Source organism: Artibeus jamaicensis, unplaced genomic scaffold (genome assembly GCF_021234435.1).
Source record: "Artibeus jamaicensis isolate MK-2021 breed Jamaican fruit bat unplaced genomic scaffold, CSHL_Jam_final contig_908, whole genome shotgun sequence".
Classification (NCBI taxonomy): domain Eukaryota; kingdom Metazoa; phylum Chordata; class Mammalia; order Chiroptera; family Phyllostomidae; genus Artibeus; species Artibeus jamaicensis.
Genome location: NW_026522009.1, coordinates 6,199,331 through 6,271,419, shown reverse-complemented (window position 1 = coordinate 6,271,419; position 72,089 = coordinate 6,199,331).

Genomic DNA, 72,089 nt, shown 5'->3' with positions numbered 1-72,089 from the left:
TTGAAATATCTCCAATAAGCTTTCAGTGAAGAAATCATATCATATAAATCCAATCTATTTCCACATATATTTATTGAGAACTTAATACATGCCAGGCATTCTTCTACATGATTAGGATATATCAGTGAACAAAACATAACTCTGAGTTATTGAGTTATATTCTGGCAAAGACAGACAGAGAATGCATAACAACCAAAATAAAATAACTAATAGTATATGTAGAACTTCACGTGCTACAAAAAATAGTGGTGGAGAAGGGAATGACATTATAGAGGGTGTGGTGTGGTTTAGTATAAACAATAAATCTCAATATTGTTCACAGTATCTAGTTTAGCGTTTTTCATATAAGTCTTGTAGAATACATGAATGCAGAATCAATATAACTTTCTTGTATGAAAACTTTCTTTGTGATGACAGTTCCCTCTCGTTATCTAGTTTTCATTCAACCCATATCACATAAATAACATGGATGTATTACAGTAGTTAGTTAATTATTAATAAGAAAGTGAATAAAGGAAATCGAACATCAAGTTTAATAAACTAGGGAGCATAAGCCTGTTTGCTTAGCCAGGAGTTTACAGTTTTACACGCTTCATGGAATTACAACATTTTTCCACCAGGTAGATTAACACTCCTCTCTTCTAGTATAAGATTATTGAGGGGTAAAGGGTGAGATGCTGGACCACAGAAACCTGTTTACCTGTGGTTTGGACCTTTCAGAAGTCTGTAAAAGCTTAGGAAGTGTATTAGTTATTTCAAAAATCACTGGGTCCTTCCCAAACCCAAGATGACATAATCCAAGCTTGACAAAGAAGCTCTCTCACCGGTGACCCTCACCAGCCATTCATTTATGTGTTCTCTCTTTCACCCGGGAACACACGCAACCATGCGGATCCGGCAGCCATGTAGACCCACAGCAGACCATGAGGCTGCAAAGGGCTAAGCTTTAATGTGAAAAAAATAATTCTGGACACTGAATTTGTTTTGGTTTGCTGAAGAAAAGGTTAGACTTTTTCCATGCTGGGATGGACAGAGGTGGGACATTGGAAACTGAAGACGGAAGCTTCTATTTCCATCTGAATAAACCTTGCCAACCACAATCTCCCATATGTGGGTCTGTGGAATCTTTTCTCATGATCCCATGGAAAAACATGATTTCCACCAGCAATAGATATAAATGTAGATGTACACATAGATGTAAGTATATAGCTGCAGACATATGTATAGATACAGATGTTGGAGATTCTTAACACATTATCATTTGTTATTTCACACATAGTGATGTATAATTCTATAGACTCCATCCCTTTTGGGAGATGAGGCATCTTTTTCATCCTCTTGAGTGATTGAAAGAATGATTGGACTAAATAAAGTAACAAGGGAAATAATAGAGTACAAATTCATATGGCGGTAAAGGTCTTAAGCAATGAAGTACATTTGTAAGCCACATGAATGGAAAAGGAGAAGGAGGAGACCAACAGTTAAGCTTCCCAGGCGATTCTTTAGTTATTCCAGGTTCATATGGCTACTCGCCAGTTCGCATACAAGTCACCATAGATGGAAATCCATTTACATTTTTGGTATCACTCAGTATCCACAAAGTAGTAGACAATAAATAGTGATTTATAAAGCTCTACCATCAATTAAGGAAAGTTATTATATGGAGCTATGTGAACCGTCTGACTTTTTTAGAAACTGCCAACAAAGAACCTCACAGTGAAAAGGGGGGATGATATGTTTAAATGTGAAGATACTTGCCCACTAATTCAAGTGTTAATTTTTAGCTTTTGTAGATTAAATTTTTATATTAATCTCTGCTCATGGAGATGGCCAGTTTGTAGGGGCTTAAGGGCCTGAATTATATTCCTAATTGAATTAGTGGTTGTTATGCTATCTTCTACTTTTCTCAGATGTTGACTTTAAAAATCCAGGGTTAATACCTATGTCACAGATTTAGCCAGGAGGGAATTTTCCTGTGGATTCCTGTGGGATGTGGTAAATGCAAATAATATTTTAAACTGTTCTATAGTAACCGATGGCTCAGCTGAGGATTTTACTTCAGAGTCCTGCTTGATTCTAGGGTGGGCTGAGATAATAACCATGGAAACTGAAAATCTCTCTATTCACATGGGATAGGTGAGGAGTATACAGCCTCACAATGTTTGAAGACTTTGGAAGACAGCAGTTACATCTGACACCTTTCAAAAAGCTTTTGGGAAGATCAAAATTATATGCTATAAAGAAAATAATAGTTCATTACTGAGGGCCACAAGGGTAGTCAAGAATATTATCACAAAGAGTCACCACAATAGATTAGGTCAAAGAACAAACTCTAGAGAATCATATAGGGCATTTTTTTTTAAGAAATTGGTTGCATGATGAAAGTTGATGTTTGGAAATTATTTTATTGAGTTCATAGTTTAACTTAAAACATTTGTAAAGGGAATCTCAAGCAAGTGCTTCCTGAATTTCACGTCACTCCAAGACTCTGTTTAAACTCTATAGTTGGCCATCTTCTTCATTCAACTGTTCACAAAAATTACACAGCTAGAGATATGGCAAAGATTCACTGTGTATTGCCAAGCTAAACTAGAGTATCATCCAAAAAGTCTGTCTTAAGTCACCAGAAGCCAAAAGTGCTTCTTCATTTTTGTTATTATGTTTTTGCTGCTAGTATGATCTAAAATCTATAATATTAGATGTTAATTTGAAGAATATTGATGATTTTCCAGTATTTTTTGGTCTGGTAGAGATTCTAATCATTTCTATTCACAGAAAAGAGAATCTCAAAAATGATTTTATAATTGATTTTGCAACTACATTTTACAATTTTGCTAAGTAACATTAATATTCTTTACTGACTGTCCATTTTAGTCACTCAAATCTTCTTTTTCTTTTTCTTTAAATATTTATTTGTAGTCAGAAAAGTCAGGTAAAACTTCCCTAAGGAAGCAATATTGTTTTAAACCCTCACTGAAGGATATGTTTTAGAGAGAAGGGAAAGGAAGGAGAGAGAGAGAGAAACATTGATGTGAGAGAAGCATTGGTTGGTTGCCTTCCGCGTGAACCCCAACCAGGAATCCCACACATGACCTTTTGGTGTATGGAATGGCACTCCAAGCAACTGAGCTACTGGGCCAGGATGCTCAAATTCTCTTTGTAAACTGGCTTTGCCATTTTGCTTACAGACTTACATTTTTGGCATATGCCCATAATATTTTTTGTATGTAATTTACACTTGTATTTTTTGAAATCTCTACCCTGACCTCCTTGCTTATGAATTTGGAAGCAAGAATCAGTTTAGCTCTATATCACTGGCAACTATATTGAGCCATGCTGACATTTGCTAAGCTCCCCAAAATACTTACGTAAACAATGTATCAATAATGGTAATTATGTACACAAGCAATATGGTAATAAGTATATATCTGTATATCTATATCTACATATACATGCATGTGTATACGTGTAATGTAACTTTGAAGTATTTTATATAGATTTCACAAGGGATGAGAGAATAAAGCCAAAGCCATTGTATTTGGTCACCTCAGGAAAAGGCTTATTGTACTGGTTGTTGTTGTTTTGTTTTGTTTTCTGAAAAAGATTTAATATCAAGGGGAAAAGTTCTCCTAGTCACCAAATGTAAGGTCTCTTTTTTCGACCTTATATGACAAAACTGAAAAGCCTCTACACTGTGTCTTTTAGAATTTTAACACAAAGCTATTGAAAGTTCCCAAATACAGCTTGTGACCTTCTAAGATTAGTGATTGCCATAATCTTACACTCTCTGTTGGTTCAATTGGATGCTTTTGAACAGTGCATTGTGGGTATAATGTGGTTTAATCCTGACTGATGTTGTCCTCGGAGTCCTTAGGGAAGGAGGGGGGTGGGGCATGGAAAGAAGTCTCTTCAGTGTGGGACACTGAGAGGGACTCACTGTAGGCTGACTGAAGGTCAATGAAAAGGATACAGTAATTCAGACAGAAAAATAACCTATCTCTTAAAAAGTAAACTAAGGATCATGTGTTTCTAATAAATCTGTAAAATCCCCAGAACTGCTACTCCAAACAAATAATACTTCTTTACTCCTGTCAGCCATTCACATATCTACAGTTTCAGCTCTTTTCTTTTAACTTTACTTTTGGCAATACAATGAAAGTATCAAAATAGTCATAATTAACAATGAGAAGATACCCAAAATGTGCCATGTACTATGCTAATGCACTTTTTAAGAAAAATAAATTAATATTCAGACTTCCGCCAAGATGGAGGCGTAGGTGGAAGCACTGTGCCTCCTCCCACAACCAAGTTTAAAATCAACCAAGTTTTAGCTACAAAAACGCAGCCAAAACCACAGAAAATTGAACTTCACAGAAGTCTGACAACAAGGAACCCTTCAGCCAAACTGGTAAGAGGGGCAGAGCCAGCAGCAGAGTGGGGTCGGGCAGGAAAGATCCACCAACTGACACGGGTATGCGACCCAGGCGCCCCAGCAGCCGTGGGTGGATCCCAGGTGTGGAGAAGCGGGTGGACCCACTGAGGGCTGACTACGGTCACACATTTGCGTGCAGATAAACTGGTGAAGGAGCAAGCGGTGAGACAGACCTTGCAGGCCCCAGTGGCAGGAAGCGGCAGAGGGGACCGCCATTGTTCCTCTCTGACTCCGCCCCCACCTACAGTGTCACAAAACAGCGACCTGGGTGGCCCTGCCCTGGTGAACAACTAAGGCTCCGCTCCTCATATGTAACAAGCACAAATAGATCAAAACATGGCTCAAGAAGAACTTAGAGCCCCAGAGCCAATAAATCTAAGCAATGAAGAAATAGCAAAACTTTGAGATGCACAGTTCAAAACACTGGTGATCAGGATGCCCACAGAACTGGTTGATTTTAGTCACAAATTAGAGGAATGTATGAATCTTAAACTAATTGAAATGAATGGAAATGCACAAGAAACCAATAGTAATGGAAAGGAAACTGGGACTCAAATGAAAGGAGTGGACCAGAAAGAGGAAAAAAATGGCCAAACAGAAAAGAATGTAGAAACAAGAATTCAAAAAAAATGAGGAGAGGCTTAGGAACCTCCAGGACATCTTTAAACATTCCAACATCCAAATTATAGGGGTACCAGAAGGGGAAGAGGAATGGCCATGAGTGGAAAACTTATTTGAACAAATAATAAAGGAGAATTTCCCCAATCTGGCAAAGAAAATAGACTTCCAGGAAATCCAGGAAGCTCAGAGAGTCCCAAAGAATTTGGACCCAAGAAGGAACACACCAAGGCACATCATAATTACATTAACCAAGATTAAAATGAAGCAGAGAATCCTAGAAGCAGCAAGAAATAAGGGGACAGTCACCTACAAAGGAGTTCCCATCAGACTGTCAGCAGATTTCTCAAAAGAGACCTTACAGGCAAGAAGGGGCTGGAAAGAAGTATTCCAAGTCATGAAATCCAAAGACTTACATCCATGATTGCTCTACCCAGCAAAGCTTTCATTTAGAATGGAAGGGCAGATAAAGTGCTTCTCAGATAAGATCAAATTCAAGGAGTTCATCATCACCAAGCCCTTATTATATGAAATGTTAAAGGGACTTACCTAAGAAAAAGAAGATAAAAAATATGAACAGTGAAAGGACAGCAAACTCACAGTTATTAACAACCGCACTTAAAACAAAAGCAAACTAAGAGGACAGCTAGATCAGGAGTGGAAACATAGAAATGAAGATCACATGGAGGGTTAGCAACAGGGGAGTGGGAAGAGGAGAAGGAGGGAGAAGGTACAGAAAATAAGTAGCATAGACGGTAGGTAGAAAATAGATAGGGGGGAGGGCAAGAATAGTATGGGAAATGTAGAATCTAAAAAACTTGAGACACATGGTCATGAACTAAAGGGGGGGGGGAATGGTGGGGGTGGGGGTGGGGTGGAGGGGAATGAAGGAGAGAATAGAACAACTGTAATGGCATAATCAATAAAATATATTAAAAATAAAATAAACTAATATTCAAAGCAACTTAGGGGAATTAAAGAAATTCAGGCACACATATTGAACAATTTGCCCAATATCACACAACTAAAATGGCTCTTATCCTGATACCTTTATTTCAAACATAGCACAAAAAGGGTTTGTTTGTTTGTTTGTTTGTTTGTTTGTTTGAGTTGTTTTGTTTTAATCTAATGTCTCCTAGCTTGGGCTATAACTTTAAAATTGTCCAATCTCTTTAAAATTTATTGTAAACCCCAACTCAATCTTACTATTGTGCATTAATAGGCTACTGTTTTCTCTGATAAGGATGTTTTGATTTTGAGCACATATTCAGATTCTTATAATTTCTTAAAAATAATTTAGTACAAGAAAATTTACTGAGTTGAAATAAAAATGGTCCTAGCTCTGTTTTAAAAGGGAAGTTAGCCAAGAATAGAAAATGTTTCCATTATCAGGGAACAAGGGATAAATAATTAAGCTCTGTATATTTAAAATATATTTTGATAACCACATCAAAATGAATATTTAAATAATTTTTGAGAATACAGAAAAGATAGAAGCTGTATCAAGCAACATGTTCATTTCTTCTTATCCGTATTTTATGATTAGGTTTATAAAGATGGAGGTATGTGAGCCAAAGTGAATATTTTATTTCTAATATGAAAATTCCCCAATGAAAAAATTTTCTAATTAGAATTATGAAAAAAATCCAGGCTTAAAGTTATGTACAGTTTAGGTAATATGTTAACCTATTTCTTAAGGATTTCTTTCCTACCAGATATTTTCCATTCATTTTCCTAAACTTAGGTATTCCAATATAGTTCTTTATTGGTGAATTGTACCAAACATTTTTTTTTAAAGAATTAATACAAACACTCAAACTTTTTCAAAAATATTGAATAGAAGGGCACATTTCCAATTCATTTTATGAGACCAGGGCTATCCTGACACCAAAGCCAGAAAGAAAAGAAAACTGTAGGCAATTATTCCTGATAGGTACAGATAAAAATATCTTTTTTAAAAATATCTTGATAAAACATTAACAAACAAATTCAACAATATATTAAAGAAATAATAAACCACAACCAAGTAGGATCATCCCTGCAATGCAAAAGTGATTCTGTATATATGCATATTAATAAATGTATCACATTAACAAAATAAAGCAAATAAATCATAATTATCTTCATAGATAAAGTTTTTAACAAAACTCAATATGCTTTCATGACAAAAAATTCTCAATAATTCAGGTTTAGAAAGAATGTACCTCAACATCTTAAAGGCCATATATATCAAGCCCAGAGCTAACATCTTATTGATTAAAATCTAAAAGGTTTTTCTCTAAAGTCAAGAATAAGGCAATAGTGCCCTCTTTTATCACTGCCATTTAATGTAGAAGACATAAGCAAAGCAATTAGGCAAGAAAAAAGAAATAAAATAAATCTAAATTTTAAAGGAAGAAGCAAAAATATATGAATTTGCAAATGACATGGTCTTATAGACTGAAAACCCTAAAGACCATACAAAAAATTATTAGAATTAATAAATTGAGCAAAGTTGCAGAACAAAAAATCAACACACAAAACTCAGTAGCATTTCTGTACACTAATAATGAACTAATCAAATAAAAAATGAAGAAGAAAACTCTATTTATAACACCATCAAAAAAAAAAAATGAAACACTCAGAAATAAATTTAGCCAAGGAAGTAAAATACCTGTACAGTGTCCTGGCTGGTATGGCTCAGTGGATTGAGTGCTGGCCTGCAAACCAAAGGGTTGCCAGTTCAATTCCCAGTCAGGTCCATACCTGGGTTGCAGGCCACTTCCCCAGTAGGGGGCATGTGAGAGGAAACCACACATTGATGTTTCTCTCCCTCTCTTTCTCCCTCCCTTCCTCTAGCTCTAAAAATAAATAAATAAAATCTTTAAAAAATATATTTGTATGCTGATAACTACTAAATATTGGAGAAAGAAATTGAAGAAAACACAAATAAATGAATATATATTCTGTGCTTGTTATTAGAAGAAGTAATATCATTAATATGTCCCTGTTACCCAAAGCAATCTGCAGATTCAATACAGTCACTATCAAAAGTACAATGGCATTTTTATAGAATTAAAAATAATTGCATAGAACCATAAAAGACCTCACATAGTCAAAAAAATCTTGAGAGAAAAGAATAAAGATGGGGGCATCTTTCTGTCTCACTTCAAACTGTATTATAAAGCTATAGCAATCAAAATAATATGATATTGACATTAAAACAGATACATAGATCATATGTAGAGAGAACACAGATTAAACCCAGGCATATATGGTCAATTAATTTACAACAAAAGAGCTAATAATATACAATGGAGAAATGAATCTCTTCAGTAAATGACCTGGAAAAACTGAATATCCACACATAAAATGATGAATAGACTCACCCAAAGCATATACAAATCAACTAAAATGGACTAAGTATTTGCATATAAGACCTGAAACCATAAAAATCCTTTAAAAAATTAGAATTTTTGACATTGATTTTATCAATAATCTTTTTGGATCTGACCCAAAAAGCAAAGGCAACAAAAGCAGAAATAAATAAGCAGAGAGCTATTTTAAAGTATAAGTTACTGCACAGCAAATCATAAAAATCAAGAAAACATGGTGGAACCGAAAAACATTATGTGAAGTGAAATAAGCCAGGCAGTGAAAGACAAATGATATGATCTCACCTATAAGTGGAACCCAACGAACAAAAGAAACAAGTGAGCAAAATAGAACTAGACATGGAAATAAAGAAAATATTGACAGTAACCAGAGAGGAGGGGAAGGACATATTGGGGAAAGAATGGGAAGAACATCAAGAAACATGTATAAGAACCATGAACAAAGAGAAGAGGGGGAGGATCAAATGTGGGAGGTGCAAGTAGGTAGGGCAGGGGAGAGTAATGGAGGGGATGTGGACAACTGTAATTGAGCAATAAAAAAATCAACAAAAATGAAAGATAACCTACAGAACTTGAAAAAATTGCAAATCATACATTCGATGAGAAATTGGTAGCCCCCAAGATAGTAGTGTTGGATTTCAGTGATAATGTAAATGACTAGTATTGCTATTTACTGAGACAGAAAAAAAATACTGGCCCAATACTTGCTGTTTCAGCTTACAAGCAAAACACACATAACTCAATTAAAAATAGATAGAATACCTGAATGGTTATTTTTCTAAAGATGGTACATATACACAATGGAATTCTATGCAGCAGAGAGAAAGAAAGAGCTACTACCCTTTGCAACAACATGGATGGAACTGGAAAGCATTATGCTGAGTGAAATAGGCCAGGAGTTGAAAGACAAATACCATATGATCTCACCTTTAACAGGAAGCTAAACAACAAAACAAACAAGCAAGCAGAATAAAAACAAAGACACTGAAACAGAGAACAAGGGGACAGTGACCAGAGAGAAGCAGGAAGGGAATTTAAGGGGGAAAAAAGGGGAGGGATTTGGAGGAACAAGTATGAAAGACACAGGGATGAGGTCTGTGGGGGGGTGGGGATGGGAGGGAGGTGGGGAGACGGGGTGGAGGGGGGGTTGGGATGGAAGAAATTGACAAAAGAAAACTGTACTTGAAAAATAACTCAATAAAAAAAAGTAAAATTTTAAATAGATTTTTGATGTATTCGTACATCCTAAAAATAAAATAAAAATAAAACCTTTGAAAAATAATATATTTTGATAAAATCTAACAAAACATATTTAGATCTTGTATATACTAAAATTATAATTCAGTGGTGAAAGAAATTAAAGGAGACCTAAGTAAATAGAGATATATTTTATTCATGTTCTAGAAGACTGAACATAGTAATGATATCAACTCTTCATGACATTGTTATGTGATTTTATTTTTCTCAGTTCCAAAATCCAAATTTGCTTGTGTAAAAAATAAAATTACTCTAAATTTTAAATGAAAGTTAAAAGGAATGAGAATAGTTGACGTGGAAGAAATCAATTTATGTGGTTTCAAGACAACATATTACTACCTTAGGAGATATTGAAGAGGTCACATATGTCAATGGATCAAAATAGAGAATCTAGAAATAGAACCACACAAATATGTTCAAGCAATTTTTTTTATAAAAGTGCAAAAGCAATTTAATGCAGAAAGTATAGCTTATCACACATGGGGTGGGAACAACTGACTATTCAAACACAAACATGAACTTTGACCTAAACCTGTCACTTCATAAGCACACCCAATGTGGATCATCAACTTAAATTTAAATAGCAAAAGTATAAAACTTTTTTAGAAAAAAATAAGAAACAACTGATACTGTGCAAAGAGTTATTTGCCAAAAACAAGTTAAACTTCATCAAAATTAATTTGTTCTTTAAAAGGCCCTGCTAAGGCTGGTTCCCTGCAGGCCAGTTCCCAGCAGGGGATGCATGAAAGGCAACCATACATTGATGTTTCTCTCCCTCTCTCTTTCCCTTCCCCTCTAAAAGATAAATAAATAAAATCTTTAAAAAAAAGGCCCTGCTAAAAAGATGAAAAGATAAATTGAAAACTACAGCCTAGGGGAAAATATGTACCAACCACATATCTAAACAAAAAAGGCAAATATCTAAAATATATAATGAACTCTTGAAACTCAACAATGAAAAATAATCAGTTAAACATTGGACATAACACAGAAATTTCATTGAAGAAGATATACAGAAAGCAAATCAGCATATAAAAAGATGTTCAACATCATTTGTTATTGGACAAATAAAAACTAAAACCACTATGAAATACCTCTATATATCTATCAGATTTGCTAAAATAAAATATATAGTGAAAATAGTAAATACTAGTAAGAAAGCAGAGACACTAGATGACTTACACATTTCTGATCAATACATAAAATCCACTGTGGAATTAAGTTTGACAATTTCTTTTAAAAAGTAAGTAAGTGACTACTATATGAAGAAGCAATTGCTCTTTGGGCATTTTTCGTAGAGAAATAAAGATCATATGCACATAAAACTTTGTACATCCAAATCTCTGGATGACCAGAGATTTGTTTGTAATAGTCAAAAACTGGAAAAATCCAGACGTTCTCAACAAGTGAGTGAGTAAGAAAATTTGAAGCACTCATACAACAGAATACTATTCAGGCAAAAAAAGAAAATGAGCCCTGGCCGGTGTAGCTCAGTGGATTGAGTGAGGGCCTTGGAACCAAAGGATCGCGGTTTGGTTCCCAGTCAGGGCACATTGCCTGGGTTGCAGGCCAGTTCCCAGTAGTGGACCCACGAGAGGCAACCATACATTGATATTTCTCTTCTTCTTTCCTTCTTCCCTCCCACTCTAAAGATAAGTAAATAAAATCTTTTAAAAAAGAAAAGGAAATCACTTATTTATGCATGTAACAACTTGGATGAATTTCCAGAGAAGTAAGCTGAGTAGAAAAGACCAATCACATTTACAGTTTCATTTACATAACATTCTTGAAAGAATAGAATTATAGAAACAGAGAACAGATTAATGATTGTCAGGGATTAAGGATAAGAGATAGCAAAAGGGAAGTAGGTTTCCTGATGAAAAGTATCCTTGTGGTGATGGAAATGTTCTGTATCTTTGCATAAATATATCTTGTTTCTGTCTTGTGCTATAGTTCTACAAGATGCTTTCACTGGGTAAAGGGTAAATGAGATAGCTCTGTATATCTAACAACAGCATGTGAATCTTCAATTATCTAAAAATAAAATGTTTACTAAATACAAATAAAAATAAAATTGCTTTCATAATGGCTAACATATGGCTAACATATGGCTTAACATAATGGCTAACCGAGAAGTTATTGCATAATAACTTCTCTCCAGTGTATCTAATGTTTTACATTCTCCCACTTATCATGTTGTTTTCTATTTTTAATCCATATTAATATTTTGTGTTGTTCCTTTTAAAGAGTATAAGCTTCTTGACATACAAAATTCTTTACACTCCCACTTCCCACTTCTTTGTTTTTTCCCCAGTATTTATCAAAGTGAGAAGTCTCAGTCACTACCCCTGTGATCTTTGTTTTATTATTTTATTGTTGTCCAATGACAGTTGTCTGCATTTCCCTCCCATGACTCCCCCCTACCAACCTCAGTCATCCCCCACCTCCCTCCCTTGCTTCCACTCCCCTTGATTTTGTCCATGTGTCCTTTATAGAAAATCAGTTAACCAGTTTGAACCACAATTTTAGAAAATAAGGTAATAATTTTGCCTACTTAATTCAAAACATTATTAAAAATTTATGTATCAAGTTATGTAATATGGTTCCAGAGTTTTATAAATAATACGTATGCAATATGTTATACTTGTTTCTGTTATAAAATAATTATAGTGAATGCTTAATCAACAAATGTCAAGTAAATACATAAATTAGTAGGTAAACCAGCTTAACATACATACATTAAGGTATAAGACTAGATTTTATTTTTATTCTCAAATTGTATACTCATGATGATTGGTAAGAAAGAAGTTGTTAAACAATAGGTTATTATGGCACCATTTTAATGAACCATTTTAATATAATATAGTTCCTTAACTTATTATTATTTTTCTTTAGTCAAGTGACCATTCAGTTGACAAAAAGGGAGTCATATAATTATGCATATTTTAAAGGCTAAGAAAGTATAATCTAATTAAGTATCTGAAAGGGGAGAAAACGGGAATGTTTACTAAACACTAATGATGATCATACCTGATCAAATGTAGCCCTGATTAAATTCACGTAGCTACCTTTCTCTTATCTTCATCACAACAGCTGAAAATTTTCAAGACAACAGAAAATAGAAAAGTCCAAGGATTAGTTTTTCTCACTTGACATTTATGCCAACAAATGGGCACTAAACATTGCCTGGTAATCCTGCTACGCTTTCCTAAAATGTATAATTCCCCATTCCACAAAGTAAATATTTCACACTCTCTTAACACTCTTTAAAAACAAACCTCTCTTACCTAAGTCTGATACTGAATTGGAATTGAGAAATTACAAACAATCATTCAGGAATTATTTAATATTCTTACATTTATTTAATATTCAAATGCTTTTTTCTGCATTTATTGAAAAGATCATATAATTTCTATCTTTCATTTTGTTTACCCAGTGTATCATGTTTATTGATATGCAAGTATTTTACCAACCTCGAATCCCAGGATAAATCCCACTTGGTCATGGTGGGTCATCTTGCTAATTTATTGTGGGATCCAGTGTGCTAATATTCTGTTGAGGATGCTAGTATCTGTGTTCATTAGGGATGTTGGCCTATAATTTTCTTTCTTTGTGTTTTTATCTGGGTTTGAAATTAGGATAATTCTGGCCTTATAAAAACAGCTTGGAAGTCTTCGCTCCTGTTGAATTTTTTCGGAGTAGTTTGAGAATAATGGGTGTTAGTTCTTTGAATCATTGATAAAATTTGCCTGTGAAGCCAATTGGTTCAAGACCTTAGCTTGGGTGTTTTATTGATTACTGCTTAATTTCATTAGTCGTTATCAGTCTATTCAGGTTTTCTGATTTTTCTTGATTCAGTTTTGGAAGGTTGCATGTTTCTAGAAATGTATCCATTTCATCCAGGTTACCCAATTTCTTTGGTAAATACTAGTTGTTCCTAGTATTTTCTTATAATCCCTTGTATTTCTGTGATATCAGTTGTTATTTGATCTCTTTCATCTCTGATTTTATTCATTTGGGTCCTCTTTTTCCCTTTATGATACTGGTAGTTGTTCATCAATCTTGTTTGTTTTTTCAAAGAAACAGCTCTGGTTTCATTGATCTTTTGTATCATTTTTTGGTCCCTATGTCATTTAATTCTGCTCTGATCTTGATTATTTCCTTCTTTCTACCCACTCTGGGCCTTGTTTGTTGTTTTTCTAGTTATGTTAGGTGTATGGTTATGTTGTTTATTTGAGATTTTTCTGGCTTCTTGAGGTAGGCCTACAAGGCTATTAACTTTCCTCTCAGGACAGCTTTCTCTATGTCCCATAGATTTTGGGTTGTTTAATGTTCATTTTTATTTGTTTCTATGTAATTTTTTATCTCCTCCTTAATTTCATTTGTAACCCATATATTATTTAATAGCATACTATTTAGCCTCCATGTGATATTTGAATGCTTTTTATTATTTTTATTGAGGTTGGTTTCCAATTTCTTGCCACTGTGATCTAAGAAAATGTTTGATATAATTCAGTCTCCTCCAATTTGTTCTTATTTTGTGTCCTAACACATGGTCTATCTTTGAGAATAATCCATGTGCACTTGAGAGGAATATACATTCTGCTGCTTTGGGATGAAATGTTCTGTAAATATCAATTAAATCAATTTGATGTAGTATATCATTTAATGTCATTATTTCCTTGTTGATATTTTGTCTGTAATATCTATCCATGTAGGACAGTAGGGTGTTGAAATCCACCACTATGTCTGTATTGCTATTGATCTCTTCCTTAAAGTCCACCAAGATTTTCATAATGCATTCATTTCCATTTGTGTAGAATATTTTCTTCCAACTCTTTACTTTCAGCCTCTGTAAATCTTTTGTTCTGAGGTGAGTCTCTAGTAGACAACATATATGTGTGTGTGTGTGTGTGTGTGTGTGTGTGTGTGATGTTTCTTTTATCCATTCAACTACCCTATTGCAGGGGTGACTTTTCCCACAAGTCCCCTCCGTCCACCACGGATGAAAGTAAACACTACCAAGACATGATCTGCTTGGGGAGGAGAGGTGGCCAGTTTCTCAGAGGAAAAAGGCCTTGAGCCCCTTCTTCCAGGGGCATTTATTGGGTTGTAATACACAGGAATACAGGGTGGCAAGGATCAAACAGTAGATAACATTTCAAAGAAATCTGAGGGCTTAGTCTGAGTCAGAGTCTGTCAGGAGGAGGGTTTTGCAGAAACTTTAGGGTTTCCTGCTCGGACCCTTAACATATGAATGAAAACACTCTTAGTAGAGCAAATTTCACAGGTTTTTTAGGAATTCTTTGTGATGCCAGATTTTTCCCTGGGACCCATTCTAGCAAGGCAAGGAGCTGCATGCCTCCCCATCAGTTATTCAGGCTTAAGTGTATTAGAACCATGAAGAGCTTCTCCCAGAGGACATGGGACTTGGGCTATATCAAAGCCAGGGGGCAAGGGTCCATTGCTTGCTCTTTGTTGCAGCCCCCCGAGTCCTTCCATGATGGCTTCCCAAGTGATCAAGTCTGGCTTAGGTTGCTCCTCACAGTGAGGAGACTTACCCATCATGGACTTCCTACCATACTTTGGGGGCAGGGAGGAAACTGAGGTAGCATTCTCTACCACAGACAAGCTTTGTCTCCTGTAGCTCTCATTCCGGAGGTTGCTTGCTCATCCTTAGCCATGGTGGCGGGGGGGTAGTTACAATTCCTGAAATCAGGCAGAGCAGTCCACAACACCCTATGTCTTTTGTCTGGAGCATTTAATCCATTTATATTTCATGCAGATGAGTCACAACGCTGTGTCTGCCTAGGAATCCTTGTCTTGTGTGCTTGGCACACTCCGAATTTGTTTTTTGTATCTCCAAGTACAGCAGCACTATGACCAAGAGGATAAACACCTTACCAAAGCTATTTAGCAGTTCCACTAAACGGTTCTACCAGGCACCAATTTTTGAATGAATACAAGAAATATTCTTCTCCCACTCCAATCTTTTATTTGTCCTTATTCAAATCTGTTTCTACCACATTTCTCTCTCCCTTTTTCATTTTGTTTCTCTTTCTCTTTCTATCTCTTATCTCTTTCCCTCATTTTTAATTCTATGTTTCTCACTCCATTACTATGTTTCTCATCTAAATGAAGTTTTTACTCATACTATAGATGAGCTTTAAGATAATTTCTTAGAATTCCTGTCCTTAAAGTGAGAAATTACCTTTTGTAGCCTTACTAGCTGAGAGAGAGCAAAGACAAATATCAGACATTATTAGAAAAATATATCAATTATGATTTCAATCATTAGGAAAGACATCAATAGTCATTAGCAAATTTCAGGTCACATCACAAAAGTCCTTTCATTTTTAAAAAAGCTTATTTATTTATTTTCAGACAGAGGAGGGGGAGGGAGAAAGAGAAGGGAAAAAAACATCAGTGTGTGAGAAAAATATTGATCGATTGCCTCTTGCACACCTCCAAGCTGAGCCCTGGCTTGTAACCCTGGCACGCGCCCCAACTGGGAATCAAACAGGTGACTCTTGGTTTGTACCCAGCTCCCAGAGTCACACCAGTCAGGCCATCACAAAAGGCCTTTAAAACCATGGTTCAGAATTTAAGATTTATTCTGAATGTGAAGGAAAATATTTATAAAATTTTGATCAGGAAAGATTACTGATATGACTTATATTTTAAAATATCAAGCTTTGGCTTGAAGTGTGTGAGGAATAGTCTGTTGTGTATAGAGGGTAAGACTGGAAGCGGACAGATTAGCTAGAATGCTAATGCAGAAATCCACCAAGATTGTGGTGAGAATTAAGGCACTGCTCTTTTTGCCAATCTGTCTTGTCTTTCTTTAGTATCAAACAATTAAATGTCTTACGAATACTTTTTTTTTGTTTTTGGAGAAAAGAAGCCACCATAAGTGGGTATTAAACTCATCCGTCCCTACTTTCCCATCATTTGACTATGGATACTAGAGTCTCGTGTGGGTTTTTTTAGTGGTTTATCTAGGTTAGAGCTCAATAAAATACTTATATTGCAACAATTTTCTTAGAATCTCTTAGATTGTAAAGAGTTATAGAAACTAAAATTTTCTCTAAAGACAGGAGTGTGAGGTTTTCACACTTAAAGAAGGTTTTCAAGTTTTCTCCAAAGAGAAATCAGACATTGGAGTCATACTTCTCAGTCTAAATTTGTATCTAATCTTTATTTTACATTAGAGTTAACCACTCTGGATCCTCCTGATAGCAGTGGCCAATGGAAAATGAAGTGGGATCTCAGAGGCTCACTGATAGTGGTCATGCCCAGATGAGCTATTCAGTGGCATTCTGCCAACTTACTTTTTTCCAACTGAGAAATAAAGGTGTGATTGTATCTGTGTGTTCTCCAGCATCGTTTTTAACCCTCCTGGAAACAACAGCTATCAAAAACCTATCTGTATGAAATTATGATCCTTCTCCAAGCATTTCAGTACAAAATAGCCAAATTTACCATCTAGAGAGATTGTGATAATAAAATGTTTGAATGGTCAAGAAACATTATTTCAATAATCTGTTCTTTTGTTTATTGGAGTTTCAGAAATGTTTAACTTTTTTCGATCAAGTGTCTTTTAAATGCCAAGCCATGTACCAAAACTGATCCAGTGTCCATTTAAGACGAATAAATTAGGATTTTATATTTTTTAGATGTAAAACATGTAAAATCGCCATTTTTCTAGGTCAAAATTGTTTTGATCTTGCCAATTTCATTTGATTCTGATATATTTATATAAAAATATTATGGACTTATTTAAATACACATATAAAAACACTTCTAATAGGCTCAATTTAAGATTTTTATGCAAAGTGGTAAAATATATATAATAAAAGATACTTCAAGGTAGATATTGAATCCAATGGATGTACATAGTATCCATCATTATAAACAGATGGGTGTTTCTCATGTCTAAAAATAATATTTCCTAAACTGAATCTCTCTTAAATTCTAGAATCAGCAGGGTTCAAGCTCATTTTATTTTGTTGTGTTTTCCTCAAATAAATTCAACTACTGCTCTAATATGTATGTATCACTAGCCTTGTACATCTTCCCAAGACAAACCCTGTTTCAATTCTGTAATATATCCTTTCAGATTTTCTACAGATACTTTAAATGTAATATATGTAGAATAACCTTTTTCTCTCACACTGGACTTTCTGCCATTTCTTAAGTGTTGGATAATGACATCACCAAGAACTTAGTCTGAAGACATGAAATCTTGAAGTCAACCTTGGGTTGTCTTCTACTAGCTTTCACTTTCAGTAAATCAACAAAGTATACTGATCCTACCTCAGAATGTGTCTCAGTTACTGACTGTCTCTTTTACATCCAGTGATTTTGCCTGAGTTCAGGGCCTTATGCTTTTATAGATTGTTGCAAAGGATTCCTTATGGTTTTCCCTGAGATTAAAAGTTCCTAAAATAAATTTATTTTAGTTAAGATCTAATTTTCTTTAAACAGATTATATTGTTTGAAATGGGAAAAATGCACTCAGCAACATATTTAAAGAATGAGAGTAATTATATAATTTTGCATTCTCCCCTTTAAAAGAAAAATACTTATATCTTAAAATGTACTTGTTTAAAGGATTTTAATAACTATATTTGTCAGAGTAAAAACTATTAATTATTGTTTAGATCGATCTTCAACTGGATGATGTAAATGTAAATGAAGTGAGACTTTAGAACTTAAAGTGTTTAAGCTGATAAGCATTATCTCACCAGGCATCTAAATTCTAATATTAATCCAAATATGTTTTCTCAATTTTACTGCCAGCTCCCCTGCTACATTTGTTTAATCCAGAATGTGTATTTTAATTTTATAAAAGCCTAAATTGTTATGAATGGAATTTCACAGAAAAATAATTTAAAATGTCTAGTGCTCTTCATCACTACTCACAGTAGAAGAAATGTAAGTCAAAACAACAATGGCAAAGTCTTTCTTATTAGGGAGAATTGCAAAACTATTTTAAAGTTTGAAAATTTATACTTTTAATACTATGGAAGAGATGAGACTTTCTTGCAAATATTTAGAGGTTTAAATGGTACTACCTATCAAAATTACAAACATGCATGACTCTTGTCTAACCACTTCTGGGATGAGAGTTTGTCCATGTGTTTGTGCACAAAGCTGTGGCAGACTCTACATTTGAACATATTCATTTCAATATTACTTGAAGTTAAAGAATAATAGAGGCAATTTATATTTCCATCAGTCCAGAAATGTTTCAGTAATTGGAAACACGTGAAAAAAGTTTAAAAAATATTAAAAAGCCAAATGTTCATCAACAGAAGAACTGTTTCAATAATTATGGCTTATCCATAAAGTCAACCTATTTCTTGGAAAACAAAATCATTTTGCATATGTTTATTTGTAAAAGTTCAAAGATAAGCCATAAAATGATTAAATAAAGGTGTTGAAGTTTATGAATAGTATGGTAATAAATATATTTACACGCTGGTACATGCATACAAGTAGAAAGAAAAGACATACAAAACTGCCAATAGATATCACATAACACTATGTAGTTGGGGGAAGTTGGCGATGTCATAATGTTCACTATTTTATTATTATTAAGTATATTTTGTCTTTCACCCACAATATAAATTACATTGTTTAAAATGTTTTAAAATAAAGATGAATTAAACTGCAAGATTTAATGTGGATTTACTTTTGTGATTGCTGTGACAAAGTCAGTCTGAAATTACTATTTTATATTAATAAAATCAGTAAGTTCTTCAAGAAAAAAAATGAAAGACAGAAAAGAGTAAGGTAAGAGAGATACTAAAAGAGAAAAAGACAAGATTGGGGAAGGCAGGTAGAAGCAGGAAAAAAAGAAAACAAGAAAGAAAGAAAACAAGAAAGAAAGGAAGGAAGGAAGGAAGGAAGGAAGGAAGGAAGGAAGGAAGGAAGGAAGGAAGGAAGGAAGGAAGGAAGGAAGGGAACAGAGAGTGGTGTGAGGGAGGGTAGGGAAGACCTATATTCCTGGTTTTGATTATTAACTTTAAAAATCTTTAATGTTGACCAGGTGAAGTTGCAGTATAACCCATTTTGAATACAACTAGTCCTATTACTACTAACGATGAAAAATGTAATAACAACTCAACTGAATTTCTAAAAAGTAGGAGAGAGATTTAAGTTCAATTTTCATAACACATTGTGTTATATTTTATTTAAATCAATGCAAATTATTTTTTGGAAGATAATATAAGTTATAATATGTGTTTAATTATCATGAGTATGTATAACTCATAAGTCAATTTTAACATTTGTTTAAAAATGACATAAGAAGGAATCTATCTACAGGTTAAAAAGCAAGTTTTTCCTGCACAAGACTATATTTTTACATAAGTAATAGTATATAGATGGTGCCTTTATATTTTTCCTGTGTAAAAATTACACATTCTTTGATTTGGCTAAAATACATTGTTTTAAAGGTAATCTTTCTCTGTTAAAAATGATAAAGTGTAAACCAAATTAACAAATAAAATAGAGACAAACTAAAAGATGGACAACAGATGACAGCTAGTGGTGGGGGGAGCTTGGGGGGGAGGGATTGAGCAAAAAAGAAAAGGACTCATGGGCATTGCCAACAGTGTGGCGATTGCTGACTGGAGGGCATATAAGGAACTAAATGGTAATGGAAAAATACAATAAAGATTATATATTAAAATTTCAAATAAATAAATAAATAATCAAGAGTAAAAAGAATTAAAATTACCTTTACTTTTGGCCTAAGTGTCATTTTTGGTTTCTGAGATAGAACAACAGTGCTTTTCACAACTAATGTAAGCTCTAATTTGAATTTAGAAAATTAAACATAATATATTCTAAAATGTGAATTGTTTGCCCTGTTTTGTTTTTAATTCAAATGTTTTTAAAAAGACTGATAGAAATACTGTTTTAAAATAACTTCTACTGACAGTGTTTTTACAATTTAAATCCCAAACAAAAGCTTCTCTTTCATAAAGATTGCAAAAAATATCAATATTTATTTTTAAGAGTAACTTCCTAAGAATTCCAATACTGAGATAATGACTTATCTCACTTTCATTGAGAAAAGTCAACAAAAAAACATGTCTATATTTATAGCTTTAAAATGACATTATGTTTTATTTCTTTTAATAAAGAAAAGCAGAACATATAATCAGAAATAGATCTTTTTTTGCAAATCTATATTTATTTTCATTCTATCCATTTAGGAAATAAAATATTTTCATGTATTCAAATAATTTACTTAGTTTTGGTTTTTATCATAATATAATATTTTTTCTTTTTGTGTCTGTTCTGACATTTAATTTGATTTCAAGTCAAAAGAACAACCAGAATGCCTGTTGCATTCATGAGCATGGATAACCACTCTGAAAAAGATTTGCAATAATCATTAAGGCTGTGGGCTTGGGAAATTCTAGGAAAGAAGAAAAAGAATGAGGGTAGAAAGACACAGAGAAAAACTCTGAGCATGCATCTCTCAGCTAAAAAGTTACAATTTAACCTATTCGTGATCCAAAGCAATTAAAAATTAACCAACATGAAATGTAGAAAATCTAATCTGGAATACCATTACTACTGAAATGTTTAAGTGGATCCATGTTAGCACCAGAATATATATATATATATATATATATATATATATATATATATATATATATATACACACACAAACACACACACATATCCACAGTGGGCAAAAGGTAGGTTTGCAGGTATTTGTAAGGAGAATACAGTAAGTAATGAATAATAGCATAAGAATGAACTTTCATATGCTCACAACTGTAAACCTACATTTGCCCCACTGGTACACATTTAAAACATGACTTTAGGGGCAGAATTAGTTGGTGCTCTGAAGTGGCTCTTGAAAATGGCCATATCTAAGCTACAAAGCTATTGTTCATCAACAAAATTTTATACTCAGTCTAAGGCTCCTAATCTCTCTCTAGTATGCATTTCAGCAATCTTCAAAAATCTCTAATTCCCATAATTTACATTTTTCTGGGTAGCATCAAAAGAATTGACAATATTTACTAAAGTTTGTATATTTTTTCAAAGCAAACAAACAAACAAAAAATTCATGTATCTATGCTCTTCTAATCCTGCCTGGTCAATTTCCTACATTAACAACCTGCCTTGTTTCTATAAATTCCCTACAAAATGTTCAATGAATAACTATCTATAAATGAGAGTAATGTTGCATGCAGAAATGGATGTTTGCTATTTGCCACATGTTAGCTCTCTTCCCCTATGTATGTGCTACACTTTAAGATATCTTTCTACATTCGTGGCACATATTTGTATGATAAAGGTTTGTTCTTTCACAGCAAATGTCATTACTTGAAATTGAAAACTAATACCACCTTTCTTAGTGACTTGATCTTTTTTTCAATTTATTTAATTTATTTCTTATGACCCATTCTAATCACAGCAAAATGGAGATTGCACCTCAAATGGAGAAAGCCGTAACTGGCGATCTGGATGGCTACTCTTCATTAAAACAATGTTCAGGTATTGGATAGCAGAGCCTAAAAGAGGAAGTCACAAAAAACTTAACTGCTTTGTTTGTGAAACTGGCAATAATAGTATATACTTACTTGACTAGCTTTTGCTACACTGTAAAACTAGAGTATCATGAAAGAGTAGGCAATTATTTCTCAATTTTACATCTGGGTTAGCTTGGGTGGCTCTTCTTCAGGTTTTTGTTGAGTTCAGGTGGACTGTGCATATCTCACTGTGGGACCAGGCTAGTGGGACAGAATCCACCCGGGATTATTTTTCTCACTGTCAAGGTGAACAATCTCAAAGGGGTAAGTAAAAGCAGAAGTGACCAATAAGATTTAGACTGGGAACTGGCACCCTGTTACCTCCACCCATGGTTTTGGACAAAGCTGGCCACATCATCAAGGCCAACACTAATGTGAAATGAAGGCAGAGCTGAGGGGAAGCAAGGTACACATATGCTAAACAGTAATTTACTAAACAGGCATTGAGATAGAAACCAAAGCAAACCAAGAAGTTGCTTTACAAATTCCCTCTGCTGAAACAGAACTGATTTAATGCAATGTAAAAAGTTAAAATTTAAGAAAATGACTTTTTTCTTTTATATTTACCCCATATTGTTTTATGATAACATAATGGGGGATCCTGCTTGATCCCAAAACCATTTTTATCAGGTGAACTTAAGCCTGTAGAACTAATGTGCAGGGTAAAGGATCAAGGAGTTTATTTCCAATTGGTGTTGAAAGCAGACTAGGAAGACATTGATTCCAAATGAAATTAAATTGGCCAGAATTTAGTAGCCCCAAATAAGATTCAGATATCAGCAGGAATAAGTATTGCATGTTGCTAGAGACAGATTTATGCTTGACATATATCCCCATAGACTTATGACTGGGTTTTGGAGAAAGAAGAGGATAGTAGGTAGAAGTAGAAATTTTTCATAAAGTCCCATATGAACTTTAATATGGGATTGGGAGATAAGTTACCATTTATTTGTTATGTATAACTTTCCTTACTTTGCTTTAGAATTCTATACAGCTATGGCCCCTGAAGTTAATAACCATGACTTTGCAAAACCCTTGCTCAAATCTCTTCCAAACAACCTGATGCTAAGAAAAGAGTTCATTTATTTCCACCATTTACCATCACTTTGGATCTTCTAGAATGGCCACACTGAGGCCTCACTTTCTCTTGGGCTACTTGCAGGTAGTGACTGACTGTGGTAGGCAGAGTGGTACTAGAGCTGACTCACTCAGGCCGACTTAGGACTCTTGTAATGGGTAACATTTACTCTCCTGGACTTCACATTGGCCTGTCCAGGATTTTTCTCAGACTGTGCTGCCATCAGGTAATCTTCCTACCTAATCTTTCTTTCCCTCCCTCTTTTCACAGGAGTCAGCATGCCTTGTGCACAGAAGGCTCCCACTGATTACTCTAGCACCTTCCTATTTCATGTTTCACAGCATTCCCCTTCAATAAAACATTTGTGTATCTAATCTATATAGATATCTGATTCTAAAAGAACCCAAACTGACATAGTAATCAGAAGGTAACTAGTGTTAGTAATAAGAGATGACTGCATTTATCATAAGAAATAGAGTACTTTAGAAGACACATGGTATTGTATAGAAGGAAGAATGACCTTTGATACCCTATGGAAATAAACTTGATGTTCCACCCTGCAGGTTAGCCACATAACTTTAATTCCCTGATGGACACAACTTGGAGATCCACCTGGATCAAATGGAAACCAGTGGTGAAATTCAGTGGAGGGATCAGTCATGCTTGACATAGCCTGCACTGCTCAGTGAAGGTGGCTCTATGGAGAGAAGTGGCAGTGATGCCTGGAGGACATACTTTTGTTTAGACTAGGTGGCAGCAGACTCTAAAGAATGTCAAGTGGATGTGACTTTTCAGTGGGTACCAAAGATGTCTATCAAGGCATCTTTGTAAAGTTTAGCAGAAGATGGAAGCCTTGGATCAGTGCTAGGGGCAGAATAATTTGCATTGGGAAGAGAGAGAAAAGGAGAAAGAATTACATACTCAGGAGAAGCATAATTCATGAGTCTATAATAAGAACATTTTACTAAAAGGTTTCCTGCAAAAAACTGTGAAAACTATATATAGTGAATCAATGACCTGTAATAACATGTCACAAGAACCACTTAAATGTGTGTTTTAATGTGAGTGAGTCAATTTAGACTCTTTGACAATCTACCTTCGGAAACTCAGTTTGTATATTATTTTTCAAAATTTGGGTCCACTTCATCTGATTCCTCACACATTGAGAGAAGGAAGTGGATAGTGTATCATCAAATCCCCACAGCAAAGTGGTTTCACAGTGAAGGGCACTTGAATTGCCACCACTGACTCCACTAAGATTCCAAATCTGCCCTGCCATGCACTGTTCCAATACATTTTCTTCCACAGATAAGAAAATCTATTTTGGATTTTTGTAGTGTTGTTGTTGATGTTGATATTGTTGAGTGATTGATAGTGACATCATGAGTACTGTAATTTGGTGGGGGGGAAGCTGAGTACAGGCTAAAAAACAGAAACAGAATGCTTACAAATTCCAGAGGTGTTTGAATGGAATGATTAAAGCAAAGGCCAATCTGTTAGGAATCAGTGTGGGTTTAGTAGGTGAGAGCAGATCCAATGTCTGGGAGGAGATGAAGCCAAGTTCAAATAAAAAGAGATCTGCATATTGTAAATCAACTATTGTTGATTTGTTCTTAATTGTCATATATTCTGTGATTATTTTAAAACTAATGAATTGAATTGTTTAAAAATAATAATTGGAAACATGTCAGGGTATTTCATAATAGAAAAAGCTGGCTATTATATTAACAAAACTGAAGGAAAACGAGATATGTGGAGGGTAAAAATTGAATGTGGAGTAAATAGCTTTTAAAAGAACAGGCATTACATCCAAATGTGTCTGTGACTTGATTTACTGTTTCAGCTTCCTATTTATGTATAGTGATTCTTACCTCATAACAATGTGTACAAAGTCACTGAGTTACTTCTAACAAACTGGGGCAAGGAGAGCAGATACTAGAGTATTGCCACATTTAACTGGTGGCAGTGTCTGAGCTAAGGAAATAGTGATGAGAATTCAGGGGGAGGGAATGCTGAGAAAAGTGCTGCAGAGATAAAGTAAATCTGTTTTGAATCCTATTATCTTTTTCTTTCCAAATCAAGATAACAAAATTTCAAACAAAATATTCTGTGATATGAAATAGTTTTAATAAACGGTCTATAATGTGTAAAATCTATTTAAGTGTGGATAAATATACTTGTATTTGAAATAATACGAGGCTTGTCCATAAAGTATCTAGCCATGCACGATGAGAAATGGAGACATTTATTGAAGAACATATATACAAGAGACACTGTACGTAGGGAAACGATGTCTCAGTCCCCTTCAAAGTAGGCACCTTGGAACCTCAGTCAATTCTCTCAAACACTATCAGCTGCATTGTTGTATTTCCATGAATCTCATGGATGGTCTGAAATGCCTTCCCTTTCAAAGGTGATTTTAGTTTTGGGAAAAATCAGAATTCACTGAGCACTAAATCTGGTCTGTAGTGTAGCTGAGTCACCTGTGTGATTTGATGCTTCACCAAAATATTCTTCAAGAGACATTATGCATGTGTGGGTGCATTGTGATGAAGCTGCCAGTCACCAGTTGCCCATAGCTGTGTCCTTCTGAACCATCTGAATAGTTTTCATTGAGGAATGTTCAAGCTTAAGACAAAAGTGGATGCAGATTTGTTGCTCTACTTGCTCAGTCATTTTGAATGTGATGGCCATACACTACACATGCTCACTCAGTGGCATCTATTGCCCCCACTGATTATTAGTACAGTGGAGTCATCATTGTTCACATAGTTACATTCCAGCCCATTCTTGGCTGCTATGTGACATCAGTGTCATGCAAACCATTCTCCTTATATTAGCAATGGTTGGATTTTTTGGACAGACCTTATTGTATATATAGGCTCAAATTTGTTTAATATCTAAAATTCTAGATGCAAGAAATTTAAAGTCTATAGCTCCTAGATTATTGAAGCCTTGTACTGAAACATCCAGTACAAAATGTCAATCTTTCTTACTTGTATTTTTTACTCTTTTACTCAGACCACAAGATTTTTCTGCATGTGACAATTACTGACATTTTCACTTGACATTCTTCAAAAGTTTCAACAAGAAAGTTAATGTTTTATATATGGTATTCTGTTGGAATTTTTCTTACACCCTCTCTATGCATAAGTGGATTCTTAGTATGACAGCCAGAAATCAATCAATTGCCAAACTGAGTGCTTAAAAAAGTATACTAGAAATTTGAGTTCCTTATTGTTGTCCAAGTATTCTAGAAACTTCCATTTAAAACTTTAATTTATACACTCACATTGTATTTATCCTATTGCTTAGCAAGACTGCCTATCTGCTTGAATTCCAGGGCTCTCTATGCCAAGTTTCCACCAATGACTGAGTTCAAATATACTTTTCAAAATCTTTGCACTACTCTACACTGGAGTAACTGTCATCATCATGCCCACTTCAATCTTTCAAGTTTATATATATTTTGAAAGTAGGACCATGGCTGGTGTGGCTCAGTGGATTGAGCACTGGCCTGTGAACCAAAGGATTTCTCCTTTGATTCACAGGCAGAGCACATGCCTGGGTGGCAGGCAAGGTCCCCAGTAGCAAGTGCATGAGAGGCAACCACACATTGATGTTTCTCTTCCTCTTTATCTCTCTTACCCTCTCTCTAAATATAAATAAAGTTGAAAGAAAGAAAGAAAGAAAGAAAGAAAGAAAGAAAGAAAGAAAGAAAGAAAGAAAGAAAGGAAGGAAGGAAGAAAGAAAGAAAGAAAGAAAGAAAGAAAGAAAGAAAGAAAGAAAGAAAGAAAGAAAGAAAGAAACCAGAAATCCTAAATTGATTATGACTATTGACTTTGACTTTTCTTCTTAAAGAAGAACATTTTCACAAAAAAAATTAAAAATTATTTGTTAAAAATCAACTTGTTAATAATGTTTTTTTCACCATAACTAGGTATTATAATAATATGTAAATATGTATACAGGATGGGGCAAATGTAGTTTTACAGTTGTTTGTATGGGAAATAATACAATAAGTAATCATGATACAAAAATAAACTGTTTTGTGCACTCACAACTGTAAACCTACTTTTTGTCACATCCTTTATTTTTTTCTTTCATCCTGGAAGACAGTGCAATCCTAGAAGCTAAACTCAGTGCTGAACATCATCATTATCCTGAGAATATATTGTAGGCTTTTTCCAACATTCTTTCACTATTTCATAACAGAAACTTTGATTACCCTATGAAAAAGAAAGCCAAACATAATGTAATGGATTTTGACATAAAACTTAGCATTTAGATATATTCAAGTTTGCTTTCCAAAGCAATAAGTCACAGGAAGTTTTGCCACAATTGAATTAGTCTTCATTTTATGGTTAAGATATATGTCTCTTTCATTCAACAGTAACTTCTCTTTCTCGTGTGTTCCCTTTCCCTTTGAATAATTCTCATATTTAAAAACACACTAAAACACTCGAGACATGTCACTTAGTTCTCTACTTTAAATGTTCCATTAATCTTCAGGTGAAAGTAACTGAAGTATATAATACTTCACTCAATATAGTAGATTAACTGCTTTCTCAAACAGGTATCAGTATCAAGTTTTATTTTGTGGTTTGCTTTTATTTAATTTACAAGGTTAATATATTTTCCCTTTTTTAAATAGCAGCAACAATTCAATATTTTTGAAACAGTAAAATATATTTCCTTATTGAATTACACATTTACAGTATGTCTACTAAATGACAAGCACTGTGCTAAGCACCAAGGATGAGGAAATATGACAAGCCTCTGCCCTTCATAAAAGCTCAAGAATCTTTCTGTGAAAATCAACAACTAAAAATCAATGTAGTTTAACTTTTCTGACAAAGAAGAAGACAAGCTACAGCTAATACCAGAGAATATGAGGCACAATGAACAAGTCTGGATATTAACAAGGAGTCAATATGTTTCACTGGACGAGGTAATGATAGGATGGAAGAAAGAGAGAACATGTCAGGGATAGAAAAAAACAAATGATAACATGTCTAAGTCTTCACCTGGGTATTTCTTTCCCCACCTCCTTCTCTGTAGTATTTCCTGAATTAGTTCATATTCCCAAGGGTTTCTCCCTTCTTCCTCCCCATAACCACATAACAACTAAAAATGAGTTACTGATTGTAGTAACAAAGAAGTATATGTTGGCGCAATGAGTTTTACATTAAAATGGACTAAATGCAGTTATAACTATGAGAGGAAACCTCAAAGACAGAAGAAGAAAATAAATAAAGAAAAGTAGAACTTTCAGGGATAAGAAGGACCTATTGTTCAGAATACCTGGGGAGTAAGCGGAAGCTAACTCAGAAGCTGGCATTCATGCATTTTCTTTCTTATACATCCTTCAAACTTGTAGGATCAGCCTGGGGCTTGTTGGTCATGTGGGTTTCAGAGAGATTGCCTGTCCTTAGAGATCCTATCTGGTTTCAGACCAAGTAACACTTGCAAATTTTCTGCCTCACATTTATTCTTTGAATTTGTGACAGTCTTGGAGAATCATGTGACAGTCATGAAAAACACTTTTCTACCAAGACCTAGTACAATATAACATTCTAAGCAGAACAAAAAATGTACAAATTTAGACAGCAGAAAACATTCGATGGGATCTGTGTTACTGAAATATAACATAGGAAGTGAGCACCCTCGAGATAAAGGCTGGGGTTTTTGTGTAGCTATCCAAAGTTTTTAAACATAACCTATATTTTGGGCTCACAGTTTCAAACCTCCTAACTAAAGTACTTTTATGACAAGCTGAGAGAATATAAACACCTTGCCTCTGAGAATATTACCTAAACCTCAGAATATTTTGATGCAAAAATAATATATTTTAGATGCACATTTTTTCTAGTAATATTTGCATATTTTGGTCAATCATATATATATATATATATATACATACACACGCATATAATTTTATGTATTATATAATATATATAATGTGTTATATAATAAAATATACAATACTATATATGCTATAATATAGTATAAATACTATATTATATAATAGTGTATATTATCACATACTGTTATATGATATTTATTACATATAATAATATATAGTATAATAATATGTATAATTATAATTTTATATGTGCACATTATATATAATATGAGTGAATTGAACTTTAATATTAATTTCTTCAAAATAAGTAAAATAGATATTGGATTTTAATGTCATCTAAAACTCTGTTTCCAGTGCTTATTAAAATGTCTGTTATTTCCATTTCCTCACTGGAAAGGAATTTTCTACGGTTCATGAGGAAAGATTGAGGAATCAGTATGCATACACAGGCAAACCTTTCATTGCACTTTGCATATATTGAACCTTTTCCTCAACCAGGAAAATATTACAACTCACTGAAGGCTCAGATGATGATTGACAATTTTTGGCAACAAAGTATTTATTTTTAAAATTTATTAAATTTATTGGGACAATATTGGTTAATAGGGTCATATAGGTTTCAAGTATACATTACTATGATACGTGATTTATATATTGCATTTTGTACCCACTGCCCATAGTCAAACCATCTTTGTCCCCCTTTATCTTCTACCCTCCAACCCCCTTCTCTGTTAATCACCATACTTTTATATCCCACAGATGAGTGAAATCATATGGTTCTTAGCTTTCTCTGGATGACTTATTTCATTTAGCATAATATTCTCAAGGTCCATCCATGCTGTTGCAAATGGCAGCATTTCATCCATTGTTAAGGATGAGTAATGTTGAGTAGTATTTCATAATATGTCTATGTATGTGTGTATGTATATATGTTCACAATGTGTATATATACATATACACACATGCACACATACATAGAATGTATGTACTATGGAATATATATACTGGAATATTCATATATAATATGGAATGCATATAAATATATATGGAATATACTAGATATAGATATAGATATGTAGATACACACACTATGGGATACACGCACACACTATGGAATGCACACACACACTATATCTTCTTCATCCAGTCCCCTATAGACAGACCCCTCGGTTGTCTCCATTTCTTGGCCATTGTGAATAATGCTGCAATGAACATAGGGATACATATATCATTACAAATCAATGCTTTTGAGTTTTTCTGGTAGACAGAAGAGGGATTTCTGGGTCATATGGTAACTCTATTTTTAGTAATTTGAGGAACTGCCATACTCTTTTCTATACTGGTTGTCCAATAACCAGTCCAATATAATATAACATCCAATATAAAGTATTTTTAAATTAATGCATGTACACTGTTTTAGACATAATGTTATAGCACAATTGATAGACTACAGGATAGTGTAAAAATACTTTTATATCTCCCAGGAAACCAAAAAGAAATTGTGTGTCACTTACTTTATTCCAGTGCTGTAGAACACAACCTGAAATATGTCTGTACTTGTTCTGTGGCTACAGAGTTCTTCTTCCTGGGGCCATTCCCTCTTTTATTTAACAGTTTAAAGCCAGAAAACTGTCTCATTACCAGGAATTGGGTAAAAGTACTGGAACTTTTATTGAAATAACCACTCTTACACTCCTACTTAACCATTCCTTCCTTTTGAATATTTATTGAATGTTTGCCCATTTATTTTTGCCCTTAGGAAAGCCATATTCTAGTATGCATTTGCATGTCTGTTGAGTTCCCTTGGCTGCCCCTCTGACCTTGCTGGTATTAAGGTGACTATGACCACCTGGTGTCTGGCACTTTAGCATCATCATTTGGCCTCTTTTTCTTTGAGGTCTACTATAGCTAAACAAACTAAGGAGCCTCTCCTGCCAGCCACCCACCACTGAACTTTTTAATGAAATGAATGCCCCTTTAAGCAGCTCATTTTTGATGACCATGGCAGATGGTATGGTGGTTCTTCAGGTCTCAACAGTTTCCTGGGCCTTTTAATCCCTTCCACTGCCACCTGCCATGGAATTTCAAATATGAGTATATGTTTTCTCCAAATTTTTAGAAGTCATTCAAACAGCATGTCTTTAAAAATATTATTTTTTTTATTTTTAGAGAGAGGGGAAGGGATGGAGAGAGAAAGAAAAACAATCCACCGGTTGCTTTTCACACAGCCTGGCCCACAAGCCAGGCATTTGCCCTGATAGGGAATTGAAGCAGCTGGTCTGCAGGCTGGCACTTAATCCACTGAGCCCCTCCAGCCAGGACTCACTAACATCTTTTCCTGGTTTCTTGTTAAGGTATTATATACTGAATCTTAACAGTATCCCCAAATCAGTAAATTCTCTTTTACAGTCTTATGTTTCAGTCTCCTTAATTAATCTACTGACACTGTTTCAGTCCCCTTTTAATCTAGTAACACCAGTGTTCTTTTAGTTCCTGAGGAAGTATTCTTTAGCTCCTGTAGGACATTAGGTCTTTCCTCTTTCATCAGGGAGAGCCTGTCTAGATCATGTCACGGTCGGCAGCAGCCAAAGAGTCAAGAGATCTTAGGGAAGTCGATCCAGGTACATGTGGGAGAGAAGTCTCTTTAGTGGCCTTCTGCTGGGGGAAAGTGACAGTTCTTATTAAAGAAAGGTGGCCTACCTCTGACAGCTTAGGGTTTAAAAGGATGTGGAGTCAAAACATTGTATGTCATCCACCCAGGTGTGCCCATTCCATGTGCTAGGATGCCTGGCTTTTTGAACCAGGACCAAACTTTAGCACAGTGGAATTTCATCGGCAATACATGAGTGGGTCTTGGAAGCTCAGGGATTCTACATGTTATTAAATCCTTAGTTTAGTCTTCAAGTTTTCCTGCTGTCCCCAGAAGTTCACAAAGGTCCTGTTGTAAGCTGCGAAAGGGCCTTTGATATTCACACTTAGTTTTCATTTTTTTATGAACAGTTCTGCTTTTCATTCACTACAGGATGTCAAAGCAAGTTAATATCAACCAGCCAATTCTATTTCCCTTGTATTCAGTATGACTCCCCTTTCCTATCTTTCTCAAACTCCTCAATTATTGTACTGAGCAAGACAATTCCTTCTTCTAACACATTCTTCCAAATATTTGAAGGTTTAAAATTAATTATTTGTTAGAAAGCTGATGTCCTCATTTCAACATTGAGTTGTAAATTTTCCAGCTGTTGAAAATTTTCACTAAATTATGTATATGGAAGGATAACTACTGACCAGCTCAAATGCTACCTTTAATAATGATTATGTAAAATTAATCATTAAAAAAACTATTTTATATGAATGTAGAAGCCAAAACAATAAGCTAAACAAAACTTTTGTAATAATTCCTGTCAATTATGAGAGTTGTAAAGAATTAAAAAATTAAAACTAAAGTACCCAAAAGTAAAGCATAACCTATAAGCGACTGGAAATTCAAGTGGAAGTAGATAAATATTATGCTTCTTAATAATACAAATGCATATAATTATATATTCAAATACAGTACTACTAAAGTTATTTACCATATTATAACAAAGCAAATAACATCCTTTCCCAGTGAATTAATCTTCTCCTTATGAATGTATTCTTGAATACTTAGCATATCAATGACCAAACGTGTTTATCTAAGCAGAATGAGCATATTGAATTATATATGATAATAATTACACGTCCTTACATACATATAGTTTAATAAAATGTTTTACACTGCTACAAGAAGAAAGTATTATTTCTAAATACTTATATAAATTTTTCTGTACCCTTTTGGTAGTTGCCAAAAGAAGAAAAAAGTGGAAGGAGAAGGAAAAAAGAAGAGGAGAAAGAAAAAAAGTTAGAAATAAAGAAGGAAACAATCAGGAAAGAGTAATTTTATCTCTTATATGATCTCCTGAACAAGGGGAGTATAAAAATGACTCTTTCTTTAGTGCAAAAATGATTATTTGTACTAAGGAAAATGAAGTTGACTGGAATAAAAATGCGAATAGCAGTTTTAAGTATTTATCAAAAAATGTTTATATTTTTGCATGAGAAAGAAAAATTCTCCCTAAATCAGTCAGCAAAGTACAGGAATATTTGAAGATAAAATAATAAGTTTGAGATAAATACTTGCCATAGCCCTCCCTCAACTTTGGTGGAGTCAGAAATAATTTCCCCGACAGGTGGGAGAGAGCACGCGTGGGAATGCGTAGACCTTCTCAGAGACTGATGGCCACAGCATGGATGCTGTTTCCCAGAATCACATTTTTATCCAAAGGTAAATTGCTATGAATAATGGCGTGTTCCTATATTTATATACAATTATAAATGTTTGTCCCTGTTTATCAATTTTATGTTCATTAATTTTATGTTTTTAGTATACATATGTTATTGTATATTTTAAATCTATTAGTTTTATTGTTTTATCTTGCATTTTAAATTGTCCATACTTTGGACTCTGAACACTTCTGAACAACTGATACAGATTATGTTATATTATCTGACCCCTTATTCATTCTGAACACTTAAACTAAATGTTGAAATGTATTTTGTCCTGCTTTTCAGTCACTCCAAGGAGAGGAAAAGTGACAGTGGATGGTGCTATATACTCCATTGTTACTGCATAAGGGCATGGGGACAAAGGAAGTAGCGTAACACTGAGAAGGTAATAGAACAGATATTCACAATGATCCCCTATTTCGTTTCCCAGTGCCTGAAGTCCTCTCTGAATCATTAGGTAAGAGATATGGAGTCAGTAAGACTGCTTTTCACTATTTACTATGCCCAAAACTTCAGTACCTTAAAATTAGAAAACAAGAGAAATATGTTTTTATTAAGGGTGAGAATATCAGTTATCATTTTTCTTCATAAAATAATTGTGACTGTTACCTTTATCACATTATCATTAAGGTCCTTAAAAATTGTTTTCTTTGGAGAATGCCATTGTGACCTCCACCCAAAACTCTCCTCTCCCTATTTCCCAGTATTCTATCTCAAAGTAACTGCTAGTTTCCTATCACCACAAGTGCAGTTAGTCTGACACATTATTTACTTCAAATGGCATCTTTCTACCAATTTATGTCTTTAATAAATGGACTCCTATGCTTCCAATCATCATTGAACAAATATTTCACTGATATAATTATTTAGTAACAATGACCCATTGTTTCACATATAATATTGCTTTTCCAAATTTCTATTTCTCATGTCATCATTCCAATGCATACCCTAAACTCTTACATCACATTATTAGATAGTCTTCTGTGTAACCTTTTACACTAAAGCTGCCATTCACCCTGTAAGAAAACCCTAGGTCCTGTGGAATTGAAAATGGCTGCTGGGTCATGCTGCCCTGAATTTGTCATTGGAGTATCACTTCCTCTTAACATCTGCTGCTTAGCATTAGTATCATCAGTTATTAGAGAGGCAGCCATGCCCCTTCCAAAATAAGTATTAATGTCTTCAAAGTAGCATAGCTGAGGGCATTGTTGGTGGAAATTAGGCTCTTCCAGGTGATGACAAAGAAGAGCCTGATTCACACCCGGCAACATTTGGAGAGCCAGCTGGAGGAGAGAGAAGACATGTACGGGAATCTTGGAGAGAACTGGAATGCCGCCTCTCTGGGTGGGAGTCCTATTTTTTATTTCTCTCTCCCCTCTTATAGTCCATGTGGGCTTTTTGCCTCTTTTTCTCTTCCTTTCATTGCCTCCATTGCTGCTGCTTCAAACTCAGATTCAGGACTGACTTCCTATGAGGCCAAACAGCCTCAGCTCCAACGGCAGCTGCCACCTGCAGCCCAGTGTGCAGTGAGAGTGGGTCCTGCTTTACTTCAGCCTCTTTGGGTCCCTTTGGTGGCCACAGCCCAAGAAAAGCAAAGTGGCCACACTTTGTTCTCCGTACCCCGGTCCTAAGCCCCATCATCGTTGGCCCCTGGGTGTGGGGGAGGCTGGCTGGCTCTGGGGAACAGAATGCAGAAAGTGTGTGCAGGCCCACTGATGCTTTGGGTTGTGCTCCTAGCAGTGAAACCTGGGGCACACTCCAGGTTTTCTTCCCCATTCGGTTTCTGTGCTCCCAGCCTGGACAGCTGCAGTCCCCTCTGGCTCCCCACCTCCATCATGATTTGCTTGGGTTCTCGTGGAGTGCTGTGTCATGCTGCTACCTTGGGCGACTTTGGCTGCTCCTCCAACTGAATCTGGGACACCATAATTTGCTTCCTTCCTCTATCACCTACTTTATACCTCCCACCAGACCTTTAGTTGCTATAATTCTAATTTTTGGGGCAGTTCCTTTTAATCTTCTTGTCAAATTTGTTACCTCTAGAATACAACAAGAATGCCAACCTGTCTAGCAGGGCCATTCTCCAGACAATGTTATCTTCTAGACATCACATATACCACCTCCCAGGAACAGCCAGCTGACCAGGACTTTGTAAAATCTCTCTTCCCTGCATTAAAACCTCCCTTCCTCTTTTCTCCTTCCTACCTTTAGCAGATAGGAAGTTCTCTGAGCCTGGGGATAGGCAGAAGTATGCCCTTTTGACTGCCAGAAGTGAGTATAGAAAATGCAACCTTGATCCTTTTACTCTTGTAAGATTACAAGGCAAAAGATCTTTGGGGGGGGGCATTATCATAGGTAGTTAACTAGTTATTAATACAGTGCAAAAGGAATTAGACACTGAGCTCAGTAACTGAGGAGCATGATCCTGTTTGCTTCACCAATAAGCTACAGCTTCATACACTTCAAGAAATCATAGCATTTCTCTGCCAAGAGCATTAACACCCACCATTTCCCCCTCCAGTATTGGGTTGTTGGGGTCTAGCCTCTACCGGGGCCTGCAGCAGATAGTGTGAGCTCCAAAAAGACTAAACTTTAATGTGAAACAAAAACTCTGGACCGTGGCCTTAGTTTTCACCTTGCTGAAGAGATGGTTGGACTTCCTCCATGGAGGGATGGAGGGAGATGGGACATTGGAAATGGAGGGGGCAGGTTTTATTAACACCTGAATAAACCATGCCACAACTCAGTTTCCTGTTTGTGGATCTTTAAAATGCTTTCTTCTCAATCCTGTGAAAAAGCCTGATTTATACCAGCAACAGGAGCAGGTTCAAACATTTTAAAAAATGTGTGATGATTGTTGGCTGTAAAATGAAAAAAAAACTCAGGAGAAAAGTGAAATCATATGATTCAAATATTTATTTATTGGTTTGTTTATTATTTTTAATCCTTATCTGAGGATATTTTTATTTATTCTAGAGAGGCAGGAAAGGAAAATCAGTGCGGAGGAGGAGAGAAATATCAAGGTGAGAGAGAAATATCAGTTGGTTGCCTCCCCACATGCACACCAACCAGGCACCAAATCCGCAATCTAGGTATGTGCCTTGACCAGGAATTGTACCCAGAACATTTCAGTCCATGGGATGACGCTTCAATCAGCCAAGCCACACTGTCCAGGGCCACTCTTAAGTATTACATACTTGTGTTTAACTTGGAAAAAAAAAACTAAGGTAAATTTTTTGCCTAGGTTTCAGGCTGCCTCCACTTTTTAAAGTTCCTCTTTTATCCACACAAATTATGAGTAACTCAAGTATACTGTAACGCCTCAGAATTGAAGTTTGAAAGCTCAAGACAGAGAGAGAGTTAAGCTTGCCTCTTGCTAACAGAGATCTCAATTCCCGGAACACCTACCTGTTACTCTGACTGGTTATTTAGAATCTGAATCACTTCTGTGTTTTGGAAACCCCAGACCATGAGCTGAGCTACCTTCCCGAGTTGTCTTGCATCTATGTTAAAATGTGAGGTAGGCTTTGCCAAACTTAGGCAGCTACCTGTGCACCGAATCACAGCAGAGTGCTGTAGAGGGGACCTTGGTGGTAGTTCAAACAAAAATTGCTTTTCTAGGAGCAGCAATGATGTCAATGCCAACAGCAGTTTCTGGTATCAGGTATGGGTAAACTAAAGCTTAGACTCGCAGGGGTGTCCAACCTTTTGGTGTCTCTGGGCCACATTGGAAGAAGAGTTGTTTTGGGCCATACATTAAATACACAAACACTAATGAAAACTAATGAACAAAAAAAAGGTTTTAAGTGAATTTACGATTTTCTGCGGGCCTCATTCACATTCATACAGGGCTGTGTGAGGCCTGCAGGCTACAGGTTAGACACCCCTGGAGAGGATAGCATTGGAAGGCTGATGTGGTGCTCTGGTTTGATTTAGGGTAGTGTTTCCTGTTGTAGACAATCGGAATTCGTGTAAATTTTTGGAAAGATTTCCTGGTGACTTCCCTGAGCTACAAAATGGAAGTCGCTGGCTCGATTGGGTATTTGTATTTTCTAGCAAGCAAGCAAAGGCATAAGAAGTAGCTATTGGCTTATTTAAAAACGGCGTCTGTGGTGGTCTCTGCCGGCTTCTCGCTAGTTCTTTTGGCTAGAATTTTAAACCCAATTGTTCCCGGATGTTTGTTCATTACCCTTTAGGAACAGATTTAGGGTTGGGTAATGCCCGTCAGGTTTCCCAATGTGTTTCCTACACCAGCGGGAACAGTATCCCCTGGAACATGTTAGAGATGCAGGCTTGCAGGCACTGATGTAGGAGACCAGTCTGCTTGGTGTGGGCCCAGCCCCCAGTGGCAAGCATTTACTACAAAATAACTTCCTAAAATCCATGCTAAACCTTCCTAGGACCAGTGTAACCGGCCCAACCACTTTTCCCTCTTCATTTGCAAGTATCTCTCTTCAGTGATGTGATTAGTGGCATTGGTTTCTGCAAAAGGTAACCTCCTGAAGCGACCCGTGCATAGTAAATGAGGACCACAATGTACTGTGCCGAGAAACCCAATAAAGGCCGGTCACTGGAAGGGCCTTGGCTTTTGCTCCCCTTGAGAGAAAAGCCATGCTGTTCCTTTCCACCAAACTCGATAGTCTGTGTGAATGTCTCATTCCATCCATAATGACGTGGACACTGCGGGCCTGTGTGTGCATCACACCACCACAGGCCTATAAAACCATAAGAAACTCTGGTGTGAGACCAAGCAGTCTGTGGTTTAGTAAGCGCTTAAGATGATGCCACAATAGACACTAAAGCTTGAGGGTCATTATGTAGGAGAGTGTAGCCAGGGGGGCCCCAATAAAAGAATTGGCAATGGGGTCGAGAACTCAGGGTGTCCAGGAAATATTAAAAATATGGGATGTCCTCACCCCCACAAATCTGAGCTGGAGGGATGGGATACATGGAGCAGGGCCATTGAGCTGTTTTGCATAGGAACAGTTCCGCAGATAACCTCTAGAATGGTCACTTAACATTTCTATATCCTTTAACTGGTTTCATAGATATGTTAAATAGCTGTGGCCAGTGCTTCTAGCCAGGAAGAAGAGACTGACTTCCACTCAAGATATAACTAGGGGGCAACTCTCAGTCCCTGTTATAGCACCTGTGGGAGAGCTTGGAGATGATTGGCTCCACGCCGCAGGGCCACGCCTGCCCAGACTCACTATGGCAGCCCAGTAAAGCTGGGAGGATATGGGAGTCCTGGCAGGTGTAGCTGATTGTGGGAGGAGTCGGAAATGGGGCTGCAGAGGAAGATTGGTGCTGGGGGATTTAAATGCAGACCTGTCGGCCACTGGAAGAACCATATGTTTTTGGCTAGAATGGGGACTCTCGCAGCCATTTGAGAGAGAATCACCATGTAGCTTTAGGACAGAGAACCATGTGGCTTTGGCCAGACTTGGGGGGACCTGCCTCCCCAGCCATGAGAAGAATCATGTAGCTTTCGCAGAGAACCACCAAGAGGCTTTGGCAGAGAACCACCATGCGGCTTTCTATTTCTTTTCCTGAGATATGGTACGTTGGATTGGGAAAGGGGGGAAAGAAGGACTGTGTATGTTTGTGGGGGTTTTAAGGGACTTTGGGATTTTGATGAAGACATTAAGTCATTACTCTTAAGTCTGTATAACTTGGATAAATAATTTCTTTTCACCAATCTCTAACATGGAGAGCTATAATTCTCTGGTGAAGGGAAAGGTGAACCTAGTACAGGGGGACCCCAGGAGAAGGGGGTTCAAGTAGGTAACATTGTGGAAGCCCCTTCCCTGGTGGCCAATCTGGGAAAACCACGGGAGACCACATGTGCAGTAGCTTTACAACTACTCGTCATAGTAAAAGCCTGCCACAACTAGCCAGGAAGGGTCCGCCCTGTAAGAATAGAGTCCCTCCAGCCCATGAGGGCTGGGCTCTCAATCTCGGCTTGGAGTTGGCCTGCTCCCTGTTCTCTGCTATAAACTCTGGGTGTTCTGTTCAAATCTTTGTCCCAATCACCAAGAATCTGGTTACCTGTGCCCACCTGTGACAATTAGATTAGGACCCTTCTTCAGGCTGCACTTAACACTTAATTCAGTCCTTACATAAAGAGAGAGAGAGACATAGCAAAAGGAAGAAAGAGAAAGTTTGTTCTGATATGTCTGTATAATGTTAGCAGTTTTAACTGATATTATAGAGTTTACTAGTTGTAGAAGCATAACCAATTATAGTAACCCCTTTGCCCAGGTCATGGACAAATTCTCGTTTGTGGAAAACCTGGCCTTTTTCTAGCCTTGCCCGCTAACTGGACTGGGCTATGTGTCTTGGCTACCTTACTACCAGATATAGATGTTTTCCCCGGAGACGAGCCTGTCCCCATTCCCAGCTTAGACCATATTGTGGGGCGACAAAAAAGAGCATTAACATTCATACCCTTATTAGTTGGATTAGGCGTCTCTGGAGCAGTTGCCACAGGGACTGCAGGATTGGGAGTCGAAGTCCATTCATACACAAAGCTCTCTAAACAACTAATTGATGATGTCCAGGCTCTGTCCAGTACCATTAGTGACATCCAAGACCAAGTAGACTCCCCTAGCAGAAGTTGTCCTTCAAAACAGACGAGGTCTAGATTTACTTACTGCAGAACAGGGAGGTATCTGTTTGGCTTTACAGGAACACTGCTGCTTCTATGCCAACAAACCGGGCATCGTCCAAGACAAGATAAAACAGTTACAAGAAGACTTAGAAAAAAGAAGAAAAGAACTTTCCGAACACCCCCTTTGGGGTGGACTCAACGGAATTCTCCCCTACCTCCTTCCCCTCTTAGGACCTTTAGTTTCTATCACCCTCATCCTCTCTTTTGCCCCCTGGATTCTTAGACGTGTAACCAACTTAGCCAAAGACCAACTTAACAGTGTACTAGGAAGACCTATTCAGGTGCACTATCAACAATTAGAAATGCTGGAACATGGAGCGGACTCTGAGCCGTACAGCCGCTGGGGTGCTAGCCCACGATTCCTGCCAGGTTCCCCTCCTGCGGGAGCAGCATAACCCTCGAAGGTATGCTTCACAGCCAAGTAGCTGTGATAGACACCGCTGGGTGCAAGGCAAAGCACTGCAAGGAGAGGCCTGTACATACGGCCACTTCGAGTCTCCTGAGAGGTAAGCTGACTTGCAAAGAGGTTGGTACCCAACTCCTCTCCTCCCAAAAGGTACCCCTAAAGCTCAGAATTTGTTGGCTTTGTCACGTGATTAAACTAGCAGTCACAGACATTGCATTAAAAACCACAAAAGCACCTGAACTTCGCCTCAAAGAATGTTTTTCAATTTTCTTCCCAGCCATATGTGGCAGACCTATAAATTTCATCTTCTGGGTTCTCGCCCCATCTTTTTAAACCTCAGCTACTTATTTTTATTGAGTCCTACTCAAATTTTGTGATTTTATACTTTGTATCTTGTGTCTGAAATAACGAGAGTGCTGATGCCAGAAACCAGTCCCCTGGTCACTGTAATATTAGGAGCATGCCCTCACCATGCATCTAAGAGGGAAGTTGGAGGAATTTCTTTTATTTGTATACTGCCTTTCCTCAAGGATCCAAAAACCTGTGTAGGCAGGTCATGCTCTGTCCACCTGTACCTTACTCATTAGTCAACACAGGGAAACACAGTGAAACTGATGATATATTCACTGTGTAGGTAAACTTTGGATTTACGTTCAGTTTGATTTTTTTAATCCTCACCTGAGTATATGTTTGTATTGATTTTAGAGAGAGAAGAAGGGGAAAGAGAAAGAAACATCAGTGTGAGAACATTATTAATAATATTTTCATGAATCAATATTTTTATTATATTTAATCCAAATTTTGTAAGATATCCCATGCAATAGCTCACAGAATAAATATGGAGCTAAAAACTATCAGAGTTCAAGAATATTTTAAGAGCACAGAGGAACATTCTCTATGATTTTATATTAAATCATTTAAAATAATTTTCAAATATTGTTCATTTACATGATTCTGTTAAAATTATCCAACATAATTTTTGCATTTCTATCACATGCCAGGTAAATATTCTCAGCACTAGAGACACAGAATGTGGAAAAATGGGAAAGAAAAGACCTCTCTACTATCGGAACTTTCATTCTTGAATGGGAAAGACTGACAATAAGTAACACAAATGATTGCATCATAGGCAAAGTATTTATATAATCCTTTACAAGTTTGGTATTAAGACATGTTAGATGTTTGATAGTTATGAGTTGTGAAGAAAAGTAGAACAGGAAATCTGCACAAAGACTACAGTTAATGTGGAATAAGATGAAATAGAACCATTTTGCATAGACTTGTCACAGAAAGCCTTACTGAAAACATGGCATTTAAGCAAAACCTTAGTGGAGGCGCATAATAAATCTATTGGAGTGTTCTGAGAAGGACCCAGTTTAGAGGGAAGAGTGATCACAAAAACTTGACACAAAAGTGTGTTTAAGGAATATCTGGGAGCCAGTGCAGATGAAACATAGTAAGTGATGCCACGAGTTGTAGGTGCACTGCAGATAGGCCAGGACAGACAGAGCTTTGTAGACGGTTGACAAGCCTTGGACTTCTGTATCTTAGATTGGAATGAAAACTGATGCACAGCATTTTTTAAGCAGAGTTTTCTTTTGATTTCTATTTTTAAATGCTTACTATTACAGCTCTATAAAATAGACTAGTTAAGTTAAACGGTCTGTTGCCATGATGGAAGCTTGGATTACAGTGATAGTGTGGAAATTGGAGGTAAAGGGTAGGATTCTATGGGTAGTGTAAGAATTGAGCCACATGGACTAATGATGGAATAAATGAGAGATGCCAGAATCAGGAAATATGAGGATGACTTGAAATTTTACATTTAAAATTCCATGAATATTTTTTTCATATTTGACCATCTGTATAATCACTTGGTAAATAGTATTATGCTGAGTGGTTTTTACCATAATTATCATGATAATTCCCACATGACTTAAGATTTGTCACATTTAAATAAACATACGTTTCCTGAGCATCAGATGTGAAAAACTGGGTTAGGCTCAAAAATGAATACGGCACATTCCCTATTCTGAGTTGACTATAAATCTAGTGTGAGACACAAACAAATCTAAAAAAGTGCTTTCAATTTATTGTAGGGAGTGATAAGATACAGATATAAACATCATGATATACAAACAGAATAAATTCCACTGATCTGATCTGAACAGATGGAGGGCCTGGAGTAGATTTCAAGGTCACACAAGGATTTCTCAGATAAAGTTATATAAATTTATAGATAAAAAATAAATTAGAACTAAAGAATTAGGAAGATACATTATATAAATTGATTGGAAAAGTCAATATTGTAAAAAATTGCAAAATTTTCCAAGATTCATGATGGGTTAAATGCAACACTAGTTAAAATATCCACAGGGTTATTACCTTTCAGAATACAATTTAAAGATGATTGATTTTAAAAGAAAAATAGTAATCAAGACACTTATCATAAAAAAATCAGTAATTTACTCTGAAAATAGCTCTGAAGTATTGATAGTATTCTACTATTTTCCATATACCAAAATAAGATTAACTTTATTTTATTTACATTTGAACTATATGGTCTGTGTAGATTTTATTATATATTATTATAAAGAAAAGTAATATGAAATGCTAATATTTTAATGTGACACTTTCAAATATTTTAGGCTTATGTTGCTAAAAAAATTACCTGTATATAACTGACACATTACTGAGTATACAGAACTTGTTAAAAATCAGTCTTTGCAATAACATTTTCCATGGCTAATAATGTAAGAAAATAAAGCATATATTGACCATGAAAATAAGAACTCTACTTCGAGAAATGGCAACATGAGAGATTGAGCAAATTTACAGGAAAGAAATTATATCTGGACAAAATGATCATAATCAGCAATTTCACGACACTGAAAGTAATTGAAGGTAGACAAGAACTTGTGGTTTTCATGGTAGTTATATTCTGGGAAGTTGCCATGAGCCCTGAATTGGTAAACACTGAATCACCATCCTTAGGGGAAATACATGGTTAGATTACTGCTATGTTCTCATCACAACTTTCAGCAATTGATCCATACATAACCTTATGTGTTTCTATTTAAATATGCCTTATTTATTATATATTATTGATTCATTAACATTGAACTCACAGCCAACAGAATTATAACATGCCTGAATGAAGCTTGTCTAACTACATACATATTTTCTCAAGATATGTTACAGTTTGTTGTGCTCAGTAAAACTAGACAGCACTTCAACACTATTCTTGCAGGGGCATTTTAAGCAGTTAGATCACCAACAAAAAACACAAAAAATGTGACAAACACAGCACTGAACAGATGTTGAAGAGTATACTTGTTTGTAGTATGAAAACTAAATAAGAAGGCAAAGCCTGACTTTGTTCAAGCTAAGTTGTCTGTGTCATTAAAATTTTCCCCATTCTGTACACATCTGTGAATGAGTGCCAAAGCCCAGGAGTATTGATTTTGGGGGTTACAAATAAATTTTAGTGAATGAGCAAATTCACAAATGTGTAATCAGTGAATAAAATAATGAAGATTGACTGTACCCACTTATAAAAATCTGTTATTGTATTTTGAAAGATGTATGAGTTCGTAGCCTTCTTACCTGAGAATGGAGTATTTGCTATTCCCCTCATCAAAGATGGCAAGACCCAGAGACAGAAGTGATAAGTTTAGGGGCAGATAACAGAACATCTAGACATTGAGTGCAGAGATTTTGGAAATGAAAGAGCCATAGAAACACTGTGATATTTACATGCCACACAACCTTAGCTTACTACTAAGTTATTCACATACCCTAAGGAGTCCAGTTAAAATGTACAAAGAAAGTTCTAAATTTGCTGCCCCTTTGAATGCAATCCTCAACACAGACGTGACTTAGGCAACAGAGAGCGAATGTCTTACAGCCCTATGGTGTTTGATCATAATCTTTACCCAAATCATTGCCAAAATCTTTTTTAAAAAGTTCAACTCTAAGAAGCCACAAACACAAGTAGGATTAGTTAAAAGAAAAACACATATATCTCTATTATACCAAACTTCTGAATATTGAAATATAGAGAAAATCTTGAATTCAGAAAAAGTGACAACAGGGATGCAATGATATAATTAATAACTATCTTACTGAAAATATTGATGTTAAAAGACATAGAATGGCGTTTTGAAAGTTCTGATCATAAAAATCAGCCAACTATCCTTTTAATTAAATGCAAAATATAGGTTCATTTACATAAAAAACTGAAATAATCTATTGTTAACAGATCATGCTTTAAGAAATGCAAAAAGAAAGTCTTTAGGCTGAAGAAAAGTGACACCAGATATCAGCTCAGATCTGTAGAAAGCAATACAGAGCCATATAAATACTGAAAATGTGGATACATATAAAAGATTTAAAATATTTGTTCAATTTGACCTGTATGTTATCTACTATTTAACTTCTCTAGGAAACATATGGCTACCTAAGGAACATGTGCAACCTTGTATTGTTGAGTTTATAGCACATATACATATAATGTGCTTGACGGTAATAGTAAAAAGGAAGGGGAAATGGAAGTATACAAATGAAAAGTAAGTAAGATAAAGTCCTAATTAACTAAATAAATCATGAGCCCTGGCTGGTGTAGCTCAGTGGATTGAGCACAGGCCTGTGAAGCAAAGGGTTGCCTGTTCAATTCCCAGTCAGGGCACATGCCCTGGTTGCTGGCCAGGTCCCCACTAAGGGACACATGAGAAGCAACCGCACATTGATGTTTCTCTCTCACTCTTTATCCTTCCCTTCCCCTCTCTCTAAAAAAATAAATAAATAAAATATTTTTAAAAATCATGATAAGAAAAACGCACACTGAAATTGTTAGAGCAAGTACTAAAAACAGCACAAAATATAATTAAAATATAGAAGTATTAACATAATGTATTAAAATATACAATAAAACAGATGTCAATACAATAGAAATAAGGGAACAAAAGAAGTGAGACAAATGGAAAATAAACATTAAAACCTAAACACTAACATGCATGATTATATTAAATGTGAATAGAATGAACACTGGGATCATAAATCAGAATTAATTTGACTAAATATAAAGTCACGAGTGGTCCATAAGAAAAAAATTTTAATTAAAAATGCACATAGATTGGTAGTAAAACAAAAGGGAAAAGACAGCATGCAAAGCAGAAGCATAAGAAAACTAAACTGACTCTACTAATGTCAGACAAAAAAGACTTTAAGAAATTCTACAGACAAAGAGGGATAGTTTCATTATGATTAAAGGGTTAGGAGACCAAGAAGATATAAAAATATAAGTGTAGGGCCACTTAAACAGAGAAAGTTCCACAATATATGAAAGAAAAACAGATAAAAGGAAAAGAAACCTAGTTAGAAACTATTATAATTGGATAGTTCAATATTCTTCTCTCAACAATTGATATTGCAAGCAGATAGAAAATCAGTAAGAATATAGAAGACTTTCAAAACATTATTGAACAACTAGGATAAATCAACAACTACAGAACACTACACCCATGCTTTGATGCTTTGAGAGAGCACATCCCACATTTACCATAACAGAACATATGCTGGGTAATGAAATATTGGTTTGGCCAAAAAGTTGATTTGTTTTCATTTTTGTTTTTGCATGAGATGGCTCTAGTAGCACTTATCTGTCTTTAACTTCATTTGAAATAATTTTTTTAGATTGTATTGTGACAGCTGTCATATCAGTGTTCATTAAAAAACACCAAAATTGGTGGATTTTTATGTAGCCATTTTAATATTGAAGATGAAGGAAAATATGCATCATTTTCATCATATTATGCTTTATTATTTCAAGGAAGATGAACATGCAACTGAAATGCAAAAAATAGATTTGTGCAGTGTATGGAGAAGGTACTGTGGCTGATCAAACACGTCAAAGTGGTTTATGAAGTTTCTAATGGGGATTTCTCATTAGAACAATGCTCCACAGTCAGGTTCAAGTTGATAGCAGTCAAAGTGAGACATTAATTGAGAGCAATCAATGTTATACCATGCAGAAGATAGCCAACATACTCAAAATATCCAAATCAATAAAGTTATTGGTGAAAATGAAAAATGCGTCTTATATTTTACCAAAAAAATGAGGACTTTGTGGTCAACTCAATAATTCTCAGTAGATTAGAAAGACTGAATCATACAATACTTGTTCTCTAACCACACTACATTTAAATCAGACATAAATATTAGAAAGAAATCAAGAAAATAAGATATCAATATTTAACTATAGGCTTAAGAATTACCCATGGATTAAAAAAGAAATAACATAGAAAATTAAAAAATATATGAATAGAATAACAAAGCACTCATCAAAGTCTGTGGAAAGAAGTTAAAAGCACATTTGAAGAGAAATTGATATGCTGAATATTAATGTTAAAATAATAAACCAATTAGCCTTTAAGAAATTATAGATAAAATTAAAATAAATGTAAGTAGAAAGAAAAGAAACAAAAAATGAGTAGCAGTCCATAAAACTGAAAACAGTTAAAAATGAAGATAAATAATAAAACCAAAGTTTGAGTATTTGAAAAGACCAATAAAATAAGAAAAAAATGTTAACTCAAATAAACGGAAAAAAGGGAGAAGAAAAAATTACCATCATAAATGAGAGCAAGGAGATGACTAGAGTTAAGAATAATCACATTTTAATAATAAAGAAATATTATGAATATGATCAAAACCAGAAAATAGTAACTAAAGGGGTACTTTCTAACTCATTTTATTTATTTTTTTCTTTTTAAATTTATTTTTATTTAACTATTGTTCAAGTACAGTTTTCTGTCTTTTACTCCCATCCCAGCCCACTCCCCATGCTCCCCACCTCTCTCCCATTTCCACTCCCCCTTAGTTTTTGCCCATGTGTCCTTTATACTTGTTCCTGTAAACCCTTTTTCCCCTTTTCCCCTGAAATTCTCTCCCCTCTCCCCTCTGGTTCCTGTCAGCCTGTTCTCTATTTCAGTGTCTTTGGTTATATTTTGCTTGCTTGTTTGTTTTGTTGTTTAGGTTCCTGTTAGAGGTGAGATTATATGGTATTTGTCTTCCACTGCCTGGCTTATTTCACTCAGCATAATGCTTTCCAGTTCCATCCATGCTGTTGCAAAGGGTAGGAGCTCCTTCTTTCCTTCTGCTGCATAGAATTCTATTGTGTAAGTGTACCATAATTTTTTGATCCATTCATTTACTGAGGGGCACCTAGGTTGCTTCCAACTCTTGGCTATTGTACATTGAGCTGCTAAGAACATTGGGGTGCATAGGTTCTTTTGGATTGGTGTTCCAGGGTTCTTAGGATATACTCCTAGCAGTGGAATTGCTGGGTCAAAAGGCATATTCATTTTTAGTTTTCTTAGAAAATTTCATACTGTTTTCTATGGTGGTTGCACCAGTCTGCAATCCCACCAACAGTGAACTAGGGTCCCCTTTTCCCCACAACCTCTCCAACATTTGTTGTTTGTTGCTTTGTTTATGATAGCCATTCTGACTGGTGTGAACTGGTATCTCATTGTGGTTTTAATTTGCATCTCTCTGATAGCTAGCTATATTCACATCTTTTTATGTGTCTCTGGATCCTCAGTATGTCCTCCTTGGAAAAGTATCTGTTCAAGTCCTTTGCTCATTTATTTAATTGGGTTGCTTGTCTTCTTAGAATGGAATCATGTGAGTTCTTTGTGTATTTTGGAGATTAAACCTTTGTCTGAGGTATCATTGCTTATATACTCTTTATGAGAAGTGGACATGCTTAGGAAATTTTCTTTTGTACTGAATCTAATGTTACTCTGGATTTGTTATCTTTTATAGTTTTTCTTAAATTTTTATCAGTAGCCCTATTGAATATCTGTATGGGATACCACGCAACATTAAATCTTACTTTTTTAATTTTTAATTAATTTTATTTAGTTATTTTTCAAGTACAGTTTTTTGTCTATTTCTCCCATCCCAGCCTCCCCCGTTCCTTGCTCCCACCTCCCTCCCATTTCCACCCCCCTTAGTTCTCATCCCTGTGTCCTTCATACTTGTTCCTCCAAATTCCTCCCCCTTTTTCCCCTTAACTTCCCTTCCTTCTCCCCTCTGGTCACTGTCCCCTTGTTCTCTCTTTCAGTGTCTTTGTTTTTTTTTCTGCTTGCTTGTTTGTTTTGTTGTTTAGCTTCCTGTTAAAGGTGAGATTGTATGGTATTTGTCTTTCAACTCCTGGCCTATTTCACTCAGCATAATGCTTTCCAGTTCCATCCATGTTGTTGCAAAGGGTAGTAGCTCCTTCTTTCTCTCTGCTGCATAGAATTCCATTGTGTAAATGTACCACAATTTTTTGATCCATTCATTTACTGATGGGCACCTAGGTTGCTTCCAACTCTTGGCTATTGTAAATTGTGCTGCTATGAACATTGTGGTGCATAGGTTCTTTGATATTGATGTTTTAGGATTCTTAGGATATAATCCTAGCAGTGGAATTGCTGGGTCAAAAGGCAGGTCGATTTTTATTTTTCTGAGAAAATTCCATACTGTTTTCCATAATGGTTGTATCAGTCTGCAATCCCACCAACAGTGGACTAAGGACCCCTTTTCCCCACAACCTCTCCAACATTTGTTGTTTGTTGCTTTGTTTATGATTGCCATCCTGACTGGTGTAAAGTGGTATCTCATTGTGTTTTTAATTTGCATCTCTCTGATAGCTAACGATATTGAGCATCTCTTCATGTTTCTCTGAATGTTCTGTATGTCCTCCTTGGAGAAGTGTCTGTTCAAGTCCTTTGCCCATTTTTTTAATTGGGTTGGGTGTCTTCTCAGAGTGGAGTCGTGTAAGTTCTTTGTATATTTTGGAGATTAAACCTTTGTCTGAGGTATCATTGGCAAATATGTTTTCCCATACAGTTGGTTGTCTTTTTAATTTAGTACTGTTTTCTTTAGCCACGCAGAAGCTTTTTATTTTGATGAGATCCCATTTGTTTATTCTTTCCTTTATATTCCTTGCTATAGGGGACATATCCGTAAAAATGTTGCTGCGTGGAATATCTGATATTTTCTTGCCAATGTTCTCCTCTAGGACTTTAATGGTGTCACAGCTTACATTTAAGTCTTTTATCCACCTTGAATTTATTTTGGTGTATGGTGTAAGTCTGTGCTCAAGTTTCATTTTTTTGCACGTAGCTGTCCAGTTCTCCCAACACCATTTGTTGAAGAGGCTATCTTTACTCCATTTTATGTTACTGCCCCCTTTGTCAAATATTAATTGACTGTAGAGAGTTGGGTTGATTTCTGGGCTCTCTGTTCTGTTCCATTGGTCTATGTGCCTGTTTTTATGCCAGTACCAGGCTGTTTTGATTACAGTGGCCTTGTAATACAGTTTGATATCAGGTAATGTGATCCCCCCTACTTTGTTCTTCTTTCTCAAAAGAGCAGCTGCTATTCGGGCTCGTTTATGGTGCCATATAAATTTTCGAAGTGTTTGTTCTATGTCTGTGAAATATGCCATTGGTACTTTAATAGGTATTGCATTGAATCTGTATATTGCTTTGGGTAGTATGGACATTTTGATGATGTTAATTCTTCCAATCCATGAACACGGTATATGTTTCCATTTGTTTTTGTCTGCCTTGATTTCTTTCTTCAGGGCTGTGTAGTTTTTTGCATACAGGTTTTTTACCTCCTTAGTTAGGTTTATTCCCAGATATTTTATTTTTCTTTTTGCTTTATCGAGTGGGATTTTTTCCTTGATTCCTGCTTCTGCTGATTCACTGTTGGTATACAAAAATGCCATTGATTTCTGGATATCGAGTTTGTAACCAGCTGTTTTGCCAAATTTATTAATTAGTTTGAGCAGTTTTTGGGTAGAGTCTGTAGGATGTTCCATGTACACTATCATGTCATCTGCAAACAGTGACAGTTTTGCTTCCTCCTTTCCTATTTGGATGCCTTTTATTTCCTTTTCTTGCCTGATTGCTGTGGCTAAAACTTCCAAAACTATATTGAATAGAAGTGGTGAAAGTGGACATCCTTGTCTTGTTCCTGATCTTAGTGGAAAAGCTTTTAGTTTTTTCCCATTGAGTATGATATTGGCTGTAGGTCTCTCATATATGGCCTTTGTTATTTTGAGAAATGTTCCCTCTATTCCCACTTTGCTGAGTGTTTTTATCATAAATGGGTGTTGTACCTTATCGAAAACTCATTTTATTAATCCAAGGCTACCTTATACCAAACCCAGACTAAAAGATCACAGGACAGAAAGATGAAAACATATCACTTATCAACATGGCCACAAAACAAAGTTTGAATCTCTCTACTGATCCCCTTGTTCAGTTGTATTGTGGACAGAGGAACTCCACGAATCTTGCTGAGTTGCTGCTTATCTGAAGGTGATGCATCACGCTGATACAAACCCATTAAACCAAAGCACCTTACTTAATACTAATGAAAACAGCACAGCACCAAATGTCTTCTCCCTTTTCTCTTACACTCATGTCTAGAATATTACTGGAGCTGTGTTTCAAACGGTTACTCAGATTTTGCATGGCCTTCCAGCAACATGTTATGGTTACCAAAGACAAGAAGTGAGACTGAATGTGCCTTTAATAATGAAGTGACCCACCCTGTTATGTCTGTTCAATTAGAGAGAGGTAATAGTTAATGGCATTATTCATACATATTTTCAACAAAACTTTTCTCAGTTAAAGACACCCTGCAAATGATGTAGCTCAGTGCATAGCCTCCCATTACTGTTGCTATGACTATGGTGAGTCTGATCTGAGAGACAGGCTACAGTCAGGCCTGAGACAATGAGTGGATTTTCATATTTAATGGCCTGGGTTTTCAGTGTGGCACAGCAAACTGAATAGCAGCAACCTAGAGATGACCTTGTATTTTTCTCTGATTTGTCCCAAGGAATGGATAAGGCCCTGGGATCCTGGGAATAACGTGAAAAAAAATTCTCCATTGTATAAATAAAACAATCAAGGAAGAGTTTATCCCAGAAAACTTCTGTTTTGTTACTGGCACAAGAATCTTCTTGCAATTATCCTTGATTTAAAGTTGTTTTTTTCCTAAAACTACAATTAAAAAAATGATACCAACCAGGAGCAGTGGGAACTGGCAATTGATTTTTATTACTAAATGCCCTTAGGGATATGCTTTTACTTGTCAGGTTTTCAGTTTGTCCAACTATAGAAACCTTTGGACAAGATTAGTAAATCCATGTAAAATTACATTGCTTTTATTTCACAAGCTGAATATGAAATAAAAATAAAAATTAATGAGCCAAATTGAACTCCTTTATTTGAATATTTTAAAAACAGCCAAAGAGAAGTGTACATTATTTTCAAAGGAATATTATTAAGACAGTAAAAATCCTCACAACAGAAACTATGGAGACTTGAATGCAATGAAATGGTGCCCTGCAAGTCCTAAAAGGAAATCAGTATCTAAATAGAATTCTACACCTGATGAAATGTTCTTCAAAATGAAGTAAAATAAAAAATGCTGCAGACAAAAATCTGATAACGTTTGTTACAGTACAGCTGGGACTAAGATAGTGAACTATAAGGTGATTTGTTAAGACTGAGGACAAATGAGCCCAATGTGGAAACACATGTTCAGGAAGAAAGGAGAACACAACACATACACACACATACACACACAAAGTGAAGAGTAAATATAAAGAAACAGTGGTAAAGTAAATGAATATATAAATAACAGAGGCCTTTTGTGACTTTAAAACTTGTGAGAATGATAATTCAAAACATAGGAAGGAGCAAGTAGATTTAAATGATATCATTTCTGGTAGTATTAATAAAAGTGTAATAATTTACGTTAAACTGAAACAGGCAAAAGTTTCCATCTCTAAAGTAATGGTGAACATATACACATATATGTATATATTAATATATGCACACACGTGTGTATGCATGGGCACATGTGTGTATGTACATGTGCACATATGTATAGACATGTTTATGGATATATGTAAATATGTGTATGTATGAAAGACATCTAGAAAAATTCAGCTATTAACATGAGAACCATTTGTGTGAAATAGATATAACGTGGCAGACAAGGAGAGTGGACTGGAATGCGCATGCATGAACAATGGTGTGACTTCTTTGTACTAGTCAGTGGGGGCGGTAGACACCACTGAGTGAGCATTTGTGATATGTGGCCATCACATTCAAAATGTCAAAGAGTAGAGCAACGAATCTGCGTCAAATTTTCTGTTAAGCTTGAACACTCCCCTGAGGAGACTATTCTGATAATTCCGAAGGCCACAACTATGGGCACCTGGTGATTGGCAGCTTCATCACAACAATGCACCAGCTCATGCATCATGTCTCATGCTGACTTGCTTGGTGAAAATTCAAATCACTCAGGTGACTCGTCTCCCATACAGCCCTGGTTTGGCACCCTGTGACTTCTGGATTTTCCCAAAACAAGAATCATCTTTGAAAGGGAAGAGTTTGCAGGCTGTTGATGAGATTCAGGAAAATATGACAGGGCAGCTGATGGCAATTGGGAGAACTGTGTGAGGTTCCAAAGTGCTTACTTTGAAGGGGACTGAGGCATCATTGTCCAATGTACAGTGTTTCTTATATCTTGTATCTTCTTCAATAAATATCTCTATTTTTTTATATTGCATGGCTGGATACCTTTTGGTCAAATGATTCGTGTGTGTGTATCAAGTAAGTAAAGGGAAAATAACTTTACATACTATTTAAAAAATCAGAGGACAACCTGGACAAGACAAAACAAATAAATATAAAACAGGTAAAATCACAGAAGGCAATAAAATGAAAACTATAAGATAAACTACATACACATATGTTTTTTTATCAAAAATGTAAATACTAACAAATGAGATAGGAATTGGTTTTTAAAAAGGAAAATATAAATTCTAGAATATAACTGCATTTTTTCAATTTTTTACTTAATTATTGTTCAAGTACAGTTTTCTGTCTTTTACTCCCATCCCAGCCCACCCCCCATGCTCCCCACCTCCCTCCCATTTCCACCCCTGCTAGTTTTTGTCCATGTGTCCTTTATGCTTGTTCCTGTGAATCCTTCCCCCTTTCCCTTGAAATTTCCTCCTCTCTCCGCTGTGGCATAACTGCATTTTTAAAAGAACAATTGATAAGGATGTTGAGTAACTCACAAGAATCCTGTATTTCTCATTTTAGGCGAATAGATATGAGCAGATAACTTTATAAGTGTGCATAATTTTTGAGGGGTTTAGAAAACAAAAATAGCCTACTGAATTACTAGCCAGATAATTTATATATTTGTATTGTTTTTCTTTTTTTCAAAATTAAATAATATAGATAAATAACTCAAAAGTCATAAGTTTATTCCAATTTAAATTATTTTCTAAAACTATTATGGAGAATTTATATACAACCCAAATTCTTTTTTCCAATATATTTTATTGATAATGCCATTACAGTTGTTCCCTTTCCCCCTTCATTCCCCTTCATCCTGCACACCCACTCCCCCCCCACATTCCCACCTTTAGTTCATGTCCATGTGTCATAAGTTCTTTAGCTTCTACATTTCCCACACTACTCTTGCCCTCCCCCTGTCTATTTTCTCCCTACCATCTGTGCTACTTATTCTCTGTACCTTCTCCCCCTCTCTCCTCCTCCCACTCCCCTGTTGCTAACCCTCCAAATGAAGGCTTCACTAAGTAAAATAAAGGAAAATGCACAGGGAACCAATAGTGATGGAAAGAAAACTAGCACTCAAAACAACAGAGTGGACCAGAAGGAAGAAAGAAACCACCCAAATTCTTTATCCCTAAGGAGAGTAATATAATGAAACTCTCCTATTTAAAGTTGCCTTAGAAACCCATCTCTGAATGATTTGAAACCTTAAAAGATTCTCCTGAAAATGTATCTGAATAATATCTCTAATTCTAAGCTTATGCTAGATTAGGGCTTCTCAGCCAGGACACTGTTGACATTTTGGGCTGGATAATTCTCCGATGCGGCAGGACTCTTTTGTGCATCGCAGGATGTTTAACAGAATCTCTGCCTCTACCATGGATTGCCCCCAGTTAAGAACAACTGTGCCAGACAATCTATAATCATTTATCATTGTAATTCTGAGAGTAATTATGACTTTTTTCCAGGGCTGAATGACAATTCATCCTGTATTCTCCAGAAACATTAGACATCTTCACTAACATGATGGTATAAATATCTCTGCCAAATTTCTTACAAATATTACTTATTTTCAAATGGATTTTTACAATGTAGGAAGAATAAGAGAATATTAAATATTTAACCTACATATAGAATGTAGTCGGTAGAAAAGAAAAGGAGGCTTGAAAGATAATTCTTCAGAAATTTTTGTGACTTTCCTGTTTCTATTTTTGTACAAAGATCAGTTATGAGAGGCTTGGGCAAAATTTAACCTGTATTTGCAAAGAATCTGCCATAGGCTGTCACTGATTACTTAAGAAATTATAAACATTTTGCACTGAAAGGAGCATTAGTAGCATTTACAGTGACTGCACAACTGCCTAGAGAGATTCCAGTAACAATATCCTCTTTCCTGAGTTGGAAACAACTGTACTACTTCCCCTGAAGCAAGAACGAAAGAGTTGGTTTATGAAAATCAGTTTCTTCAATCATACCACCTTTTTATTCTTTTGTGGATAATTTTATTTCAAATGTGTGGGGGCGACTTCTCTGCAAGGCACCCCCTCCCGGGCCACGGACATGCGTGAATGAATAAATATGGCCAAGACATGCTGGATCTGTTTGACAAAACTGGGGGGGCAAGAGTCCATCGCTCTTTGTTGCAGCCCCCACCCCCGCCTCAGTCCTTCCATGACAGCCTCCCAAGTGATCAAGTTGGGCTTAGGTTGCTCCCCACTGTGAGGGGTCTTACCCGTCATTGACTTCCGACCAAGCTCTGGGAGCAGGGAGAGGAAACTGAGGCAGCATTTGCTACCAGAGACAAGCTTTGTCTCCTGCGGCTGGCATTCCAAAGGTCGTCTCTCGCCCTTAGCCACAAGGGGTAGAGATACAATTCCTAAAATCAGGCAGAGCAGTCTACAACACCAATGACATCTAGTTCAACAGAATGCATATTTTATACACATTTTTTCCTATATTCATTTTAAAATGTGTACTGACTGATTATTAGAGTGCACGTATTGGGATACTTTAATATAAACTTTGAATAAAATGCAAATGTCTAACATTTAATGGAAGACCTAGGCAAGTAAAGTCATCTCTAATAAAATATTTAAAGGATGTACAACAGTATTTATCCCAGGACTAATTCTATCTAGCGTTTTAATTTGTTTTTCAAAAATGAGTTATAATGAGAATTACAAATGCAAAGAACATGGAATAGTGGGTGAAATATATCAGTTTCTTCCAGCAAGAGATGTGTACACCTGGGGATACGTGAAGTTTTTCTAAGGAATGGTCTAGAAAGGAAAGATTAAAGGGCATGCAGATTTTCAGTGAAGACTAGCCTGTGATCAAAAGGTACACTTTTAAGACTGTCATTCTGCCATTTCAGTATCCCGTTTATGAGTGAAAGCAGCAGGATTAGGCTGAGGTAGAATTTGAACGTCAGTGCAATTGCAACAGAGGCCTTAGCTGCTAACACTTTAGTTATATCCTAAATGAAGATAAGAAACTGGGCCTTTATCCCAGCATGAACAGTTTTTGGAAGGGACCTCCTCCTGAGGTTGTAACTGTGGGGAAGCTGTTAATTCTGACCACAGGAAATTCTTTGAGTTTCTTTTGTGGTTCGTCTACAAGTATCAGTCCTGACAGGTAAAGTATTGATTGCTTTGGTCTTGAAGGTGGATCTGGGACAAATCTGCAGCATCTTATACAGAATGCCTTTTGACAGTTAGGATCTATTTGCTTTGTAAAATAACTTCACATTGACTGGGAATATATTCTCAGATTCTGGCCAGTTTCTTTTCTGCATAACTTATAAGAAGAAAGGCAGATAAAAATGTGCCCATCACCAAAACTGATGTCATGGCTGCAATTGTGTGTTCATTTTTTTGATTCCTGGATTATTTTTTTCTTGGTGTGAACTTTTATTACTATTTTTTAAATCTCTAAGATTACCACAATACATTGCAACAATTCTAGACCCACAACCAGTAAAAAAAATTTAAACAATAGCAGGGATTCAAAAGCTTTTTTTTTTAAGATTTTATTTATTTATCTTTAGAGGGGAAGGGAAGGAGAGAGGGAGAGAAACATCAATGTATGGTTGCCTTTCGTGCGTCCCCTGCTGGGAACTGGCCTGCAGGGAACCTGCCTGCAACCCTGGCATGTGCCCTGACTGGGAATCGAACCGCGATTGTCTGGTTCGCAGGCCCGTGCTCAATCCACTGAGCTACACCAGCCAGGGCTCAAAAGCTTTTTAAATCTACTTTTTATTTATGAGGTTTGGGGTTATATTTAATTTAATTTTAATGTTGTATTTATTTTGCTTAATCTCTTTACCTTTTTCACCCAGCCGAGCTCCACCTCCCCTCTCCGAAAGCTGACAGTATCTTCTCTATCTATATGTGTTTTTATTTTATTTATTAGTTTATTTTGTTAACTAGGGTTCACATAGGAGTGTAATCACATAGTGGTTGTTTTTTTCTTTATATCACTGTTAGCTAAAATCCCTGCTGCTCTAAGTAGTTTGTGTACTGAGATATTTGCATACCTGAGATGTCTGAGCCTTTCGATGTCTATGTTCTTTTTAGATCATTGATGTTACACTTGCTTACTTACCATTGATAAAATTTGGCAGAGAGTTTCAAATAGCTGCTATAGAGGATGAGTAGGTAGTAAACACTATCTGCTTAACCCTCATTATATTAGAACAATTCTATCTACTCTATCTACTCAAGATCAACTATCTTTGTCCACAGGGTTCCTCTTTTAAATGGCTTGAGGGCCATTTGGTAAAGGAGCCTGAAATAACCAACAGATTACACTTCCTTAGGTTTCTACAAATTTTCAACCTCTGAAAACCACAACACCTGCAGAGATTAGAGTTTCAGGGTCAGGAAACACAATTGGTCCAGTTAAATCGCTGGAAGTAGGGCTAATCAGGACAACTCTTATGGTTACCATTTATTTCTAGACATATGTATTCTACCTGTTAGGGACATAAATAACACCATGAACAGGTTACACCTCTTGCTTGACTTCATCTACATGCCTCTTTACCAGGTGTCTGTGTCTCAGATTTTTAATCTTGCTTTTACCTTCTCCTGACCAATCAGAAAAACTATGCACTATTCTGCATGAAATAGCTTTAAAATTATTACATTCCCCATCTCTCAAAGTCTGAGATAATATAATCATTCTGCGTAATCCTTTCCACAGTAATTCTAGCCTACGTTTTTCTTGTTGAACATTTTAGCAATTATGATCCTACAGAGAACAACATGAAAAAATAAAAGATGGAAAAAATATTATGATACTCAAACTTCCCCCAGTGATAGGGTCCTTATTTCTAGTTTACCTGCAGGTAATCCACCTCCAAATTTTCATTTTAGATTTTGCTTCTTAGAAAAAAGACTTCTACCAATCCCCAATGACTGTGTTACCTGGGAAACAGACTTTAAGTTTTTGATGCACAAGGTGTATTTAGTAATGTTCTCAGGCACAGCAGCGGTAAGATAGTAGTGTGGCAGGATTTTGAAGAGGGAGAAGTTGAATTGTGATGCAGTTGAACCAGAGGCCTCAGGCTACTCCAGTCTGGGTTCTGCAGCAATATCCCTAATGCAGCCATTACCCAGTTACTACTCAGGCTGTCCTTTACTCTGGAAAGCCAATATTCACGGATAGCATGTATTACCATAAGTACTAGTTAACTAAGACTGTTTTAACAAATTCTCTAGCAGTAAAATTTAATTTTTGATTTTTTGTTCTTCTTGGTTCTAACATCCTAATTATAATTTAGAAATTTTGCTACCCAATCCTTTTGCTTCTACCTTCTTTACTCTTAAGAAAAAGGAATAGATTTAGTATATGTTACCTGCATCTCTGTTTATGGACAACTATAAAATAAATGTTTATATTAATCATTAAAAATTACCACATTTAATAGGTTTAATTCAACTTTCATTAAACATGAATGGGAGAACCTCTTATAGCTCCAGTTTGGAAATTAATTCATAACATTTAAAAATTCTAAATCAACTCATTTGAAACTTCTTTTAGCAAAGATAAAAATAAGAGCCAATGACAAATTCACATATACTCATTAATGGTATACCACAGTCTTCAAATAAATTCTAAACTCTGGTTTCTATTATAATGTAATTTAAATAGCAAGTTATATAATTTCTATAATTTAATGGTAACTGTGCTAAAGATAATTATAATTTGAGCTTACTTTGTTCAACATATGATGCAAACTAAAAAAGAAAACATTAAAAATATGGTTTACTAACATTTTGTTAAAAAACCTTCTAAGGACAAATGACTGAACTCTGTTGCAATGAAGAGACACCCACAAAACAGAGGTCTAATCCTCTGAAAGACCTAACATAGGTTAGGGTTTGGGTGAGGATTGTAGTGACTGAGGCCAAACAGCACTCAGGGTTCATACAGGGCACCTAGTACCATTTTAACTGCTCCAATGAAGTACACTAGGTCAAGGATCGCCAGGAAGGAAATAGTGACTTGAAAAACTTGAGAATTTATTTACAGAGATTTTTGAAATACTTAAGCAAAAATAACTATGTTAAGTTAATATTCAGGGATTGATATAGAAGCCAAAATAATGCTCTAAGTTGAATAGTATTAAAAATTCAATAGATACTAAGTGGATTTAAGATTCTGTTTCAGAGAATTCATAAGATTAAAATCTAGAGTTCTTTATTTATCTTCCATGAGGGAAATGTTGACTTTTTATATTTCAAGGTTTTGAAATATTAGTGATATTTAAGAGAGATGCTATTTGTGTTTACTTAGTCATATTTTTACTGCACATAAACATGTCCTATTAGGAAGATGCCATTTAATAGTGTGTTACTACGCCAACCTTTACCCTTGGATTAAATACAATAGTTGCATTTGTGGAAAAAATTAGATATAATTTCAGCAATGGGATATGTAAATACATAACTTGGTCTGTTTCAAAGTATAGGGAATAATAGTATTTACTCTAAAATTTCTGGTAGTATTTTGTACCTAGAAATAAAACTAGAAATAGGCCCTAGCTGGTGTAGCTCAGTGGATTGAGTGCTGGCCTGCAAACCAGACAATCACGGTTTGATTCCCAGTCAGGGCACATACCGGGGTTGCAGACTGGTTCCCTGCAGGCCAGTTCCCAGCAGGGGATGCACGAAAGGCAACCATACATTGATGTTTCTCTCCCTCTCTCCATCCCTTCCCCTCTAAAGATAAATTAAAAAAAAAAAAAACTAGAAATAGACTATCTTTTTAATGGAGGAGAAATATATTTCAGTTACACAGTGAAAGACTAATTCATCACTTTTTTTTTAGATAAGGGTATAACTTTACAGTTTTGGCTTGGCATAGACCCACACATAATATTAAAAATATTTTAGAACTAGAGACATAATAGTAAAGATTGATTAGAGCTGATGCCAATCATATCAATGAAGGTAGGTCCTAGAGAACGTCTACTGTGTCAAAAGCTAACAATTACTTGTTTGACAGTGACAAAGTAGGGAAGTGTCCAAGAGATCAAGGGTTCAGTAATGAGAGCACTGAAAAATGAAGAAATATTTTAACATCCACTATGAATGTGCTCATTTCCCCTGCTGAACATGAACCTTGGCGTCTCTTGGCTCTATACATGAAGGGTCAATTTACTCCCAACTACCCATCACCTCTCACCGATGTGTATTAATGATAGACAGTGTCTGAGGGAGAGAATAGGTCAATGTGCAGAAGAAACATAGACATCTCTTCAAAAGAAATTGACCAAGGCATCAAAATTAACCCTGACTTTTGATGTTTGAATTTATATTTAATAAACTGAAATGGTCATAGCTGATGCCAAATGGAGGACTTCATTGAAAAGAGTTGTACCAAGGAAATAGATCTTTGGATGAACAACTTGTACCAGAATTAAGGCAAGGCTTTTTCTGAACATATCTTGTGTATGGAATTCCTTAACTCTGGGCAGATAGCTGGCACTGAGAAAATGAATGTATGTTTAAGAACTAAAAAAGCTAAAGACTAGATAGAGCTTTAGCTGTGTAAACTCAGATTATCATTTTGGTATGGCAGTGGTTGATAACACTTAGAGAATATTTATTTTTTCAATTACATTTTATTAATTTGTTATTACAGTTGTTCAAATTTTACCTGTTGCACCCTCCCCCAAGCCTCCCCACACCCTCAGGCAAACCCCATAACATGATCCATGCCCATGGCTCATGGGTCTGTGTTCTTCGGCTACTCTGTTTCCTATACTGTACTTTACATCCACATGACTATTCTGTAACTACTAATTTTTAGTTCTTAACCCTTCTACCTTTTTCACCCATCTCCCAACCCACTCCCATATGGCAACCATTGAAATATTTTTATATGAACTTAAAAAATTCTACTGTATTTATTTTTTAAAATATTATTTATTTATTTTTAGAGAGAGGGAAAAGGAAGGAGAAAGACAGGGAGAGAAACATAAATGTGTGGTTGCCTCTCACATGGCCCCCACGGGGACCTGGCTGGCAAGCCAAGCATGTGCCCTGACTGGGAATCAAACTGTGACCTTTAGTTTCACAGCCTGCATTCAACCCACTGAGCTACACCAGCCAGGGCCTCGGAATTTTTTTTTTGTATCTATGATTCTGTTTCTGTTCTACTTGTTTATTTTGTTCTTTTCGATTAAATTATTAATAGATATGTATTTGTTACCATTGTTCATATTTTTGTTCTTCTTCTTAAAGGAAACAATTTGATATTTCATTAATGGTGGTTTGGTGGTGATGTACTGTTTTAGCTTTTTCTTATCAGGGAAGTTCTTTATATGCCCTTCAATTCTGAATGATAGCTTTGCTCAGTAGAGTAATATTGGTTGTCCATCCTTGCTTTTCATCACTTTGAATATTTATTGACAATCTCTTCTAGCTTGGAAAGTTTCTTTTTTTTTTCCATTCTTATTTATTTATTTATTTATTTTTTAAATTTTATTTAGTTATTTTTCAAGTACAGTTTTTTGTCTATTTTTCCCATCCCAGCCTCCCCTGCCCCTTGCTCCCCACCTCCCTCCCATTTCCTCCCCCCCCCTTAGTTCTCGCCCCTGTGTCCTTCCTATTTGTTCCTCCAAATCCCTCCCCCTTTTTCCCCTTAACTTCCCTTCCTTCTCCCCTCTGGTCACTATCCCCTTGTTCTCTATTTCAGTGTCTTTGTTTTTTGGGTTTTTTTTTTCTGCTTACTTGTTTGTTTTGTTGTTTAGCTTCCTGTTAAAGGTGAGATCATATGGTATTTGTCTTTCCCTGGCACCTGCTATTTCACTCAGCATAATGCTTTCCAGTTCCATCCATGTTGTTGCAAAGGGTAGTAGCTCCTTCTTTCTCTCTGCAGCATAGAATTCCATTGTGTATATGTACCACAATTTTTGGATCCATTCATTTACTGATGGGCACCTAGGTTGCTTCCAACTCTTGGCTATTGTAAATTGTGCTGCTATGAACATTGTGGTGCATAGGTTCTTTGATATTGATGTTTTAGGATTCTTAGGATATAATCCTAGCAGTGGGATTGCTGGGTCAAAAGGGCAGGTCGATTTTTATTTTTCTGAGAAAAATCCATACTGTTTTCCATAATGGTTGTACCAGTCTGCACTCCCACCAACAGTGAACTAAGGACCCCGTTTCCCCCCAACCCCCTCCAACATTTGTTGTTTGTTGCTTTGTTTATGATAGCCATCCTGACTGGTGTAAAGTGGTATCTCATTGTGGTTTTAATTTGCATCTCTCTGATAGCTAATGATATTGAGCATCTCTTCATGTGTCTCTGAATGTTCTGTATGTCCTCCTTGGAGAAGTGTTTGTTCAAGTCCTTTTCCCATTTTCTAATTGGGTTGGGTGTCTTCTTAGAGTGGAGTCGTGTAAGTTCTTTGTATATTTTAGAGATTAAACCTTTGTCTGAGGTATCATTGGCAAATATGTTTTCCCATACAGTTGGTTGTCTTGCTAATTTAATACTGTTTTCTTTAGCCATGCAGAAGCTTTTTATTTTTGAGTGAGATCCCATTTGTTTATTCTTTCCTTTACATTCCTTGCTCTGGGGGACATATCAGTAAAGAAGTTGCTGCGTGAAATATCTGAGATTTTCTTGCCAATGTTCTCCTCTATGACTTTAATGGTGTTAGATATCAACTGACAACCAAATGCAGAAGGCTGAGGGGGAGTCCCTTGTAGGTAACTAACTGTTTTTCCCCTGGGACTTCTAAGATTCTCTCTCTGTCTTTAACCTGTATCATTTTAATTATGATGTGTCTTGTGGTGGACTTATTTGGGATTCTGTGTTTCCTGCACTTGTAGGTCTACTTCTTTAACCAAGAAGTTTTTCCAAACAGGTTTCCAATTTCTTGCTCTCTATCTTCTCCTTCTGGCATGCTCTTTACTCTTGAGATATCCTTCTGGATTTTCATCCACCACATGAGGGTATGAGACCAGCTTGTTCTGTATCTCTCCCTCCCCTACCAGTCATGATGTAGTTGTATGACTTCCATTCAGCTCAATTTCTGATAGTTCTGAATGATGGCTGTTCTATAGTTTAATTGTAATTTTGATGTGGTCTTGTGAAGAAGTGAGCTGTGTTTACCTAGGCTGCTATCTTGACCAAGTACTACTTAGAGAACTTTTTAAATTTGTATACCATGACACACATACAGACTGTAGTTACTACTATGGGATGTGTTGTAGCACACCAAGTATTGCAAACCATGATGCTCCCTGTCGTAAGTAAGCACTGTCTTCGGATTGTAGAAAAGCCTGTTTTAGACGATGATATCATTTGTCAATGCCAGTGGAACTTTTGGTGTCAAATGTGTCCCATTCTTGAATTACAAAATTAACAGACTTCCAAGTTTCCAATTTTTCATATAACAGTAACAAATATTGACCCTTTGGATTAAATGAGTGACAATAAGCCATCAAATTTAATATTTTAAAAAATGATGTGAGCTTATCTTGTATCCTTCACTCATGAAATAGGATATAACACATCAATTTATATAATCAGGAGATGAATTTGGTTTTCATTTACAGTCACATAATTTGTGCCAGAATATGTTTTGGGCTTGGCATACATTTTCCTTTATTCTTTAGTTTAATGAGAACTTGATTAAAGTTCATAGCTTTCAAAAAGTGGATTTTAATTAAATTAAGTCAGTCATGGTATGACTTTTTTTCTATTTTTTCCCACTGCTTTTGAAGCTAGAAGTGGCTGTGTGACCTACTACTAGCCTAAACTTTGTTAGACTTAAGCAGAAATTTGCTGGGAAGAAGGCTCCTCTAAGAACTCTTGCTGTGATTATTACATGGGAACTGTCCGGACTTTAATATATATGTAATTTCTAGAACAATGGTGAAAATCCTGTAACCATGTGGTTACAGCTTATAAAGACAGGCTCAGCCAATTTCAGAGATACTGACTCTTAACAACAGACTTCTAAATCCATGCCAATCATGGTCTTGGGTTTCTGTTAACTGTAACCCAATATAGTACCAGCTCATGCAGTGAAAACACCTTAATAATAAAACAGCAAAGAATACATTGACTTTTTATTATTTAAAATAAATCAATTAAAGAATGTTTAAATGCAGGCCCATTTGTGTTCTATCTCTTCCTAGAATTTATAACACTCTTTAATTAATACATTGATCAACAAAGAAAGAAGAAACTTATCAGCAAATGAACCAGAACCAATTTATGCTTCCACCTACTTTTATAATTAATTTAGGTTTAATTATATATTCATTGTAACCTAAATTGCCTATCCATATTTGGAACCAATTTTTCTCTAGGTTATATGTATGTTTAACTTTTTCTTAATTTATTTGACTTATTTTGTTATGCAAATTTTTAAAAATTGTGCATTGCCTAATGTAATGTACCTGATTAGCCATTGCCATAAAGAAAAAGCCTGTTTTTAAACTATATTGCGTTATTTGTAATACAAAATATGTGTGTCTTTATATTTTACCTTATGTTCTTCACTAGTCAGTCATTGCAACAGTTAACCGATTACTTAAACTTTCATACTTTTATAATTTAGTACCTACATTCTATAATGCTATAATATTGACCATATAATTTTGATGAAGCACATGAGTAGACTGATTTTAGCTAATATTTAATATTTTTCTATTCCTGATTGCTATTTTCTATTTTCTGTTGCTCTCACCCTTACACTTAATAATTCAATGATGTTGAAGGCTCTGTGAAGTTTGTCAGATGCAACCTAGAGCAATGTTACTTGAATAGATAAGTGGATTTTAAAAATATCTTGCTGAGACATACTCTACAGAGACTAATGTTTTAATTTTAAGAATTAGGTGCTTGAACAAATAAAAACAGTGATTTAAAATCTAAAATTCTTGATTGGCAATAGTAGGAGCACAGTTCATACACAGTTTGAAAATGTGTTCGTGATGGCAACAGAGCTTGCTTTTTAACCCCCTCATAGTTATAAAAAGTGTTAACTATTTCTGGATTTGGGATAAGGATTTAAACAAAGAAAGAGGAACAAAAAGAAAATGTATTCCCTGATGGCGACTTCCAGTTCCTTTATCTCCTCATGTCTCATCCCCAGAGTGAACTAGAGACAACAGAAGTCATAAAGGAAATGTGATGTAATCAAAAAAGTTAGGGCACATTTAATCCATTGCCCAGGTCATAGGAAAGGAAGACAGCAAACCAGTGAGCCGAGTTTCATGTTGTCAGTATACAACAGAGACAGAGGTGAGTGGTGTGACTACACACACAAGATTGAAAGCAATTTAAAGAAACTCACTATCCAAAAAAATGTGGAGGATATTTGGAAAAGTTTAGGAAGAAAAGCTGTGATGCCACATACAAGGAAGCTCTGATGGCTTGGCAGTTTACATAAGCAAACCTAAATGCTTCAAGGTTATGAAATTGAGACCTATGGGCAACCAGTCACAAACAGCCAACTGGGCTTTAAGGACAGCCAATCGAATAATTTCTCTTTGCTTCCGTACCCCTTCTTTGTAAATCTTTCCCCTCGACTGTGTCATTTACTTAAAACTTCCTGTTTGGTGCTGACCAGTTCAAATCATTTTTGCTCACATGAAAACTTAAAATTTTAAATATTTCTCAATGTATCTTTTAAATTACAAAAGAAATTCCAGCTCTGTTAAGGAGAACCAGAGGTTATATTGGAAATTGGTATCGGCTATGGATGCAAAGAAAGTCAGAATCAGACAAGCCAACAACAAATAGGAGAGACTCCATTCCACAGTGTGGACCACCGGGCCAACGTAGCGCTAAATATTCTAGAAACATCGCCCCTCATGTCAGGTTTATGAGTAAGCTCTCCGTGGGCTTAGGTGTCCGTGATGGAAGAAGAGAAGGTATATGTTTGTAAACCTTAAGCATTACCATTAACCTAAGGACACTGTGATTTAAACTAGAAATGTCTAAGAGCCTTGGACTGGCAAGAATAAGGTTTATGACTTCATGAAGTGTATTTTTCCTCTGATATTTAGGCAATTGCTTAGTTCTGTTTCTGATTATTAGTCAATTCTACATGTTCTCTATGATTAAAATAGACATCATTTTTTTAAACATGCCTTTCAATCTTCAACAAGTCTATGCAAGGATTTCTTTTGCTCACACAAAAGCATATAGTTTCTTTCTCATTAAATGTAATTCTGTGTTTGAGAATCACTTTACTTACTGGGAGGGAAGGATCTTTGCTTCTTCAGCTCCTAGCAGGACATATAATATGCACATGATTAATACTTATTACATAACTACCTAATATCAGATTACCACATGAAAGAAAACACTGGCTAAAACATTTGTTTACTTCAATTTCCCACTGGCTGTTTCAGTTACCCTAAGCAATAGGTGATTAAATATGCTAAATACTCAAAATATTTATCTTGAGACACCAATTAATTAAACATCTTTCTATGTTAAATCTCATCAATATCAAAGCTCAGTGTCTGTGTGTGTGTTCATATATATTTTGTGGGGTGCCTTGTAAAATGTAGTCTTTTCCAGTTATTTGTGGGTTTCGATTTGTGAATTTAGGCCCAGTATATGTGAAATATAGTGGGGAAATATAAAATAATTCCATAAGTATGCATTTAATGATATAGATGCAAATCATAGAAAAATATCTCTTGTAAAACATATACTGAAGATAACTTGAATGACGGTTTTTTTAATATAAACTTTTTGTCACCAAAAGATATAGTTATGTCCCTAAAATAGGTTTAGTACAATTCTACTCACTTAATTAAGCTTTGTCAAATAATTTTCTGTTCACTTGCTTTAATATATTTTGATATGCATAATATATAGCCACTTTCAATTATATAAGATACCATAAAGTTATCTACTGAACCTTATTTCTAGATGCAGTGGATTTAAGAATGGTTAATAAGAGAGAGTTTACTTCAATATAATTCTACCTCTGACAAATCTATACATCAAGTGTAATTTAAAAAAAACTATATTTTTCCCATCAACTGTTTGATTAGCCAAAAAGCTAAGAAAAACAAGGTGCTGAATCAAAACAAGTGTCAAAAAATTGTATAAAATTTTGTAGAAATTTAAACTGTTCTATCAAAGTTTTCACACTCATTCTTTTCTGCTAGGAGTTTAATCCAAAAAAATTATCATATTGTTAAACAATCCAATCTATTTAAATTATAAGTGTTTAATAATTTAACTTGTAGTTTTTATGAAAACCTTATAGTTAAATTGCTTCTAAAAACATACTTACAACATCAGTTTTGAAAGAGTTGATTACATGAGTAAAATGTACACATAATAAAATATAGGAAAATATATTAAAGAAATTAAATTCATCCAAAGAAATAAACTCAGTGACTACAGTTAACTGACTTGGCAGATTTCCCTCTTTCTTTGTACTGTATTTTAGGTGACTGAGAATGTTTGCTTATAAATTTGCTATTCTGACTTTCACCTAAAATGAGAATGTAAACATTTCAAATATTAGTAATGTTTTGCACACATTTTAATGGCCCTATGATTCTATTTATGGACATGCTACAAATTGCATTACTAACCCATTTTCTATTTTCATGCATTGACATGAGCTTCCATTTTGTTTTTCTAGTTTGTTCAGCTAATGTGGAAAATTCTGGGTAAACATCTCGGTGTCAATAGTCAATGTGAAAGACAATGAGAATTTTTTGTAGTTAAAAAGTTTGGAGATTCACATAGGTTTTTGTAGCCCAAACATGGTTTTCACTAGACATTTTATATTTTATGTTATAACAATACCTGCAGCATTAAAGTAAAAATTAATTCTCTATTCAGAAATATTATCTAATACAATGCAATTTCATGTTATGAAAAAGAGTTAAGAAAGACCTGATTCTTTGTTTGGTGAGAAAAAAACCCAAATGCATTTTAATGTGTGTATGTGCATGCTTGTATGTGTGTTTAATCACTAAAGAGGGTTATGACAACATATGAGGATTCTACATGAATCCTGATGATTTACCACCAAGTTATAGGCAAGACGGAGCAGCACTACTGGATAAAATATAGTTCCTTTAAAGATTGTTGACAAAAAGAAATAATTATTATCAGGTTATTCATTCCTCTGAGAGTAACAGATTAGTGCTGCAAAGTATTCTCGGGTTAACCATCACCATGAAATTGTAAAAAGCACATTTGTTCAGAGTCAAATGGCAGTAAGTTAGCATCATAGATGAATTATAACTTATCTGCCATTTGATTATTGCAGGAAAAATGATGTTTTTCTTCTCCTTTTCACCAACATACTAATCTGATTTCTTAAATGCTGAGATGTTGATTAGCACCCCCTCTCATTCTCCTCTGAAAACTCTTAGATGATTGATGTCCATTATTTCTAGAGGTCCAGGAATTCCACTCTTTTACTTATTTTCTCTATGCTGCTGGGCAGAAGTTGGTTAACCACCAAGTCACCCAGGAGGGGGGTAGATTTACACCTGAACCCAGTGACCCCAAGCTTTATTGAAGAATATGAAATAGAGAAGAATTACTAGACAATTACTTATTTAATTCTCACTCTCACCCTCTCTCTCTCTCTGACCATGTGGAAAACTTTAAATATGAGTGGGTTATTAGAAAGATACAATTGAATGTTTGTGGGAATCTGGCCATGGTATAAACCAAAAGTATAATATTATCATTAGTTTCCTAAAAATGTTTTAAAACAAAGTGAATTAATTAGTATATATATGAAATTTGTTTCATAACTAGTGCATTATACTTCTTTGCCATTGGAAACCTTGTTTTTCTGAAGAGATAGAAACAGATGGATTGAATGGTTTAATGAAGTGGTTGTCATTTATCACAATGCCTTCATGCTAATCATAGGAAGTTTCTAGGGCACAGGTTCCTTTTTTTTAGAAAAAATAGTTAGTCTATGCAATGATAAATGTCTCTGTTTGCAAAGTGTGCAGAAGTTAAAGATACATCCTTGGGTGTTGGATACATGTGGATATGTGCCAATCATGGTCAGCATGGAAGTCATTGAAAAGTAAAGCCCTGCTGGTGTAGCTCAGTGGATTGAGCACAGGCCTGTGAACCAAACAACCGCGGTTTGATTCCCAGTCAGGGCACACGTCTGGGTTGCAGCATTGATATTTCTCTCCCTCTCTCCTTCCCTTCCCCTCTAAAAATAAATAAATAAAAATCTTAAAAAAAAAAAAGTGAAACAGTGATTGACGGCACCATGGAGGACTTGTGCATGCTTCTCTCAACTGGAAGAACAGAATTTTGGAGTTCGAGTGAAGTTTGTGATCCTTTCTAGCCTAACGAGTAGAATTTATAATATGCTATGACTTGGGAAGTCACTACAGAACCAGATAATTATAGAGAAATAATAAAACTGATTTTATTGCTGTCAATTGTCCTCAAAGAGACTTTTTTATTTATTTACTAGGAAATATTTGAAAAAATTTACTTTCTGTCATGGTAAACTGAAAACATGTTTGATTTTTATTTAAGTGATATGCACTAAAATGAAATACTATCCTATCATAATTTTTGTTCTATTTAATAGATGTTTAGAAAAATATATACAGGTAGTTATTTTTTAAATCAAATAATACAAGCAACCACCAGTATTCCTGTCCACCTGAACAGAAACAGTGGCCACTCTTAGAATAATTTAAGAGAAAATAATAAAATATTTTTCATTAATTTTCTCATTTATAAAACTGAATATTAGATTGCTTGCTGAAAATTTCATTATTTTCCTAGAAGAAACTGTGTTCTTTATAACAATTTCAGTAAAAATTATATTTTCTTGCATTTGTTTTATTTTGACTGGAAAAAAAACTGCATCTCAGAGTCAGTCTTTGGTATTCTGTTAAAATCTTCATCAGTAACTTGGTTTTGGTAGAACATTGAAAACAACAAAGGAGATATTTAGAGACACAAATTTGTTGGGTAGTATTTTGACAGACTCTTTTTTGCAATGTCATTGCTCCTCTGGCTCCATAGTTCATCTTTGAATCTCAGAAAAAGCTTCAGCCTAGTAAACTTGAGAAAGTCCAGTTACCCAAGTGAGCCATCTCTCTTCCACTCAGTAGGTTTTGCAGACACAAGTTCATTAAATTTCTGACCCCATGCCCCTCTAACTACAAAGAACTCTAATAAGTTATACCCTTACTCACATTTTCAGCTTCATTGTTCAGACTTGAGATGATGGAGAGATGAATATACTTCCCTCCTTCACTGGGTTCATCAACAGAAGATACCCTGAACAGATAATAAAACAGCATCTTACTCAAAACAAAACAGAATAAAAATGTGAACATAAGTTTCCCTCCACCTTTTTTTCTTTTAAGTCTTGTGTTAGTATTCTCCAGAGAAATGTAACCAATATAAATTTGTTATAAGTTATTGGCTTATCCAATTATGGAGACTGAGAAGTCTGCAAGCTGGGGACCCAGGAAGGTTAGTGGTATAGTTCCAAAGCCTTAGAGCCAGAGAGGGTGGTGTAGAATATCAAGGCCTGAGAACCAGGATATCAAGTTTGGATATCAAGGCCTGAGAACCAGGATTGGTGAGGACAGGAGTAGAGCCGTGTTTCAGCTGAATAGTCAGGCAGAGAGTGAAGCCATTTTTCTTGCCCTTTTTGTTCTATCCAGGCCCTAAATAAATGGGATGATGACTACCCACACTGGGCTCAGGTAGGGGAGGGGGGATCATCTGCTTTATTCAAGCTCACCGATTTAAATGCTGATCTCTTCCTGAAGCACCCACACACCCCAAAATAATATTTAACCAGCTGTCTGGGCATTCATTGATTGGTTCAGTCAAATTGACACATGAAATAAACCATTGCTAATATTTTAAAAGTCAACTTGGGTGACAAATTTCATGAGTTATATATACAATTTTTGGGTAAATACTACTTTTCAAATCTTCCCAAATGATCTGTTCATAACTCATTTCAGGATTTGATGTTGATGATCTCCAGGCTTCTGTTGTAATGGAAAATGACTCCAATTTAATTCTGTAATCATTTAAATAATTACATAGTGTAGCTTCTGATCATTAAATTTATGTTAAGGTATTAAATCAAGTCTAATACTTATTTATCATCTATAATGTGGAAGACATTGAGAAAATACCATAGAGAATTAGATAGACATAGTTGGTAGGTAGTCCCATCAACGTTACTCATTGTTCAGTGAACTGCATGTCGTCTGTGATCATTTTGTTTTGCTGCATGTTATAAAGTATCACTGTTCTTCAATTTGGTTGGCCATATTTCTTAGCTAATTTGTAAAACTTTTTTTTTTAAGATTTTATTTATTTATCTTTAGAGGGGAAGGGGAGGAGAGAGGGAGAGAAACATCAATGTACCGTTGCCTTTCCTGCATCCCTTGCTGGGAACTGGCCTGCAACCCAGGCATGTGCCCTGACTGGGAATTGAACTGTGATTGTCTGGTTCGCAGGCCCGCGCTCAATCCACTGAGCTACATTAGCCAGGGCTAATTTGTAAAAACTCTTGAAAGTAGAAATTATATATGGAATTATTTTTATTCACGTAACACCTTCAAAATAATGGCAGCAGGAAATGATATGCTCAGGAATGTCCTGCAATACATTATCTGAAATGGAATATTTTTGCCAAATTACACTAAGTAGCATACTAGTACAGATGCTTAATTCCATACACTTGAATTCTAATTCTCAAATGAAACATGTGAGATATTATTTTCTTAATAGCAATTCCAGACTGTAATTTTGCTTCAAAGTTTTTTGTTCCCCTCCATCTTCTTCCTATTCTGCCTATTGTCTATTCTATCTATTCTAGAG